The 69,358-nt window shown below is 35.6% G+C and overlaps 1 protein-coding gene and 2 long non-coding RNA genes across 4 annotated transcripts; 1 reads left to right on the forward strand and 2 right to left on the reverse strand.

Annotated features, from left to right (window-relative positions):
* Positions 1-7,317: 7,317 nt before the first annotated feature.
* LOC148783137 (uncharacterized) lies at positions 7,318-9,622 on the reverse strand. The gene is made up of 2 exons (XR_016049322.1): positions 8,442-9,622; positions 7,318-8,076 (listed from the first exon to the last, which is right to left on the reverse strand). It is a non-coding gene; the product is annotated as an uncharacterized LOC148783137 (long non-coding RNA).
* Positions 9,623-17,887: 8,265 nt separating this feature from the next.
* Positions 17,888-56,006, reverse strand: LOC18445716 (putative F-box protein At5g52610). Of its 2 annotated transcripts, none has more exons than XM_011629303.3 (2): positions 54,875-56,006; positions 17,888-18,545 (listed from the first exon to the last, which is right to left on the reverse strand). In XM_011629303.3, the coding sequence occupies exon 1, from the start codon at positions 55,979-55,981 to the stop codon at positions 54,893-54,895; it is 1,089 nt and encodes a 362-aa protein (XP_011627605.1). In that variant the 5' UTR covers positions 55,982-56,006; the 3' UTR covers positions 17,888-18,545; positions 54,875-54,892. The 2 variants fall into 2 exon arrangements, with proteins under 2 accessions (XP_011627605.1, XP_006855910.1); XM_006855848.4 differs by lacking the exon at positions 17,888-18,545 and adding an exon at positions 25,521-25,741.
* LOC148783138 (uncharacterized) lies at positions 30,302-43,855 on the forward strand. The gene is made up of 2 exons (XR_016049323.1): positions 30,302-30,641; positions 37,807-43,855. It is a non-coding gene; the product is annotated as an uncharacterized LOC148783138 (long non-coding RNA).
* Positions 56,007-69,358: the final 13,352 nt, after the last annotated feature.

The following is a 69,358-nucleotide window of genomic DNA, read 5'->3' on the forward strand; positions in this document are numbered from 1 at the left end:
CGATGTGAAGATGTCGGAATTACTTTACCAAGTTTTGCTTGGACCTTCATCACTGGAGTAACAATTTTATTTTTTCAAGTAGATCTGCAAACCAGTTGATCTCCTTTTCTCTCTCTTCCTCTACAATCTCACACGTCTCAAAACCCAAAACTCTCTCTATAAAACTTGAGGGCTCACTGTAGTCTATCTATGGTTTGCCCATGTTTTAGTAAGTTGAGCTACAATGGCTTCAAACGCCCCTCGCCCCTCCCACTCATTAGAATTATCTCTTGCTCTTCTCAGTTTCGAGCTTCTTTTCTCTCAAATTTTTTTGAGAGGAAGTTCTTTTCAAGACACAAATTTGGTGCCCAGTGAATTTTAGTTGAGATACATGCGCGAACTCGACACCCAAATGCTTTGTATGTCAAAATAAGGTTCAGACTCCAACGAATGGAATGAGTTGCATGGTGTCAAGTCCTTAATACGCAACACAAGCCCAACAAATGGCAAAGCAAACTTGCAGAGAATAGGACCAACTTAGCAACAAGGTGAATCCAAATATCTTTTCCTACGGTCAAGGCCTATGAGGGGCCTATGCACAAAACCCCTTTTCTTTTTTGGTGGTGCTCGTTCCGTTCTATTTCTGTATGATCAAGTTTGTTGCTCTATTATTTGATCATGTTCTTGTATGTGAGCTGCTAAACCGATCTCAGATTGGACCATCAAAAACCAATTCACCATTAGAAATCAGCTTATTGGATTTTTTAGGCCTTTTCATTATTTCAGTTGTCTCGACTGTTGTTCTATCTCTAGTGAAGATTTGAAGTTTTTTATCTGTTGTTGAAGTCCGTTGATTTGCTATTGCTCGAGCATATCTGTTCTGGTCTTCTTTTCCAAAGGCATCCACCATTGCTCAAGCATGTCTTGGATCTTACCATTATGAGCTCTAAATCAAAGATCCAACCGTACTTTTTAATCAAACAATCTAAAGTTGTGGACATGAATATCTAAGTGCTCTATTCTGAAAATTGTTGTCCAAACTCCAACTACTTTCTCAATGCATCTTAAGTTTGAGGGAGAGTGTTAAGGAAAGTGTATATAACATGTAAGGTTGATATAGAAATTGTATATTGTAATCAATGTTGACGGGAAGGATAAGTATATTTATGGTAGGTAGGGGTATAGTATAGATATTTGTGATTTATTTTTATTCTTATTATATGTATTTGTCTATATAAGACAAGCCTGTATATTTGTATTAATTAAAAGACACTTAGAGTCTCTTAAGAGAAACTTTAGATTCTAACACGACCCAAATCTCCGTGGCTCTTCTGATATACCTTATCTAAACCTGAGTTCGTTTAGACACAAAGGCTCGTGATTAAATAATGAAAGGGTGACGTATGTATAAAGTTGATTTCTTTTTACTTAGAAATGTAGTTTCGGTGTTGGAAATCTTATGATGGTTTGATAATCTATTTTTATCTTCAATTACAAATTTTAAAATTATAAAAATAGCACAGATGGAGTAAATCAACAAACACTTGAAAATCTTAAAAATAAATGGTCTAAAGAACTTGGACTTGGTTCCTACATCTCGAGGTTGAGATGACCAATCGAAAGGTTCTTCAATACTAGAGCAATCTCTTCTATACGATTTTTTAGGTGTGACTTACTTCAATAGTATTAGGTTGCAACATGAGGTTGACCTTACTTTAATAGTAGAAGGTTGCAACATTATGTATACTGTTTCTATAATAAAATTTAAAAAGTGTCATTTTTTTTCTCAAAAGAATTAAATAGATTATTAAGCTTAAAAATTTGTCTTAATCCTTGGTATCCATGGAAACCATATTCATTAGAACTTTCAAAGAGATATTTTGTGAACCAAATCTCGAAGTCATGTTTAAATAGGATTTACAACTTTTTCCTTTTAATGGCAACGATCAAATCAGTTGCAGAACTTACTCTCTCACTTCCTCTCTTCTCAAGTCTCATAGGATAATGGTTTTTTTTTTTTTTTTCTCTTTAAAGGGAAATCTTTACATTAGGTCCAACCTACATATGAAATGTATCACTGTTATTCATCATGTAATTTTAATTGGAGGGCTTAGAGCATTATATTTTGAATTTTTAGTTTAGAAATCATTTTGATACTTCTTATAAGGTAATATTTGATAAAAAATAATATAAAATATTTTTAATAAAAATATTGACCATGATGCCCTTGCAACTAGCATGGGTATTTTTAAAAATATATTTTCTGTAATTCTTTTTGTTGTTGTGCCCTTTTAAGGGTGGGTACATCCTAAAACAACCATTTGATTTAAATAAAAAAAAATTAAAAATAAAACAGTGCATGACAGCATAACTAAAGCTATCTAAGATGTACATTTAGATCAAATGGTTGTTTGGTTGGGAATAACCACCACATCCTTCTATACAATTGAGATGAATTTGGCCCCGGACTCGTATATAGAAATGTGCCCCTCTTAATAATTTATTTTTTAAATGGATTTTGGCCTTAATTTTAAGGAATATTTAATTTTTAAAGATCATTAACATGTGAAAAATAAAACAAAATTTAAATACTAAAATTAAGTAATTTTTTGTTGGGAATATTTGGATCATTGATTTTATTTTATTTTGCAGGGACCACCACTTACATATATCTTTGGAGTTATACAAATGTAGTTATGCGTCCCTTGCATATGTTAAATGATTATGATGAAATAAAATTGAAAAAAAGTGCTGGAATCTCCCCAAGATTTCGTAGATTTGGAGATGACCCATTCTTCATAAAGTGTAAGTTTTCCTGTGGTTAGAACCTCAAGATAAAATCCTAACTGTTGATAATCTCATTGAGCGAGGGAAGATAATTACGAATGTGTGCTTAATGTGTAAGACGGATGGTGAGACTGTGGTGCACATGTTTATTCATTGCTCGTTCATATCCAAAATTTGGTGGTGGTGTTTTCAGATGATGGGGATAAATCTAACTTTACCACAATATGTGTTGGATATGATTGTTCAAATGGATGTGCCCTTACCGAAAATTGGAGGAAATATTTGAAAAATTTTGCTGGGAGTAATACTATGGGAGGTATGGTTGGAGAGAAATCGGAGAACCTTTGAAAGGGTGGTTTGGAGTTTTGAAATGGTGTTGAACAATATCAAGTTTTCACTCTGGTTCTGGTTGTCAGTCACAAAGGTAGGAAGGGGAATATCTAAGGCTGATACGATGATTAACCTACATAATCTATTTTAACTAGATGTGCCTAGAAATAGGCCATGTGCGAGGTGGAAGCCACTAGACCAAGATATCCTAAAGCTGAATTTTGGTGGCAATTCTTTGGTTAACCCAAGCCCAGCAGGCTTTGGTGGAGTGGTACGTGATTGGCAAAGAAATGTTATAGTGGCTTATGCAGGTTCGTGCGGAGTGACTACGGCTAACCATGCTGAGCTCCTCACTATCTTACATGGTTTAAAATTACTAGTGGCCAAAAACTTTGGAGTTGGTTATATCATTGAAGGGGATTCAATAAATGTGATAAAATGGTGTAAGAGAGAGCAACGTTTCTCGTGGGAACTCAAACTAGTTGGTCTACAAATCTTCGATTTGATGTCTATGCTGACATTATCCTTAGCACATGTGTACAGCGAGGCAAATAATATGGCTGATTCATTTGCCAAGAGGAGTGTAGACTTGGAGTCTTTTGATGATAGCTGATAATGTAGAAACTCTACTGTAACTTGCTCTTATTCTAATAAAGTTTGAATTTCGTCAAAAAAAAAAAAAAAAATTGAAAAACGGAGGTAGACAGAAAAAATTGAAAAACGGAGGTAGACGGAAAAATTGATGCAAGAAGTACGTGTGAACATAAAACTCCATTTCTTTGAGGAAAGAAGATATTGTGTCTCGTGGGACCAAATTGTTAACTTGCTCATGCAGCTAGAAACCTTGATTTGACTTTAATACTTGTCAGATGGTCAATATTCTTATTTAGTGGAAAATTGTTTGATAGATTTGCAGCCATATCTAAATAAGTAAAGTCCCACCTCATAAATCATCGAAAATTGTAATTCAAGCATTGAAAAACCTTTATATCAATTATCTCATCTTGAACATTATGATTGTGCAAAAAATTAAGATTTCACGCTCTAAAAATAATATATATTATAAAAAATTATTTAGATCCGTAAGATCAATATTATTTTTTTAGTTTCAAATTTTATTGTCAATGTTAGAAATTAATTTTATAGTTATCATAGAGATTTATGTTGCCGAAAGCACTTTCCAAATAAGGATTTGAGGTGAGGCTTTATTTCATTTTCACAAGCTAGGCCTTACAAAAACTTCATCCTATTTTAAAAGGAAAATTGTTTCATGCGGGTTGGACTGCATTTCTACAATATGCGGTCCAAAGGTATAAAACATCCATCTTTAACATGGACGCAAATAGGTGGTCCATCTAAAAGCAAGTGTAACTAATGGTCCAAAAGTTTTTTTAATATAATTATTATTTTTTTCATATTCATGATCTCCATATTAAAGATTATATATTCTCTAAAAATTGGGATCATATTATATTAAAAATATATTTATTGCCAAGCCTGTATTTCTACAGAATGCGGGCTGGCTCCATAGAAATTGTGTCCATTTTAAAAAGGTCGCAGTTTCTAAGGGCTTAGGCACATTTTGAATCTTGTCTAGAGCATGGAATATTCTTAAAATGGCTATTGACTCTGTTTCCACCACTGATAATGAAACTTATAGCTCAAAAATAGTAAAGTACTTGATGATGTGTCAACACTTGAAAATGGAAGGTCTATATAATTTGTTGCAATATATGTTATTTTTAGAACTTGAAATTTTAATTATTTTAATTATTATTATTTATTTACAGCCATAATAATCAAGGTCTAGATGATCGTTTCTAAGAGTTAAAAATCTGAAAACTATAATTTTCCATGAGTCTTGAGCCCTAATTTTACTTTTTTTCCCATAAAGCCTTCGCCTTATCTTATCCTTTTGGGTAAATATCTGCATAACCTTTATTTTTGGCATCTATCTCTCATGAGACCCAAGGATTCAGAATATTACTCTTAATATTAGGTCATTATCTTTTCTATCCTTGAACCCTCTAGACTCCTTTGACCATATATTTTTTACACAAAAAATAGTAAAATGACACCCTTTCAACAACCTTTTTCTTTCTCCTTTGACTTCATGTCTCTCTCTCTCAAATACCCAAAACGTCGCCTCTCTCTCTCACTCAAAACTCTCTCTTTCTCTCTCAAATACCCAAATTGTTGCAGAAAATTCCCCTCTCTAGAATTCTGGGTTCTTCTCACACTGCAAATTTGTTTTCTCACTTTTGTAAGGTTTGAACTCTAATTCTGCAAAAGGGATAAATTTGATGAAAATTAATTCATTTTTTGGATAATTTCTACATTTATTTGTAAAATTTGAAAAAAAATAAAATAAGATGAAGCTGAGTTTTTTCAGTATTCTTACTTGCTTGATTATTTGTATTTTTCTGCAAAAATTGTATACTTGTGTACTTGGACTGATTAAAAGTAATCACTTTTTATTTTTTTACTCTTTTATTAGAATTTAAAGGATTTATTATTGTTTTTTATTTCATGTGATACCTGTTGAAGCCAAAGAGGTTTATCAATCAAGCATCTATCTCAAGAATCATTTTTTTCCCCTAAAAATTTGTAAACTTATTTCATGTGTGTGTGAAAGAGAGAGAGAGAGAGAGGGAGTTTTGAGAGACAGAGATACGATGTTTAAAAAGAGAGAGATAGAGATGGTGTTTTGGGTGTTTGAGAGAGAGAGAGACGGTATTTTGAGAGAGCGACGGTGAAGTTAACAAAAAATAAAAGGGTTGTTGAGAGGGTGCATTTTACTATTTATTTAACTAAAAAATACATGATCAAAGGGGTCCAAAGGGTTAGAGGATAGAAAACATATAGATTATATGCTGCAAGTAATACTTTAAATCCTTGGGTCTCATGAGAAATGGACGTCAAAAATAGGGGGTATGAAGATATTTTCTCTTTTTATTATCTATATATTGAATCAAACATGTTTCACAAAGTGCCAGATAAAGAAAAGAACGTAAAATTACGTACACCCTTTAGTCCAAATTTTTTAAGCATGGATCTCCCAATACTTTTTCTTTTTGGGGTATTTCAATGGGAATAACGAGCCCCTACTCATTTTTGAAATAAATTAGTTGTTTTTAAATATGTTATGTGAGAATGGAAGCCTAAACCTTAGCTTGGGCTTAGGTGATGCTACCACCACTACCACAACCCCAATCTCACATTCTAATACTTTCATGATCACATTGACAACACATTTATTTTTAATTTTTTTCTCAATCCCTCCAATGAAGGATAAAAGGTACTTTAGGCGAACATACCATTTTGGTCAAGAATGTTTGTAGCCTCATTTTTTAAATTTTTAGAGGCTTCTCAATTGTAAACCTGAAGCTAATTAGTGTTGCCATATGCAAAACTAGCTTTTCATGTAATGTCTTGTTTGATTAACAGGGGCATTTTTTTCCAAATAAACTAAAAACTTCAATGGCATATATGCTAAAGAAAAGAATGCTAGGGAATTTGGTGCGAATAAAAAACTATCATAGGGACCTACCTATACATAGAATAATCTATATTACTTTTTTTGCTCTCTATGTCATCGTGATTGATACATTTCTTACTCTTGCCCTATATTGTTGATTAAATTTGTTTGAATTAATGAAATATTTTGTATTTGTATTGATATTTATTTTCAAGTAGATTTTTTTTTGGTAAATATTGGATTAAATAATTGATTTACTAGTACACTGTATAACTCAGTCTTGCCCAATGAGCAATACTAACTTGCCAGATCTATTACGTAAAACTCACATTTTATGAACCCTCAATTAGTTATGTATTATACATATCCCAATTTTTTAATTGCATTTTATTTTATCTTTGCAACATGAATTTGGTATTAATTTAATACAGTAGCTTCGACAATAGTTACCACGGGAGCGCAATTGCATATAGGGGGTCTTTTGAGACGAACCCAAATGAGATACGTCTCTTTTATAAAGGAGAAAATTCAAGGTTACTAAGTACCATGGAAATCATTTTGAGAATTTGACATCGTGTGATCCAAACAATTTGACTATTACGTATCACAACAAGATTCTATCTAGTGGCCTTGAATTGATTTGACACAATGATGATATAGATATGTCAAATATGTTGGGAGGGGAGTTTTCGAGTATTGTTATATATATTACATTTGTAATAGAACCGGAGCGGAGATCAATGAAATTTCGAATGACGTAACCTGTTGGTGATGATCCATCTACAAGAAATAGTTACACGTATAATTTACATTTTCATCTCTAATTTGCTTTAGTTGAATCATTCATGTGCACAAATATTTATGATTTGCTCAGCTAAACCTATTGTACTCTATCCTTTGTTAACTACGCCTCGACTAATAACGTTGTATTAACCTAAAAGTGTTAACCTACAAAAACAAAATAGGTACGTATAATATTAAAACAATTTGGAGGGACTAATCTATATAACCTCGAGATCAATAGAAACATACCACCTCATCTTTATAATATTGGGGTCTCATATTATATTGTGGTTCAGGAGCAGAAACCACATCTTCTTCTTGCTGGCTACTAGGTCACAATATGTCATTTGTTGGGTTTGGTGATATTGTAGATTATCAGATGGGTGACTCTGCAGTATCAGCCCTTGTACTCCTCTGAGGGCAGCCCATTCTTCTCATCCACTTCAATGTCTGGCATCATGTGGTTATGTCGAGTTTCTCAATGTCGATTTGTATCTATATTATCCACCCTCAAATCTTACTGCTCACCATGTCTATTAGTCCTTTGAGATTCCTTGGTATGCCTTGTTTTGCTCGAAACTACTGGCATACACGGTCCAGATATATGGCTCGACGATGTCATCAACTATGAGAGTCGTTATGCACAGGACAGTTTGGAATGCATTCACCCTATTGTCTGAAAGGTTATCACTAGGCTTGAAATAGATATTTCCTATTAACTGTCACATCATTTGAAATCCCATATAAGACAATCAGTCAACAAACAAATTACACATACTTAAAAACAATCAAATTCATCCAAATTACAAAAGGCCTAAAAACAATAGAATTTAGTCTAACCTTATTAAGTTGGAGGTTATATAACTCCTGCGTATGGCAGACATCAGGTTATGTGGATTTTCATGATAATTTTTTGGTGGCTCCCCTCTTTTTTCTCTAGGCCAATTTAGAAGGATACTATGTGGTATGGGCCACATATGCATAATATACTCATAGGACTAACACTGCATTATGTCAAGATATGATATGCTATAATAAGTTTTGAACACTAATCTTATGTAAGAAATGATGAAATATGATTTACCTGTATAAGAGCTGTTGAGCTACTAAAATGTCAGTGCTTAAAAGTACAAGCCTTTCCGAGGGAACCATGCTGATAAGAGATGGCTGTAATAACCCCAAGCATATCTGTCAGCTTGCTCAATATCCTCAAAGAATTGTAAATACCTAGTTGGTATTGCTGTCTGCGATGCATCTAAGAAAATGGTGACACTAATGAAGAAGAGTAGGTAGGCACGAGTGTACCCAATAAAGTCCAAAGGGCCTGCATCAGGTGGCAATCGTAAAATTTGGCCTTCAACCATGAGTACTTGATGACTGTCAAGTTAGCCCCAGTGGGGACTTCACCCAATTGGTTTCGTATATACTCTCAATAGTCACTAATTGGACGACAGGTAACAACCTCGTCATCCACAACCAAACCTAGGATCTTGTGAGCATCAAAAGAGTGTAGGTGTCATCTCACCAATTTTGAATATTGAAATGTACAAAATTGGTCTCATAATGCCACCTCTCTATATTGACTGTGACTAATGGATGGTCTATTTGACGTGGCCGGATAATAGACAAAGCACCCAGTCGATAAATTCAGTAGTTGAAGTTGCTCATTGGTTAGATCTCACTCAATCAATTGATCGGTTTTCTCATCAATTTTTTCAATTTCTCCTAAGATACAACAAATCGACAACGTGTGGGTCACAACATAAATGCATATACTTCCCGTATGATATTTAAACAGATTATAATTGATTACAAAATGACGAACTATCAGACAAGGAAGATGAATATATGAAATATACATATCCTTCCCATATAAAATAGGACAAATGAATCTTATGCAACTGTAGCAAACTGGGGTCCTCATGACCTCTTGGGTATCCCCCATCTGGATGGGTATGATCCATGATCATTTGAGCCCCATATGGTGACCATGCTAATCATAAGGTTACATATGCAAAACTAAATAATTGATAAAAGAACATGATAATATAAAGGAAGGAATATCGAGATACTAATAACTCATTAAGCATTTGCATCATGGAATCAATGAAACGATACTAAGTCACAGATTAAACCTCCAAATATTTACAGATCGAATGAGCTCTCAAATAAAATTGATCACAAATTATTTTATCCAAAAAAAATGAAGCACAAAATAATTTATTTCATGTGTACTCCTAAAACCACAAGTATTTATCAAATGTTCAATACATACATCATAATTTATAATTGATCACAAATTATTTTATCCAAAAAAAATTGAAGAGTAAAATAATTTATTTCCTGTGTACTCCTAAAACTACAGGTATTTATCAAATGTTCAATACATGCATCATAATTCATTGTCATAAAAGTTCCAAAGAATCCAAGAAAACAAAAAGCAATGGAATTATATAGCAAATGCATTAAAACATACTTGCATTTGCTGCATATTTAAAATGTGTTGGCATCATAATTTAAACCCGGAGAATATGAATTGCCTGCATTAATGCCAGTTCAGATGTACCCAAAATTGCAATATTTTTGGATTGCAATTCAAAAATCTTGTGAAACATATTTGAACCGTTTGGACAACCTCAAGATTTTGTTAGCTTTTTATATTGAAATAAAAAATACTGTAGTGTCAAGACAAAAGTTACCGTTAAAAAAAAATTTAAGTCAAACTTGAATTTTTTTTATGAAAGTGCAGCTCTCTCACTGCCGTGCAAACCTCAACCCATGACCCAACAACTTCGTGAAACCTCAGAAACCCCAAATCTACTCTCTCTCTCTACAAAAGGCGAGCCTTTCTCTCATACCACACCCATGGGCTCGTGTTGTAAAAAACCAAAGAAGCTCACGCCCCATCCATGACAGCCTTAGGCGGCATCTTTGTAAAGCCAAGACCCTTTCTCTCTCTACAAAAGGCAAATCTTTTCTCTCATACCACACCCATGGGAAGCCCTTTCTCTTCATGAATAAGGAGAAGCTCAGGTTGCAAAAAACTAGAGAAGCTCAAGCCCTATCCATGGCAGCCCTGGACGACGTTTTTGTAAGGCCAAGGCCCTTTCTCTCTCAACAAAAGGCAAGCATTTTCTCTCATACTACACCCATAAGAAACCCATTCTCTTCATGAATAAGGAGAAGCTCAAGTTGCAGGTTTGCTTATTGTATGGAAGCAAATTGTTTATTGTTGCGAGAGATACAGGAAAATCTTTTGGATTGGCAAGAGAATTTTGGAAGGGTAGAATGCGACTTTGCTTTTAGTATGTTAGCTCCATCTAAACAGTCCAACATAATAATAAAAAAAGATAGCAATGTTTCTTAATTAAAGATGAAGAACTTTTTTCAATGTGAAGGTTTTTTTATTTGACATCCAAACTAGCCCTTAACTATAATTTTTAAATATCCATAAAACACATCATTGAATCATCCACTTCAAGTACCACAACCAGAACCTATTTCAAAATAGACCCTATTTTAAATTAGATACACTAAAATGACAGGGTAAAGAACGATGACTTCATCCAAAAGGACCAAAATTTAACTAAAAAAAAAAAGCAAATCTTTCTTCTTCTCAGATCCTCCATAAAACAACCACTGAATCATTGATACCAATGCATCAATCACCACAAAACACAACTACAGTAAGCTATAGGAACTCAAAAAACCAAATTTCCATATTTATGTAGTGAATTCTACAAATGACAAAGGATGAAACTCAGGAACAAGTTCATAGTAGTGATGATCAAGGCCTAATTTCCGGTTTTGTAAGAGATGCATGAATCAGGGTTTTACGAAGTACCTAAAGGATGGTTTCTTAATCTTGGAACTATAATAATACTTGTTACAAGCATTTTAGGAGTGGGACTTTATACAAATAAACTCTCAAATCAAACCCTAATTGACATTATATACTCAACTTTGAAACCTAAATCAAAATCTTATACAATCTAGAATTCTAAAATTGACCCTCGAATAAATATTATTCATATATATATCTTCACTATGGATCTGAAATCCATCAAGTAAAGTCCAAGCTTTGGAATGGGATTTCTTGTGAGCGGTAAGAAAGAGAGAGAGGCATGGGGGAAAATTTCAAAGCGCAAAGAGAAAAGAGCCAAACGTCCAAAATTAAGAGAAAGGCAGGGGAAGAGGGATTAAAGGGATGAACCGAAATTCACTTTTTGAAAAATCGAATTCAGGCGCATTTCGATTTTTAGAAACTGAAATCAGTCACATTTCGGTTTTTAAAAACCAAAAATGGATATTTGTGTCTTTTAAAAAAATTATTAAGATGGTAAAAAAATGGGTATAGGTGTAATGATAAAAACTTGGAAGTAATCTCATAATAAAAGGATATATACGTTATTTTCCCTACAAACAAAATTATCACTATAATCTAGATAAAAATAACGATAAACAGGACACAAAGTATCTAATTATTATACTAATTTGGCCTTGGAAGCAACATATTGGTTGGACACAGATTTAATGGAATAACAAAAAAAATTGAAAATTTTAAATAAAATAGATGATTGTCTAGTGGGATTCACTCTCCTTGCGGTAATCATAAATATAAGTAACTAACTCAAGATGGAGAGAGAATTTAAAAAGGAAGCTCTAACAGGCAAAAGAAAACTAAAAAATAATAGTAGTAAAGTAACCATCAAATTATTTATTAACATATATGATATATTACAATAGAAGATCTAGAAGTGTTGATTTGTCTTGAATCCCTATAGTTGAGGGATTGCTTCTTTTTATTTTGAGTCTCCTATTTTTTATATATTTCTCATTATTTTGAGATTGCTATTATCTAACTTCCTATTATGTAGGAGTATATAGGGGGATGAGATCCTATTGGATTAGGATGGTTATGCAGGTCCATTTTTGATAGAATAATACTAAGTGTTCTTAAAAGTTGGGGAAGGCCATGCATAAGTATCTATGGGGTCTTTTCTTCTCTCTGTTTAGGTTGTTTTGTGGAGAGAAAAACATATAAGACAATAAGCGGGTTGTATAGAGAATCCTTGGGTGTAGAGAGATAAAATTGTAGAGATAGACTTTGTAAGATTGGATTTGTCTCTTATTCTCTCATGTAACACTCATTTTGTAATCTTCTTTCTTCTAATTAACAAAAAAAAAAAATGAGCGATCATTTTAGCTAGTGGTTGTTATCCTATTTGTGACGAATCACATAGAATCCTAATGTTCTTTTTGTATTATTTATTTTCTGTTTTTTTTTTTTTTATTGTTTGTTGCTTGGTATCGGTTCTATTTTTTTCGCTCTTTATTTGCCAAAATAAACCCATCGGGTATTAGAGCTTCCACACACAGAGTGGTATCAGATGCTAGTTTGGGTTGTTGGTATGATGGTAAAGGTTTCGATTACAAAGTTTGGAGTGGAAAAATTTGATGGAAAAAATAATTTAAAAATTTGGCAAATTAATGTTTGAGATTTGCTAGTGGAACAAAGATTACATAAAACATTAAAAAAAAAGTCAAAGAAACCAGAATCCATGTCAAATGAAGATTGAAAAGACTTAAATCTAAGGGCTATGAGAGCTATTCAGTTGTGCCTATCGAGTGAAATGTTGTTTAACATCATCAATGGTCGAAGCTTGAGAGATTATGTGATAAAATCCCTCACAAATCGGTTATATTTAAAATAACAGTTATATACCATGCATATAAATTAAGGTATGGATATCTATAAACACCTTAATCAAGTTAATACATTTTTTTTATGAATTATTGGGCATCGGTGTTAATAGGGAAGATGAAGACAAGACTATAATTTTATTGTTCTCACTCCCTCATTTATATGAGCATCTTGTCATGACATTGCTTTATAAAAAAACACCATAGAAATGATGGATATGACTTTGACTCTTCTCTCAAATGATAATGCTCTACTACACACAGATAGTGTAGTTGCTAGAGGGAGATCCATTGACATAAATGAAAAGGGATGTGAAGGTCAGGACAGATCCATATCAAATCTAGATTGGGAAAAGGTAATGTCATTGCTATTACTACAAGAAAAATAGTGATGTCAAGAAAAATTGTTAGAAACTCAAAGAGAAGGAAAAAAAGTACCTCCAATGTGGCCAATATTGTGGATCAAAGTTTGGAAAATTAAACAGATAATGTGGTGTTAGTGTTGTTATTAAACACCAAAAATATTGGGCCAAATTTATATATGTTGCTTGGGAAATGTCATAGACGTAGCAACAATTTCCATATTTGATGGTGGTGATTCTAACTTGACTTAGTTGTGGCATATACGGCTGAGCCACATGATTGAAAGAGTTTGTCAAAGTTGAGCAAATGTTAATTTATTACTGGCGTAAAGAAATGCAAGTTGGACTTCTGTGAGTACTGCATTTATGATGAACAGTGTAAGGTGCAGTTTTACTGTCAAAGCATACCACATAAAACATTCTTGATTATGTTCATTCAAATGTATGGGGCACTACATCAATTGTCTCAAAAGGCAAATCTTTGCCCTTAACTCCCTTCAAAGATGAGTTTCTTATAAGGGTGTGGATTTACATACTGAAGAAGAAGACAAATGTATTTAATACATTCAACCATTGGAAGGCTAAGGTTGAATGATAGACTAGGAAAAGATCAAGTGCTTGAAGACGGATAACGGTGGATAGTGTACTTAAGAGGAATTTGTGAATTTTTATAAGAGTGAAGGAATTGTTCATTACTACACTACTCTGAAGACGCCACAACATAATAGAGTTGTTAAGCGCATGAATATTACACTTCCTGCGAAGACCTGCACCCGATAGCATGTTGAGTAATGTTGGTTTGTCGAAGGACTTTTAGGCAGAAGTAGTCAATACAATATGTTTCCTCATTAATAGGTTGCATAGAATGTAAAACACCGCAAAAGGTACGATATGGTAAACCTACTAATTATTCTCATTTGAGAATTTTTAGCTGTCCTATTTGCATTCATGCTAAGGATGATAAGTCAAGTCTATGATCAAAGAAGTGTAATTTCCTTGGTTTTGCATATGGTGTTAAGGGCCATAAACTATGGTGCCCAGATCATAAGTCGCCTAAGTTTATTATTTAGTTGTGATGTTAAGTTTGATGAGTTTGTCATGTTGAAGCACATTCAAAAGGATGCCGAAGTGAAAAATCATAATAGTGATGATGCAGTTGAGGTAGCGTTGAAAAGTCCAAAAAATACTCTAAAATATGTATGAGAAAATCCCTAGGAAAGAATGGTGGAAAATGTTGATCATGAAGAGGTCATTGAGCCTACTGCACCTAAGGAAGAACCTTACATAGAAAGGGAAAAAAGAATTAAGAAGCCAGTGGTGTACAGTATTGAGGATATGGTGGCTTAAATATTAAATGCTACAATCCAAGAGCTATCTACTTTTAAGAAAGCTACATATGACATAGGCAGTAGCGAGTGGAGTGATGCCATGAATGAAGGAATGGAATCTCTTCAAAAGAATCATATATAGGATCTCGTGAAGTTGCCTAAAGGCCAGAAAGCGTTTAAATATAAATAGGTTTATAAAAAGAAAGAAGGTACATTTGAGTCCGGTGGTGATCAGTTTGAGGCATGATTAGTTACAAATGCACAAAAGGAAGATATTGACTATAATAAGATCTTTCCTCCATTGTGAAGTACACTTTTATTCATGAAGATTATTTGATTTGGAGTTAGAGTAGCTTGATGTTAAGATTGCATTCCGGTATGGAAAGATAAATAGATTTATATGACACAGCCTTAAGGATTTATAATTAAAGGCAATGAGGACTATATTTACAAGTTGAAGAAGTCATTGTATGACCTAAAACAATCTCCTAGGCAGTGTTACAAACACTTAGATCTATTCATGATTCGACATGAGTATGTCAAAAGTCTATCAATCATCTCGGAATTAGACATTATGGTTGTGAAAAAAAAAAAGGATTTAAGCTTTGAAAATAATGTATATTGTAACAAATTTTCTAGACCATCCATTTCACCCTAGAAATAAGTGTTCAAAGATCAGCAAGATCTAAACCATTTTTTGAGTTCCAATATCATTGTCAGTGTCATAAATGAATTTTATAGTGTCATCATGGAGATGAGGTGAAGCTTTATTTTGGTTTCATAAACCCTTTTTTAAAAAATAAATTGTAATGGACGCATTCCTATAAGCACCACCCTCCCAACATTTCATAATAAGCATGAAAAATCTTCGGTTCATGATTTTGATCAACCACTTCGCCAACTCCTTTTTTCGCCCATGTCAATCATGAACACAGTCAATCATGAACAAAGGATTTTTCATGAACCAATTCTTGTTACCCTACGATGTTTATAACACTTTAAATTTTTTATTGTGCTTAATTCTTGTTACCCTACGATGTTTTAACAAAAAAAACAATTAATTATGCTTAACTAATGCCTTTATTTTTGTATTCATTTTGCTTTTGGTACGCCTTTTGAAAAGCATTTCTTGGCTAATTTTGTAAAACTCTAGAGTGGGTCACAAGTAAAATCATAGTTTCAAAAAGCGGGCCACCCAGGGAGGACCGCCCAGAGCTTAAGCGGATATCCCTCAACGCCCGCTTGAGGCGACCGCCCAGGGGCGTAAATGTGGCTCCTTGAGGGTATTTTTTTGTCAATTTTTTTAATACAAAGGGCAAAAATGTGGGTTTTAGGTTCATTTAAAACCTAAAACCAATTAGAGGCTATTTTACATAGAGAAAACCCAAAAAAATCAAGTTTTCTACTAGGGGTTCTGGGCGCCCACCTAGGTATTGGGCGGCATGAATCCCCTGACCGCCTAAGTGCCACCTAGCGCTTTTTGAAACACTGAGCAAAATTAGAGGGCTTGGCCATTATGCTTGTAATTCTTCTCTCTTTGTTTGGTCCTCTGGTGTAAAAGTTACATGTTGATTCGTTAAAGTGCCATATTTGTGAACGAAAAATACATAAAGATACATTTTAATAAAGAGAAATAATCTTATAGAACCCTCCCTCACCCATATGCGTAGGACCGAAAGATCACCATTAAATTTGGTACATATCTATAGAAAATTCAAGTCCCACAACCACATGATAACTTTTCTAAAAATTCGTGTCAACTTTAATAGTGATCTTTTAATGTCCTACACACATGAGTGGGAGAAGATCCTATAGGATCATTACTCTTTAATATATAAAGATATCGCAATTACTTTTATCCATCAAATTTTGAATAAAGTGGTTGTAAACGTGTCATCAACTATTCTCAAAGTTCAAAAACACATAATCTTGAACTTTTTCTCGTACATCAAACCATCTAATCAATTGCAACATATATATATAAAAGATAAATGGTCTCACGGCATCCAATCCCATTTGTAAATAGCTCAGTGTATGTTTTAGACGTGCATGCGTTTGTTGCGATAAACTTCACTAGAAAGTGATAAACCCAAAAACTTTTTGCTTTCTTTATATGGTTTTATTCGTTGGGGGGAGCGTCAGCTAGCATGTCACTCCAACATGGAGGGGAGAGAAAGATTGGGATAAGCCACTTGAATCTCTCTCTCTCTTTTACTGCCTCTTGAGGAAAATTTCACTCAAGCATTCTCTAGAACTACACTTTCTTTTTTTTTGTATTTTTTTTTTTTTGAGGAATCTATGGAATCAAGAGTTACACTGCCCAAGAATGTCTGCTTACAAGAGTTGACCATAGAACTATGTTAACCCATTTGCCCTACAATTACCAGTAAGAGAGAGAGAGAGAGAGATGGCAAATTCATACTCTATGCCAAATACAGGATGTCTAGAGAATGCCTAGAACTAAGTAGGAAGAATCTTTGGTTTGAGTGTTTTAAAAAATGTTAGGCAGCCAAGGGAGGGGAGGGGTCCAAGCCGTTCAATGACTAAATGAGTACCCATAACCTAAGCAGCCCAATAGAAAAAAAATGTCTCTATAGTCTAACAATATAAGTAAATCTATATAACATGTAAGAGTTGGGGCTTATGGCACATCAAATGTGAAGTACAAAAGTACACATGGCATACACTCCTTCATACTTCACAAGTCCATAGTCTGATGGTCCACTAAATCTAATATCAACGGGTGATGTTCAGCTCAGTTTCTCATAACTTTGAGAAACCCTTCTATCCTATAGAAATCACCAAAAACTAGATTTTTTGGATTTCTTCTCTCTAAAAGGCCCTTTTAGTATTAAAAAAAAACAAAAATTCCCTCAACAATGGGCATTTCCTACCAAAAACTGGCCTCAACGAGAGGCATTTCCGCCTCTGAGCGGCCGCCCAAGGCTAGGCATTGAGCGCCCGCCTAGGCAGGTTCCCTGGCCCGCCCAGGGCTGGGCATTAAGCGCCCGCCTAGTCAGGTTCCCTGGCGCCTAGTCGGTCACCCGAAAACAGCCAGCCTAGGCTTGGGCGCCTTCTGAACCACCTAGGCACTGGGCGGTCCGGTTTTTAAAACACCGACTAGAATAATCCATCAAGGCAAGTCAAAGGCATGGAAATCCAATATCCAGACAAAAGACAGGGTAGAGTAGCCACAATGGTTTGATTCAAAGCATCCATTATTTCGGGTATGTTTGATTGGTGGGACTTTAAGAGCCGGAGACCCAAGTTCGACCAAATCTCCCTTTTGCATTTGTTGCAGGAGCATGAAAGCCGCAAAATAGAAGTGCGGCATCCCACACTCAACATCAAAAGCCCTTTTTTCCTTGGAAACTGCCCCTTCTATGAGATGTGGCCCCCTCTTCCAAGCGTCAAAACACGCCCTTCACTTTTTATACTTTCTCCACTTTTGACTCTTACATTTCTTCACTTCACAATACACTAAGGCAGGGCAAACATACATCACTGTATAATGTATACCAAGGCGGTGCAGTCACACATCAAAAGACAACTGATGGAAAATGCTTATTTTACTTCCCCCAAGGTTACAGCTATACCGAGGCGGTGCAGTACATCAAAACCACTTACTGAAAAGGAAAATGCTTATTTCACTTCTCTCTCTAGTTTGATGGATGTTCATCAATCCAAATGGCAAGTGTCTTTTGCTTTTCAATAAATATGGATGTTTTCTAGAAAGGTTTTCCCGTTACAGTTCACGCCAACACTTTCAAGCTGAAAAACAGTTGCTTTAAAATCCTGAAAAATGGATAGCAATCATAAGATAAACCATTGATTTAGTTTGAAAATAGTATTTACATGCAATAAAAGCAACACAAGACTATCAATACCTCAAGCTTTTTGTGAATTTACCTCATCAATTATTCTGTGTCCATATAATAATCTCCAGATCACATACCAAGCTTAGAAATAAGGAGCTCGGTGTTAAGATAAATTACACATATCACAAGGGCTTTACTACTATTATGCATTTTCCTATTCATAAAAAAGGTGTTGTTTTCTCATCACAAAAGATGGGCATTAGAGAGCCCAACCCCACAAGCATTTCTGCTATTACAGATTTTCTGCAGTTGACTTCCCCCAAGGTTGTGGCCCTATTTTACTGGCCTTTTACTGGATCTGAGTTTCCATGGTGAACATAGGCCACTTAACTGAGTAAATGACCATACCTTAAACAACTAAACGATGGAATACAGAACTTGGTCAACATACCAAGAATTGCGTCAGTATATGATTCTGGGGAAACCTCACGCACACTACGTGGCACTTCTCATAAGTAGGGATCACTGAACAGAAACAGAAAGCATGTAGTACTTATCAAGCATAAATCGAAACTAGTGCTAGAAATTTAAATGCCTCAATTGGCAATTTTAGGAACTCTCACAGCACTATTGGTGCACTGAGGTGGAAAACCATGTAGACCATGGGCATGTCTCGCTAAGATTGGCACATGGTTAAAGTACAATGCTCATTATCATTCATCATAACACAGACTCCTAGGCCACATCATTTTGAAGTAAAAATGCCTACTATGGATAAAAAGAAAAATTTAACGATAAACTATTCTTTTTTTGCTTCCTCTGTCTATTTGCTCAGTATATGCTCTGTTATTTGCATTCAATGTTTGCTACATCTACAATATGCTTAATTTGATAAAGATTTGGGAGGTTTCCAAATAATTGGAGGTTTATCACAGGGTTTTCTCGCCAAAAGCATTTGCAAACATTCACACAACTAGAAACCTAAAGGCCCTCACAATTAGGCATTTGTTTGAAAATCCATCCATTTAGGAAAAGAAATTTGGATCATTCTACCTGATTTATGTTTATAACAAGCAAGAGAGAGACTATTTAGGGTACAATGTGGTTTACAGGCACAAACTTGTAAATTATGTTCTTATGAAATTATTAATATTGTCATGAGCTTGTTTGTAATTTGTATTGTTTGTAATTTGTATTGTTCATATTGTTCATATTGTCAAGGCAAGGTTAAAGATCGATGTAAGAGACAAGGATTGAAAAGTGAAACTAAACCCTAATTCCAATTTCTTCCTTTCTTGAATATCAAACCAGATTCTTCTCTTCGTGAACTCTGACTTTCCTAAATCCCATCTCTCTTCAAACCTAACTCATGTTTCTCCTAGTATTTCACATCAATTGTCGAACCTATTCTTCTTTCTTGATCCTAATTTCATTCTCGTTTCAAACTTTACTTTCTTTTGAAACCCTAAGCTATCTTATATCATCTCAATCTCTTTCCATTTTATTTTTTCTCCTCTCGAAATCAAATCTGATATTCCCTATACTTCAAACCTTATTAACCCTAAGTTAACTGTTGATTACATCAAATCAGATCTGAAAATCCCAAAATCAGATCCGAACACTTCATATTTTTATGCTCCACATCGACTTGTTTGATCTACTAGTTCATATCTCAAATTTCTTTGCATTGTCTCCTTCTTGAATCTTGGAGTTCTGCCAAAAAAAGTGGACCGAAACTCTATCACTTACCAAAAGACCCAATTCTAAAAATCTCTATTTCCTTTCAAAAGCATGAAATTTTCTCTCTGTACAACCTTAAAATAGAGACCCAACCTTCTACTTAAACCTAATATTTTCTGTCATGTTAAATATGGCTTCCTCATCTACAAATTTCTTTCTCAACTAACATGCTTCCATAAATGGTTGCTATTAAATTCGACTGTACCAACTTCATAATCTGGAAAAGTCAAATTGTTCCACTCTTAAATGGGCTAAAACCATATGGGACATCTCGCCAGAACCCTATCTACTACACCAGCCTTTTTTGGGAAATAGTTTGTGCTTAAAGATGGCACAAAAGAGATGAAACTAGTCTCTAATCTTGATTATGAGTTGCCTCAGCCTGTCTCTAATCGCCTGGCTAAATTCTACTCTTCCTCAAGACATTTAGGCTCAAGTGCAGGTGTTTGTTCAGCCAACAATTATGGGATCTTCTTCATAAGATTTATTCTCAATCATCTAATCCTGATGCATATTCACCGTCAACTCCAATAGTGTAAGAAGAGAATTCTATCATTAGTATTTCAACAAGGTGAAGGGACTTTGTGATCAATTAGCTATAATTGGCTAAAAGTTTTTTGATGACAATAAAGTATTCTACTTGCTTGGAGGGTTAGGTGAAGAGTATGACATTTTTGTCACATCGGTCATGTCTAGACCACCTCCTATACCTGGCTTCAATGAGCTTCAACTCTTATTGCAGCATCAAATCTCATTCAAGAAAAATCAGTGGAAGGCAAAGGAAGAGAATCATGATGCCTTAAAAACATAAATTTTTATAAAATCATGGATATCTATATATTTTATATAGACTCTGGTCGTGGATGTGGTTGATTCTATCCACTTAACCAGCATTATGGAAATCATGGATATCTATATATTTTATATAAATGTGCAAGAGGCCCCAAATCCTTGATTTGGCCAGGAAACACTACACTGCTTTGGACCCAAGAAGTGAAGGGAATGAGCTCGGCTGGTTCTCCTCCGCACTTCTTTTTCTCTGCGCTCGTTCTGCATGCACTTCGCGCGCCATTGGCCCTTTGCTCTACTCTTATTCATTGGATGGTTTGGAAGGACTTCACCGTTCTTTCCCAGTCATGACAATCAGCAATAAGGACACACTTGGAATTTTACTGGGGGATGGTATTGCATCCACAAGCTGTAGACACTTAAAAGGTGCATAATCACCTTTTAATGGTTCAGATTGAATCAGCCTAATCCAAGTCAAAAAAGAATTTCATTTTTTATTTTAACTTTTACTTAAAAATATATTAATATGAAATTTGTGCTTTAGTTTTATTTTTTAGTAGAATTAAATAAATAAATAAGAATAATAATAATAATAATAATAATAAATATTTGAAATAAAAAAATATTGATCAAAATAAATTTAGGGGTATTTTAGTCATTTTTCATTTAAACATTTTTCAAACATCCTCATTGAATTGTATTTATAAAAATGAACTTACAGCTAAAAATTCAGTAAAATATCTCATTTGAATAAAAAAATACTGAAATAAATTTTTGGCCATTAGATATGGCCTTGTCAAATCTCAATCAGTAAAAGGGTGCCCATCCACATCATGGGGATGGGATACTTTTCCTTTTACTGGTGCCCTGTCAGCTTGCAAATGCCAACTAACCCATTACATGTCAGCTTTGTTGGAAAGAATCACACCTCCTCCCAATTTTTCCACATATATGATTCTATGTTCCAACATAATGTTACCAGGATCTGAACAACAGTTACCAGGATCTCCTAGCCAAGGAGTCGATTCCCACTGCAGAGCTCCTGAGCTCCAAGTAGGGGGGATCTCAGTCTGTGATTTATAAACTTTGAAATCTCTATCTTTCCTATTAAGGATTGAGATCCTGATTTACACAGGATCCAAATTGCTTTGCCTCATATCTAAGGGTTCATAGGTAAACAGAACCAAGGCTCCACCAATGTGGGATTGAGATTCCCTTGGTGGACTATTCCTCTTGCCCTCTTTAATAGGTCATGAATTCAAACCTCGAACTTCAAATTAATGCTAAATAACGGCTATTTGGATAAATTAGTTAACATTGTTAAGTTTTATGTAATATATTAGCTGCACGTATTATTCACACATAATTTTCCGTGGTTGTAGACAATATAGCCCCTTTTGGGATCTTAACAGATCACAAGTTACCTTGAGCTTCAATTTAATACTTATCTTAATAATTTTTATTCAACTAAGTAGGATGACTATTATTGCTATTACATTACCTAAAGTCATAACTATACTCAACGAATGCAAAAATTTAAATATTACATAGCATTCGATTTTCTTTTTTCTTTTTCTTTTTTTATAAGTTTTAATTTCTATAAATTCTTTATTACTTAATTAAAATATAAATTACATGCAAAGGAGGATAAAAATATTAAATTCTTAAAGAATGATTGGATTTCTTAAATTTTTAATAAAAAAATATTGAATTTTTTAAGATCACTAATAATTTATGGTATTATATGGATTGTGCATCTGACATGCGGAACCCTAGTTAAATGAACTCTAGGACCTCGATTTTTAAGCAATTGGAGCTCAAACCAGCAGAACTTATCCTACGATCCCTAGAAGTTGGAATCAAGCTCCCCAACATATTTATGATCTCAGTCCTACATTTGGGTTGTACAAATAATCCCAAACCTAGGGAACTTTTAGCCTTTCATGATTCCTTGCTCCAAATCCGATCTCAAAGTGGGTCCTGATCCCTATCCCAATAAATAAATATGATCTAAACATATCACAAGCTCGAATGACTTCCTCAACACTGCTCTCAGAAATGTCTGTTGGATTATGGATATGGGGACAGCCAATCATGTAACATCTTATGGATGTCTATTTTCTTTCTTGGTTCCATACGTTGGTAAGAAAAAATTATTAAAATTTATTACATGGATGGCACTCCACTTCCCATCACAGACATTGGAAATTTTGTTGGCTCTTCTCCTTGGGGTTCCTTTTCTTTGCTTAATGCTTTTCTAGTCCCTAAGATTAAATATCCCTAAAATTAAATGAAATCGTATTTCCATGTCTCAATCCCTAAGATTAAATATCCCTAAAATTAAATGAAATCGTATTTCCATGTCTCAATTATCAAATGGTTTGAAGTGTTCTCAGTATTTACTCCTAACTTTGTGTTCCTAAAGGATCTTTGCACGAAAAGAACATTCGCTGAAGGAACACTGAAAGGGAACCTATATTTTATTGAGGAACTTTTATCATCATGAAAACATATCAAGAATGGTTGTATCAAGAGAAAGAATCTTTTGTTTTTCTAGTTCAACCATCCATAATTTTTCTTCCCAATAAGGCCGACGAGTTTATATGGCACTAGTGACTAGCTCATTGTAGAAAAGGTCCTCTTGAGAGTCACAAAAATAGTCAGTTTGATTTTAAGTACGTCAACTAATTAAAAGAGTCAAGTATTATGTTCAAGTTGTCAACTTGGCAACGTAGTGAAGTTCCTTTCTTTATTGATAATAAAAGAGTCACTTTTCCTTTAGAGTTACTACATGTTGATGTTTGGGGTCCTTTTTAGAATCTAAAACGCACACTAATGCTATGTTCCTAATGGAATTATTGCCCTTTCAAGTCCTTAAATCCAAGATTACCTCACTCAGTGGGAGTGAATGAGTGAAGATGATTCTAGGTGCATAGGCATTGGGGCAAAGAATTATATACCCCGAGTACATGAGGAAATGAGAAATACAGGAGAGAGACAGAGAGATCACTTTTAGAGATGTGAGGCTCACTTCTAAGTTAGGGATATACTTGGATTATATGCTTCATGGATGATGTGTTGGCTAGGGCTAAGAGAACTACGAAGAGATTCATACTTGACTATCTTAAGAGAAATAGCCTTGTGTAGCATGGTCATGACTCATGGGACATGAGACCGTATCCTGACATGAGACCACCCTATGGCATGTGCACCTACAGTAGTATGGGAAGCCACTATTCTATTGTGTGATCCAACAAGGAAGAACATGCACACATGTGCCTTAAGAGGACCCCTGCATATGAGTATTTTCATGCCCCCAGGGGTACACCAACAATCCACTTATACTCCAAAATGATGAGACATTGATTGAGGTGACTTTGATTAGCTATATTATGTATCTCTGCCACAATCTGCAGAGCATAGGCTTGTTGGGTCATTCCGAGAGAATGAACCATCATTCTGGACTAGCCCAATGGAGTACTCCAGTAACCTAGATTTCAAGGCTAGAGAGTCCAATTTATTTTGATGCCACAATGGTATTTATGATAAAAAATGACTTATGAAATTTTTGAGAATGTTTTGGAATTTTTTAGAGCATTAAATGAGGGTTTTTAAATTTGTTTTAACATAATTCCATTTGAAGACATCTAGTGATGCGCCCCACATGCCACCCAAGTGACCATATAGCAGACATGTGGCACCCCCCATGGACCCACCTAGGGTTGACATCATCATGACATCAAAGGCAACGGGGGTGTCCTTTGTCTTTTAGTGATTTGTTTGAAAAAGTTGATAATGTTTTAAATGAGAAAATTGATTTTATAACTTAAAGTGATTTAATTAGTCACATGTTGTTTTGGCACACTTGATCTCATCAACATGTGCCTAGGGTTTTGGGCATGCTTTGAAATATGGCTTAAACCCCAATCTATGGGAGAAAATGATTTATTAAAGTAGTTTTTTGTGTGGCATCACCTCATTGGCTTGAGCCCATGTGAATCTTATGAAATGACTTCATCTTATTGGCAATGTTTTAAAAAACAGTCCGCCCGGTGCCTAAGCGGCATGGACCAAAAACTCCGCACACCTAGACCCAGACGGCACTACACAAGCGGATGTACTAGGGCGAGCGCCCAGTTCTAGGGGGGCGCTCAGGGTCGAAGGCCCTTTTCCGTCTTTTTAACTCACCCAAGGTCATTATAACCCCCAAGATTATATATATATATATATATATCATGAAGTTTATTTTTAACCCCCAACACAAAGGGCTAACCCGGGCCCAATAGAGGACAAAGGGCATGGGTCACGACCACAGGTAGCGAAAGCCACTCGGGCTGTAGTGCGCTCAACGCTTTTATAATGAAAGGATCAAAGCCAACCACAAAAGAAAAGAAAAACCAAGCACAAAAAAAAAACCAAGAACTGATCGACAAACCAAAAAGGCATATGATAGTTCCAAAATAGTGAGTAGCATTGGGTCCAAGGCACAAAAGGCCCATACAACAAGCCATAATTTCAATACAAAGTGGACCATAAGGCCAATCTGCCAACTAAAACATATAAGTAAAAAGAAGCTTCCACAGGAAGGGAGACTCCAATTGCGATCACCAGGACGCCCTTCCAAAACCCGCAGGCTATATTACTCTACAAAAATGAAAGTTAAAAGAGTGAGCTGTAAAGCTCAGTAAATAGATCCAGGAGTCATGCTTTCCTGCCTACACATATTATTTCATAACAAAACTCAGGGTGTTATACAAGTCTTACAACACATGGAGTCATGTCAAAATCATATTTAACAATGTGTCGTTCATGGTGGAGCAATAACAAATCAGATTAATCAAATATGATATACACCAGAAGTCGATCAAATCATTCAAGCATGAGCATCTTAACAAATCAACATAATTAGGCAGGTATATATCACGCATAATCAATATCAAGAGATACTATCTAACTCCCTAACTCCTGAAATTGGAGCCCTATCCATTAAGCCAATCAAATCCCGATACAAAGAACTTCTACCATCACACTAGGAGGGAAGCACCACCAACGGGTCACATGTTGTGTGTGCGGACTCATGCTTATGATACGATATGTGCTGATGGTCACATGCTATGTGCATGGACACATGCTTATGAGATATGTGCTGATGGTCACATATCCAAAGCATGCTATACGTATAATCATATTATCATGCTCATTAGCTCAAGGGACATCATTATGTAAATATCATACTATATACCAATGCAATAAAGATCACTATGTCATATCATCATGCTTATTAGCACAAGAGACATCATCATGTCAATATCATACTATTTATCAATGCAATAGACATCACAACGTTATTTTCTGGTTTTTCAATATGAACACAGTCCACCTTTAAAGGCATATCATGAGATTTAAAGATCATTTAAACTTGAAACCAGTTTTATGGCAATCTAGGCTCATGAAAAGATAACTTTTGTATAGGGGGTAACCCCAAATATTGGTCTAAAGTTTGTCAAACTGTTTGATGTTCTTGGGTAAAGTTTCTGTTTTGCACTACAGAAAATCCAGAGTGACACACTAATAGGAAAATGACCATAACTTTCAAACCATAGGAAATTTTATCATGATTTCAAAACCAATTTCAAAATAGATTCATCTATCTATCATTTCAAAGTGGTTTGACCTCATTGTAGTATATGTTGATCAGTGAAAAGCTTCACACATAAACAAGTTAAATCCCTGGAATTCTACTTTACAAATCTGACATGCTTCAGAAAATGGTTAATAACTTTCAAATCAATTGAGATATTAACAAGGGGTCTTTTTCATGCTGAAATAAATTCAATGGGTTACTGACCCACCAAATTCATGGTTTAAGGCGAGGTTTAAGGGACCCTATTGATCTCTCAAACAAGAACCACAGTTCTGGAAATCAGAATGCTCTTTAGAAGAATTGAGCTATCAAATTTAAATCTGTTATGTGACATATTGGATATGTCTGATAAATTGAGCTATCTCTAAAGTTTAGAATTTATAGTACTGTCAATTTATATGTCTGATAAATTGATAACAACTTAAATTTGTTATCAAATTTGTTACAGTGCTAAACATGAAAAGGGATTACGATTTGTTATAGTTTATAGTGGAAAGGTAAATGATCAAAGATGCTCATTTACCACAGTGATCCGAGGTAATCTCTTTGTTTGTGATAAAAGGGATTACGATTTACCCTTAGCACATGACACTATAACAAATTGAGTTATAGTTTATAGTCTTTGATAACAGCCTAAAATTCTTTGACAAATTTCTGGGATGACCATTTACCCTTGATTAAGTTTGCCAATAATAACAGCTTCCAAGCCAGTATTTAGATGGTACCATTTGAAGCTCTATATGGAAGGAAGTGCAGGTCACCTATTTGTTGGGACAAGATTGGTGAGAGAAGGTTTTTGGGGCTAGAAATCGTCCAATTACCTCAGATAAGATAGCATTGATTCGAGAGAGGCTCAAGACAGCTCAGAGTCGGCGAAAGAGTTACGCTGCTAATCGAAGGAGAACCTCAAGTTTGAGGTAGGTAATCAGGTCTTTCTAAAGGTGTCACCAACAGAGGTATCATGAGGTTCGGCAAGAAAAGGAAGCTGAGCCCGCGCTATATTGGTCCCTTTGAAATCATGGAGAGGGTCGAAAGCGTGACATATCGACTTGCCTTACCGCACGAGTTGGCAAACATCCATAATGTCTTCCATGTATCTTTATTGCGAAGGTATAAGCGCAACCCATCCCATGTCTTGAGATATGAGCCTATACCGACCAGAGAGGACCTGACCCTCATTGAGCGGTCAATTCAGATACTGGATAGAAGCGTGCAAGTATTACGTAATAAGATCTCTCTAATCCGAGTTTTGTGGCAGTATCATTCACGACAAGAGTCGACCTGGAAGCTGGAAGATGAGATCAGGGAAAAGTACCCCCATTTATTTGAATAGCAACTGTATGATTTAGAGGACTAAATCCTTTTTAAGGGGGGGGTGATGTAAAGACCGAGACTTTTCCAGGGTAATTGTAGTACGCTGGCGAGTCGATGGGGCAAGTGGACTAACGCGCGTGGGGAGTGCGGATGGTCGAGTGCGCTGTTGAGTGCGAGAGGATAAGTACGTCGTTGAGGGCAGTTAGATAACTGCGCTGTTGAGTGCGGGCGGATGAGTGCGTTGTTGAGCGCGGACGGATAAGTGCACTGCTGAGAGCGCGGATGGATGAGCGCACTGGCGAGCGTGGCTGATGTATGGTGGTCAAGGGGTGCTTCTTCTCTCTCATGTTTGCTCTCTCTTCATGCATGAGTGTCATGTGGCACATGCATGCTTCCACCCCATCATTGTGTTTCCCATGCTTACTCTCTGTCTCTTCATGCATGAATGCCATGTGGCACATGCATGCTTCCACCATCTATGCATATCTACACTCCCCACCTACTCATGAATTTGGGTTTTCTCTCTCTCTCTCTCTCCTCACTGCCCCTCTTTCACCCATGTTTTCCATCAAACCTCCCCAAGCCTTAATTCCTTAAGCTTGAACCCAATCATTTGAAGCTTGGCATTCAAGGTGAAGCTGGTGGAACACTTTCGAATTTTGATTGAATTAGGTAGGTGGATCTAGTTTCCATGGCTTCATGTTAAATTACTGCATGTTTCCTTACCTAATCAAGATGTGAAATTTGAATATGGGTGTGAGTGTGAGTGTGTGCTATTAAAATTCTTCTAAAGAGCATTGTGATTTCCAGAACTGTGGTTTCTGTTTGAGAGATCAATAGGGTACCTTAAGCCTCGCCTTAGACAATGAATTTTGGTGGGTCAATAACCCATTGAATCTATTTAAGAATGAAAAAGACCCCTTAGTAATATCTCTTTTGATTTGAAAGTTATTAACCACTTTCTGAAGCATGTCAGATTTGTGAAGTAAATTCCAAGGATTTAATCTGTTTTTGTATGAAGCTTTTCACTGACCAAAATATACTAGAATGAGGTCAAACCACTTTGAAAAGATAAAAAGATGAATCTATTTTGAAATTGGTTTTGGAATCATGATAAAATTCTCTATGGTTTGAAAGTTATGGTCATTTTCCTATTAGGGTGTCACTCTGAATTTTATGCAGGGCAAAACATAAACTTCACCCAAGAACATCAACCAGTTTAACAAACATTAGACCAATATTTGGGGTTACGCCCTATACGAAAGTTGTCTTTTCATGAGCCTAGATTGTCATAAAATTGGTTTCATGTTTAAATGATCTTTGAATCTCATGATATGTCTTTAGAGGTGGAATGTGGTCATATTGAAAAACCAGAAAAATAACATTGCGATGTCTATTGCGTTGGTATATAGTATGATATTGACATGATGATATCCCTTGAGCTAATGAGCATGATAATATGATTATAGGCATAGCGTACTTTGGACATGTTGATGTTTCATGTGAGTATATGTATAACATGCTTATGATATGATATGTGTTGATGGTCACATGCTGTGTGCATGGACTCATGCTTATAATATGAATTGTGTTGATGGTCACATGTTGTGTGCATAGACTCATGCTTATGATATGATATGTGTTGATGGTCACATGTTGTGTGCATGGACTCATGCCTATGAGATATATGCTGATGGTCACATTCTGTGTGTGTGGACTCATGCTTATGATATGATATGGTGCTGAAGGTCAAATGCAGTGTGCATGGACTCATGCTTATGAGATATGTGTTGATGGTCACGTTCTATGTGCATGGACTCATGCTTATGATATGATATGTATTGATGGTCACATGTTGTGTGCATGGACTCATGCCTATGAGATATGTGCTGATGGTCACATTCTGTGTGCGTGGACTCATGCTTATGATATGATATGGTGCTGAAGGTCACATGCAGTGTGCATGGACTCATGCTTATGAGATATGTGTTAATAGTCACATTCTGTGTGCATGGACTCATGCTTATGATATGATATGTGTTGATGGTCACATGTTGTGTGTATGGACTCATGCTTATGATATGACATGTGAAGATGGTCACATGTTGTGTGCGTAGACTCATGCTTATGATACGATATGTGCTGATGGTCACATGTTGTGTGCACGGACTCATGCTTATAATATGATATGTGTTGATGGTCACATGCTGTGTGCATGAACTCATGCTTAAGATATGATGAGAAAAATTGTGCCAGCGGCTAAGATCTTTCCTTGGCTCTCTATGATAGGATGAGAGTTAAGATGTGAGTGTTTGAGAGGGTCGTGTCCCCCAAAATCTAAGTGAGGCACTATCCATTGGGACCCCTTTGGTAGTGTAATGCCCTGCCGCCAAAAGGGCAAAAGAATAGGGTCGTGTCTTGCAAAGCCACTGCCTATCAAAATCCCCAAAGCGTGTTGGGACTGTGTGAGGCATGCAAAGGAGTGATCTGTTGGTGGTGCTTCCCACCTGGTGTGATGATAGAAGTTCTATGCATCGAGATTTGATTTGCCTGAGGGATAGGGCTTCTATTTTAGGAGTTAGGGAGGTAAGTAATATCTCTTGATATTGATTATGCGTGATATATACTTGCCTAATTATGTTGATCTATTAAGATGCTCATGATTGAATGATTTGATTGACTTTTGGTTCATATCATATTTGATTAATCTGATTTGTTATTGCTCCACCATGAATGAATCATGCACGACACATTATTAAATATGATTTTGAAACATGGCTCCATGTTTTGTAAGACTTGCACAACTCCCTAAGTATTGTTATGAGAGAATATGCGTAGGCAGGAAAGCATGGCACCTTGATCGATTTATTGGGCTTTACAGCTCACTCTTGTAACTTTCCTCTATGTAGAGTAATAGACTGCGGGTTTTGGAAGGGCATTCTGGTGATCACAGTTGGAGCCCATATTCCCTTCCTGTGGAAGCTTCTTTTTACTGAGATGTTTTAGTTGGCAGATTGCCCTTATGGTCTACTTTGTATTGGAATTATGTCTTGTTGTATGGGCCTTTTGTGCCTTGGACGCAATTGTACTCACTATTTTGGAATTATCATATGCTTTTTTGGGACTTGTTTGTCCATCAGTTCAGGGTTATGTGTTTTGAGCTTGGTTTTGCTTTTCTTTCGTGGTTGGTTTTAATCCCTTCATTAAAAAAGCGTTGTGCGCACTACAACCTGAGTGGATTTTGCTACTTGTGGTCGTGACCCCACGCCCTATTGTCCTCCGGTGGGCTCGGGTAAGCCCTTTGTGGGTTAGGCAAGGACGGTAGGGGGCAGGGTGTCATAATTTGTCACAACCCCACCCCCTACAGTCCTTGTTGGACCCACAAAGGGCTAACCCGAGCCAGCCGAAGGACAATAGGGCGTGGGATTACAACCATAGGTAGCGAAAGTCACTCAAGTTGTAGTGCGCTCAATGCTTTTATAATGAAGGGATCAAAGCCGGCCACGAAAGAAAAGAAAAACCAAGCACAAAACACATAACTATGAACTAAATGACGAACAGGTCCCAAAAAGGCATTTGATAGTTCCAAATTAGTGAGTATAATTCCAAATTAGTGAGTACAATTGGGTCTAAGCCACAAAAGGCCATACAACAAGACATAATTCCAATACAAAGTGGACCATAAGGCCAATCTGCCAACTAAAATATATAAGTAAAAAGAAGTTTCCACAGAAAGCGAGTACGGGCTCCAACTGTGATCACCGGAACACCCTTCCAAAACTCGCAGGCTATTATTCTACATAAAGGAAAGTTAAAAAAGTGAGCTGTAAAGCCTAGTAAATAGATCAAAGTGCCATGCTTTCCTGCCTACGCATATTATCTCATAACAATACTCATGGTGTTATGCAACTCTTAGAAAACATGGAGCCATGTGTCAAAATATATTTAACAATGCGTCGTGCATAATTCGTTCATGGTGGAGCAATAACAAATAAGATCAATCAAATCTGATATGAACCAGAAGTCGATCAAATCATTGAAGCATGAGCATCTTAATAGATCAACATAATTAGGCAAGTACATATCATGCATAATCAATATCAAGAGATACTGCCTCACTCCCTAATTCCTTAACTCCTGAAATAGAAGCCCTATCCATCAGGCCAATCAAATCCCAATGCATAGAACTTCTACCATCACACCAAGAGGGAAGCACCACCAACGGATCACTCCGTTGCGTAGTGCCTCACACACATAGTCTCCGTTGCGTAGTGCCTCACACACACAGTCTCAACACGCTTTGGGGCTTTTGATAGGCGGTGGCCTTGCAAACCGCGACCCTCTCCTTGTGCGCTTCTGGCAAGAGGGCGCTACACTACCAAAAGGGTCCCAATAGATAGTGCCTCACTTAGATTTTGGAAGGCGTGACCCTCCCAAACACTCACATCCTAACTCTCATCCTATTATAGAGAGCCAGGGAAAGATCTCAGCTGTCGGCACAATATTTCTCATCACACAACATGTGACCATCACCACATATCATATCATAAGCATTAGTCTACGCACACAGTATATGACCATCAGCACATATCTCATAAGCATGGGTCCATGCACACAACATGTGACCATCAGCACATATCGTATCATAATCATGAGTCCATGCACATAGCATGTGACCATCAGCACATATCATATCATAAGCATGAGTCCACGCACACAGCATGCGACCATCAACACATATCATATCATAAGCATGAGTCCACACACACAACATGTGACCATCAGTACATATCATATCATAAGCATGAGTCCATGCACGGAATGTGACCATTAGCACATATCTCATAAGCATGTGTCCATGCACATAGCATGTGACCATCAACACATATCATATCATAAGCATGAGTTGTGTACACAGCATGTGACCATCAAGACATATCATATCATAAGCATGTTATACATATACTAACATGAAACATCAACATGTCCAAAGAATGTTATGCGTATAATCATATTGGTCTAAAGTTTGTCAAACTGTTTAATGTTCATGGGTGAAGTTTCTGTTTTGCACTGCAGAAAATCCAAAGTGACCCTAATAAGAAAATGACCATAACTTTCAAACTACAAGAAATTTTATCATGATTCCAAAACCAATTTCAAAATAGATTCATTTCAAAGTGGTTTGACTTCATTCTAGTATATTTTGGTTAGTGAAAAGCTTCACACAAAAACACTTTATATCTCTAGAATTTTACTTCACAAATCTGACATGCTTTAAAAAATAGTTAATAACTTTCAAATCAAATGAGATATTAACAAAGGGTCTTTTTCATGCTGAAATAGATTCAATGGGTTATTGACCCACCAAAATTCATGGTCTAAGGAGAGGTTTAAGGTACCCAAACGATCTCTTAAACAGGGGCCACAATTTTGGAAATCAAAACACACTTTAGAAGGATTTCAGTAGCATGCACCTGCACTCGCACTCACACCCACACTCATACTTGACTTTCATATTTTGATTAGGTAAGGAAACATATACATTAACATAAACATGAAGCCATGAAAACTAGATTTACTTAGCTACCCCAATCGAAATTCCAAAGTGTTCCACCAGCTCACCTTGAATGCCAAGCTCCAAAGGATTGGATTCATGCTTAAGGGATTAAGGCTTGGGGAGGTTTAAAAGGCTTAAAGGGAGGAGAAGGAGAACGTGGGTGAAAAAGAGGGACAGTGAGGAGAGAGAGAGAGAAAACCCAAATTCACGAGTGGGTGGGGAGTATAAATAAGCATGGATGGTGGAAGCATGCATGTGCCACATGGCACTCATGCATGAAGAGAAAGAGATAGAGCAAACATGGGAAACTCAATGATGGGGTGGAAGGATGCATGTGCCACATTGCACTCATGCATGAAGAGAGAGAGAGCAAGCATGGGAAACACAATGATTGGGTCGAAGGATGCATGTGCCATATGGCACTCACGCATGAAGAGAGAGAGAGAGCAATCATGAGAGAGAAGAAGCACCCTAGACCACCATACACCCCCTGTGCTCAGTAGCGCACTCAACCGTCTGCACTCTCAATGCGCGTCCGTCTACTCGTACTCGCCAATGCGCTCTCAGCAACGCACTTTTCCGTCCGTACTCAACAGTGCACTCATCCGTCCGTACTCAACAGTGCACTCATCGGCCCGCGCTCAACAGCGCACTTAACTATCCACGCTCCCCACGCGCGTCAATCCACCTGCGCCAACGACTCACCAACGTACTTCAGTTACCCCGAAAAAGTCTCGGTCCTTACATCATCCCCTCCTTAACAAGGATATAGTCCTCTAAATCATGCATCTACTATTTAAATAAATGGGGGTACTTTTCTCGGATCTCCTTATTACACAATACCCGCACCCTTCTATCCAGTATCTGAACTGGCCTCCCAATGAAGGTCAGTTCCTCTCTGATCTGTAAGGGTTCACATCTCAGAACATGGGATAAATCGGGCTCATACTTCCGCAATAAAGATACATGAAAGACATTATGGATGTTTGCCAACTTGAGCGATAAGGCAAGTCGATATGCCACCCTTTCGACCCTCTCCAAGATCTCAAAGGGTCCGATATAGCGAGGGCTCAGCTTCCATTTCTTGTCGAACCTCATGATGCCCTTGGATGGTGACACCTTTAGGAAGACCTAATTACCCACCTCAAACTCGAGGTCTCTCTTTCGATTATCGACGTAACTCTTCTGCCGTCTTAAGCCTCTCTCGAATCAATGTTATCTTATATGAGGTCACCTAGACGATTTCTAGCCCCAAAAGCCTTTTCTCACCAATCTCATCCCAACAAATGCAGGACATGCACTTCCTTCCATAGAGCAATTGAGTGTCCCTTTTATCTGAGGTTATCAACTAATTATTTGAATAGCAGATGTATGATTTAGAGGACAAAATCATTTTTAAGGGGACGCATGATGTAAGGACCAAAACTTTTCTAGGGTAATTGTAGTACACTGGCGAGTCGATGGCACGAGTGGACTGACGCGCGTGGGGATCACAGATGGTCGAGTGCGATCGGATAAGTGCATAGCTAAGAGCGCGGATGGATGAGCGAGCTGGCAAGCGTGGGTGGTCGAACATGCGTTAAGAGCACGGACGGTTGAGTGCGCTGCTGAGCGCGGGTGGTGTATGGTGGTCTAAGGGTGCTTCTTCTCTCTCATGTTTGCTCTCTCTTCGTGCACGAGTGCCATGTGGCACATGCATGCTTCTACCCCATCATTGTGCTTCAAATATTTGCTCTCTCTCTTCATGCATGAGTGCCATATGGAATATGCATGCTTTCACCCCATCATTGTGTTTCTCATGCTTGCTCTCTCTCTCTTCATGCATGAGTGCCATGTGGCACATGCATGCTTCCACCGCATCATTGTGCATCCAACACTTGATCTCTCTCTCTCTCTTCAAGCATGAGTGCAATGTAGCAAATGCATACCTCCACCATCCATGTTTATTTATACTCCCCACCCACTCATGAATTTGGGCTGTCTCTCTTTCTCCTCACTGCGCCTCTTTTACCCACGTTCTCCTTCTCATCCCTTAAGCCTTCTAAACCTCCCTTAATCCTTCAAGCTTGAACCCAATCCTTTGGGCTTGGCATTCAAGGTGAAGCTGGTGGATAACTTTGAAATTTCGATTGGAGTAGGTAAGTGGATCTAGTTTCCATGGCTTCATGCTTATGTTAATGCATGTTTCCTTACCTAATCAAAATATGAAACTCAAATATGAATATGGGTGTCAGAGAGAGTGCAGGTGCATGCTACTGAAATCCTTCTAAAATGTGTTCTGATTTCCACAATTGTGGCCCCTGTTTAAGATATCGTTCGGGTATATTAAACCTCACCTTAAACCATGAATTTTGGTAGGTCGGTAACTCATTGAATCTATTACAGCATGAAAAAGACCCCTTGTTAATAACTCATTTGATTTGAAAGTTATTAACCATTATTTGAAGCATGTCCAATTTGTGAAGTAAAGTTCTAGGGATTTAACGTGTTTTGGTGTGAAGATCTTCACTGACCAAAATATACTAGAATGAGGTCAAACTACTTTGAAATGATAGATAGATGAATCTATTTTGAAATTGGTATTGGAATCATGATAAAGTTCCTTGTGGTTTGAAAGTTATAGTCATTTTCATATTAAGGTGTCACCCTAGATTTTTTGATGTGCAAAACAGAAACTTCACCCAAGAACATCAAACAGTTTGACAAACTTTAGACCAATATTTGGGGTTACCTTCTATACGAAAGTTGTCTTTTCATGAGCCTAGATTGTCATAAAATTGGGTTCAAGTTTAAATGATCTTTGAATCTCATGATAGGCCTTTAAAGGTGGACTGTGTACATATTGAAAAACCAGAAATATGACATGGTGATATCTATTCCATTGATATATAGCATGACATTGACATGATGATGTCTCTTGAACTAATAAGCATGATGATATGATATAGTGATGCCTATTGCATTGATATACAATATGATAGTGACATAATGATGTCCCTTGAGCTAATGAGCATGATAATATGCTTATATGCATAGCATGCTGTTGATGTGATATGTGCGCATTGTAATATGCTGCTTATTATGTGTTGATGGTCACAAGCTATGTGCATAGACTCATGCTTATGAGATATGTGTTGATGGTCACATGTTGTGTGCGTGGAGTCATGCTTGTGAGATATGTATTGATGGTCACATGCAGTGCGCGTGGACTCATGCTTATAAGATATGTGTTGATGGTCACACGCTGTGTGCGTGGACTCATGCTTATGATAAAATATGAGTTGATGGTCACATGCTTATGAGATATGTGCTGATGGTCACATGCTGTGTGCATGGACTCATGCTTATGAGATATGTGTTGATAGTCACATGCTGTGTGCGTGGACTCATGCTTATGATATGATTGTGTTGATGGTCACATGTTGTGTGATGAGAAAAATTATGCCAGCAGCTGAGATCTTTCCCTAGCTCTCCATGAAAGGATGAGAGTTAGGATGTGAGTGTTTGGGATGGTCGCGCCCCCCAAAGTCTAAGTGAGGTACTATCCATTGGGACCCCTTTGGTAGTATAACGCCCTCCCGCCAGAAGGGCACAAGGAGAGGGTCGCGTCTTGCAACGCCACCACGTATCAAAAGCCTCAAAGCACGCTGGGACTGTGTGTGTGTAAGGCACTACACAACGGAGGGACCCATTGGTGGTGCTTCCCTTCTGGTGTGGTGGTAGAAGTTCTATATATCGAGATTTGATTGGCCTGATGGGATAAGGCTTCTATTTCAGGAGTTAGGGAGTTAGGTAGTATTTCTTGATATTGATTATGCGTGATAAATATTTGCCCAATTATGTTGAACTATTAAATTGCTCATGCTTGAATAATTTGATCGACTTTTGGTTCCTATCATATTTGATTAATTTGATTTGTTATTGCTCCACCATGCACGACACATTGTTAAATATGATTTTAACACATGGCTCCATGTTTTGTATGACTTGCATAACACCCTGAGTATTGTTATGAGATAATATGTGTAGGCAAGAAAGCATGGCACCTTGATCTATTTATTGGGCTTTACAGCTCACTCTTTCAACTTTCCTCTATGTAGAGTAATAGAGATAATATGTGTAGGCAAGAAAGCATGGCATCTTGATCTATTTACTGGGCTTTACAGCTCACTCTTTCAACTTTTCTCTATATAGAGTAATAGACTGCGGGTTTTGGAAGGGCGTTCTGGTGATCGCAATTGGAGCCCGTACTCCCTTTCTGTGGAAGAATCTTTTACTTATATGTTTTAGTTAGCAGCTTGGCCTTATGGTCCACTTTGCATTGGAATTGTATCTTGTTGTATGGGCCTTATATGCCTTGAACCCAATTGTACTCACTATTTTGGAACCATCATATGCCTTTTTGGGACTTGTTTGTCCATCAGTTCATGATTTTTTGTTTTGTGCTTGGTTTTTCTGTTATTTCGTAGTTGGCATTGATCCCTTGATTATAAAAGTGTTAAGCGCACTACAACCCGAGTGGCTTTCGCTACTTGTGGTCGTGACCCCATGCCTATTGTCTTTCGGTGGGCCCCGATTTACGCCTCTGTGGGTCCAATAAGGACGGTAGGGAGCAGGGATGTGACAAATTATGTTAAACGTATTTATGTGAATCTAAAGTAATTTCTGATAATATAAAGTATTTTTTGTGAATTGAAAAAGTTTTCTTTTCTCATTGAAATTATTTTTAGGGTGTTATTGATGGCATTAGAAGATTAGAGATTGGGCAGAAAATGTCAGTTTGTAATCTTTATTTGAGTTTTATTTTTCCAATTTGAGATGTCTTTTGCCGGGTCTACTAGGGGTGAAGATCCAAGATGGAAATATTGTTTTAACCTGGATAAAAATGATAAGAATAAAATTATATGCATTTTTTGTGGACATGTTTATAATGCCGACATAAATAGATTTAAGAAACATCTTGCCGGTATTAGAGGTGATGGTGTTCCATGTAAGAAAGTCCTAGAGCTTGTAAAGAAAGAAATTTTCGAATACATTGAAGGTGAAAAGAGTAAAAAAATTTCAAAAAAATAAGATATAGCATAATTAAATTCAGGGGTCCATGTTTTTTCTGATAATATTGACACTGAAGAGGGGGAAAAAGAGGTAGCCATGGTTGGTACTCAAAGCTCGAGCAAGAGGGCTTTTCGGTGTAAGAAGCCTCGTATGAGAGGCCCTATAGATAGTTTTTTTACTCCTAACCCTAAGACAATAATTGAAAAAGGCAAAGGAGGAAAGGGGAAAAAACAAGTGACAATTGAAAATAGATTTAAGAAAGAAGATAGAGGCAGGGTGATTCAGTATATTGCTCGATGGTTTCATCATACAGGCATTTTTTTTAACACCGCTCGCTTGAATAGCTTCCATACAATATTGGAAGCAATTGGGCAATTTGGGCTAGATTTGAAAAGTCCAACTTCTTATGAGATTGGAGAACCACTACTGAAGAAAGAAGTTGAATATACTAACAAATATCTCAAGACCCATAAGGAGGGATTGGCTAAATTTGTGGTTTCTTTAACAGATATGTGGAGTGATAGGAGGAGTAACATCAATTTGTTGGTAAATTGTCCCTGTGGTACAGTTTTTTGCGATCAATTGATGCTTCCAATAATATACATGATGCTCATTATATATTTTCTTTCATTGATGAGGCTATTGAGGAGGTTGAGGAACTTGTAATTCAAGTGGTCACATATAATGCTGCTCCCAATCTAGCTGTAGGTCATTTGCTTCGACAAAAGAGGTCTCGCATATTTTGGACTCCTTTTGCATAGATCTTATGCTTGAGGCCATTGGTGATTTGTCTACTATTAAAGGAATTCTGTTTAAGGCTAAGGAGGTTACAATCTTCATATACATTAACATACTTACCCTTAGCATGATGCGCAAGTTTACAAAAAACAGAGAGCTAGTGAGGCCTGGGGTCACTAGATTTGTCACTGCCTACCTTATCCTACAGAGCATGTATAAGAAGAGGATCACATTAAGGTGTAAGTGGTCTAGAGACGCCAAGGGAAAGAAGTTACGGGATATTGTTCTTTCGAAATATTTTTGACGTGGGGTGAAGCATGCGATATTAATATTTCTTCCCTTGGTGAAGATCTTGTGCTTGGTTGATGCTGATAAGCCCTCCATGGGCTTTATATATGATGCAATGGAAAGGGCTAAGAATGAGATTGTAGAGAATTTGGGCAATGATGCAGCCAAGTACGACAAATGAGATAGGCAGCTCCATAGACCATTGCATGCAGCAGGGCACTACTTGGACTCCAAATTCTTTTATAAAGATGTGCATATTGAGTCAAAAGGGATAATTATGGAAGGTTTTAATGAATGCCTTAATAAATTAGTTCCCGATCTACATATCCAAGATAAGATATCAACTGAAGAGCTTATTTCGTACAAATGTTCTTTGATGTCATTTGAGAAAGATATGGCATTAAGACAGAGAAACAAAGACGAACCAGATAATATAATTTTGAATTTTGTTTTATAAAGTACAATTTTCTTTCAAGTTTCAACTGTCAAGTTCTTAGAATTATGTACGATAATGTTAAATGCCTAAATTAATTATAAAGGTTGCCCACATATTGCAGCCCAATGGTGGAGACAACATGGGAGTAACGCTCCAAACCTCTAGAAGATGGCTATACAGATTTTGAGGTTGACAGCTACCTCTTATGGTTGTGAGCGCAATTGGAGTTCATTTGAGATGGTATTTTACTATTTTACAATTTTATGTGTTTTTCTTATTTATAAGTGTATTTTTCTAATATAGATTCATAGAAGGTAAGAAGATCGTAGACTCATAATAGTTAAGGATTTTTCCTTATAGGTGCATACAAAGAGAAGAAATAGTGACTTGGTTTTTGTTAAAGAGAACCAAAGGCACAAGGAGAAGAAAAACTAGCCAAAGAAGGATCTTATCTCATCGAAAGACATGGAGAATGCTTCAGATTAGCTAGTTGGTGACCCTGGTATTGCGGAGGTCTTCCCAAAGGAGGGTTTGACATGGGAAATGGTCGAGGAGGCTTTGGGGCAAGCTTTTGATCCTAGGAGGGCCACTTGAGCAACTTCTTCTGCTGGTACTTCACACTCACAGAGGGAAATAGAGGAAGAAAAGGCAGATTCAGAAGAATCTTCGAAATAAGAGGAATATGTTGAAGAGGGTGATGATTCTGATGATGACGGCCTCGATTCTTATGCAGATTGAAGTAATGAAGAGGATGATTCTGATTTTTATTGATGTCTTCTCTCTTCTTTTGTAGTAACTTTATCGCACCATCTTGGTTTGGGCTTTAAACATTTGTACAATTTTGTTATGTGGTTTATACTTTTTTTGCCTTTTGGACTATTTTGTTGTGTGGTTTAATGGTTTTTTATAGTTTTGGAAGTCAGTTTGTTGAAGACTTGGAGAGTTGGAGACTTGGATGTTATTATGGTTTATTTTATGGCTATTGAATATAGAAAATACGAGAGTTGGAGACCTTACAATAGACTATTAGACTTCTAAATGTTTTGTATGGTTTGGAATTTTGAATAAGTTTATTCTCAACCTGAGATATGTGATATGTTTGTATATAAAAACGTATGTTGCGAACTTACAATATTTTCAAATGGAAAAAATTACAAAATTTGACACAAATATATGGATATATGTGCATTTGGATAGAAAATATATGAAAAAATGCTCAGAATTTGCACTACATGATGCCCGAGGTTCTGGGCCCCCACCTAGGTGCTGGGCGCCACGCAAGCCGTCTAGCATTTTCTGAAACCTTGCCTATTGGATGATGGACTTTTGCAAATTACATGAGGGGCACGCCCCTACCGTTTCATTCTTTATTCATTTTCAAAGATCATCATGCGCACTTTTGGAATGAATAAATGACATTTGTTAAAATTATTTCCTACATAGGACAATTTGGAAAAATGGCCAAATCTAGGATTTTAATGAGTAATAAGGTTATGAAATCTCATCATTTGATCTTGATGGCTAGATAAGGATGAGTGACTAAGATCAAAGCCCTCTTAATTGCCATGGATGATGAGCATCAAAGGCCATGATCAATTTACTTAAAATCTCACACTTGAAATTGCCTATAAATAGCGCCCCTTAACTTCATTTCCAACACACTTGAGAACCCATCATGATGAGAGATAAGAGAGAGTAAGAGGCCCCATGCTTCACCTATTCCCCTTCCGTGCTTGTTTCATTTTGTGAGCAAAAATTCCTATGGCCATTTTTTTTTACAATAGTTCTTATGGACATTAAAGGTTCCTCTCTTGATGTCTAGGTTATTTGGTAATCTACACTTGAGGTAACTTTCATAGCTCTATTCCTTTCTAAAGTAATTTATTCATATCCCTTATGAAACTATGCATGTATATCATCATATGTGCATAGTTCAGTTTAGTACTTAGCACCTAGACACCATCTTTTTCTTGATTTTCATTACCTGATTTTTTTGAGAATTCTCTGAGAATTTTTTTTTGTTTTAGAGGAAAGTTCACTAAATTTCTCTGAGAATTTTTTAGCATATCAATAAGCATTTGATGCCTATTTGAGTACCATTTCATTAGTCCTTGGTCCTTGAGTGTTTCTCTCATGAAACTACTCTTGTTTCCTTAGGTTTATAGCCATATATACTCACATCATTTAAGTTGTTTATAGCTTACTTTTGTTCACTATTTTAAACATCAAAAGTTCATCTCTCTTTCTCTCATTTTAAAGTCATGTATTTTTCAAGTGTTCATAAACCTCCCACTTCATAAGTGAGATCAGCCCTTGTGATTTAGGCATCCGTGCATTCATCCATAAGACAAAATTAAGTCCCTAAAAGGTCCACTTGAGAGAATTGGGAGCAAAGGGCTCTATCATTGGCTACCCACCGTTGTTTTGCACTTATTTACTGTAACTTTGAGTTCATTAAAGTTTTATGTCATCAACAGTTGATTATGTAAAGTTTGGAGTTCATTGATATGAAAGAGAAAAGTCTATGTACAGTCAATATATAAATGTGTGTGTTAAGTGGTGTAGTTTGCTTCTATGAGTACAATGTGTTTGTTTTTATGACTTGGGGACTCCAAAGAGTTGTATTGCTTTTATTTTCAATAGTATTTAAGTCTTTGTAAATCAAAAATTTTAATGAGAAGTTGTATGTGAAAGAAGTGTTTGTAAAAATTTTAAGTTGAATAATAAGTGAAAGTGTTATACAAGCAGCACTCTAGCCTCTTTACCACCATCAGTTCTTTGCATTGATGAATACAACATATTCACTTGGATCTTCATTTTAAAACAGAAGTCAGATGTTCCCGATATCTTTGTTAAATTTCATTCCTTTGTTGAGTCGTATTTTATAAGGCCACATTACTCAATTCCAAAGGGGAGGGGAGTACACATCAGGTAAATTCAAAGAATTTCTTTCCAACAAAAGAATTAAGTAAGAGCTTTGTTGTCCTCATACACCACAACAATATGGTGTAGTGATAAGTGAGGGTGATATTGAGTCTAGGATGCTCTTTATACAACACTTTCACATGTGGCTTACAAAATTCTTACTCATTATTATAGCCACAATTTTGAACTTACAGAAACTCAAATATCATTTAAAATGAAAAAATTACAACTCTATAGGGTCCCCAAGTCATAAATAACCAACACACTACTCATATAGAAGCAGACTACACCACTTAGCACATACACTTGCACATAGACTATACAAACACTTTTCTTATCAATATAAACCAACTCCAAACTTTGCATAATCAACTATTAATAAATAAAAAGTTAATAAACTTAAAGTTAAAGCAAATAAGTGCAAAGTGGTGGGGGGAAGCCAATGGTCGAACCCTTTGCGTTTGGGTCACATAAGTGGACCTTTGAGGGACTTAATTTTGTCCCATGGAGGCCTATAAAACACAAGGGTTGATCTCACTTATGAAATGGGAAGCTTATGTACACTTGAAATGCACTTGATTAACTTTAAAATAAGAGAGAAAGAGAGAGAGAGAGAGAGAGAGAGAGAGAGAGAGATTAACTTTTCGTGATGAAGACAGTGACTAAAATTCAGCTATAAACAGCTTGAACTATGTGGGTGTAGGTGGCCATAAACTTGAGAAAACAAGAGTAGTTTCACAAGAGAAACACTCTAGGATCAAGGGCCAATGATATAGTACTCAAATGGACATCAAATTCTTGCTGATATGCTCAAAAAATCTCAAAGATATCAGGTAATTAAAATGATGAAGAAAATGGTGTCTAGGAGCAAAGTCGTAAACTAGACTATACACATATGATTGTATACATGCATAGTTCCACAAGGGAGTTATAAATCATGAATACTCAAGTATATATGGATGAAAAGGCTATTGCAATCTCAGATTTACAGCAAAGAAAATATGAGCAAAATACTCTAGAAATAAAAGAGTTGGAACTATGGAAGTTACCTTAGGTGTGAAGCACCAAGTAGGAAGAAAGCTTTAATGGCCATAGGAAGTTTGTTCACAACTTGAAGGAATAAAGATGAAAAAAGAATGTAGGGCGTTGAGGCTCTCTCTACTCTCTATCCATCTCTCACCTAGTGTGCTCTAAGATGTGTATTGAAATGAGGCTAAGGGGTTCTACTTACAAAGAATTTTAGGTGTGATATTTTAAGAGAGTTAATCAAGACCCTTGATGCTCATCATCCATGGAACATGTGAGAGCTTTAATCCTAGCCAATCATCCTTATCTAGCCATCAAGATCAAATGATGAAATTCCACACCCTTATCACTCCTTAAAAACCCTAGATTAAGTCATTTTACCAAATTATCCTAAGCTTCAAATAAATTTCACACATGCCATTTAAGTATGCCCATAGTGCTCATTGTGATCTTTTGAAAATAAGTAAAGAATGAAGAGGGAGGGGCGTGCCCCTTTTGTAATTGGTAAAATATCTTCCAACTATCCATTAGAATTAAACCATTTCAAAAGATTCACATGAGCCCAAGCCCATGGAGTGATGCCACACAAAAAGTAACTTTAAAATATCATGTCCAACCATGGATCAGCATTTAAGCCATAATTTCATGGCATACCCAAAACCCTCACAAATGACAAACAAGGAGACTTGATAGTATTTGATGCCATGCTAACGCTAGCCACTAGTGGGTCGTGTGGCGTGTCACGTGTCACTATATGGCCACTTGGGGGTACGTGGGGCTCCCCACTAGTTGCCCTCAAATGGAATTATTTAAACAAATCCAAAAACTCCTTTTCCTTGCTCCGAAAATTCAAAAAATTCAAAAATTCTATAGATATTTCCATCATAAATTCTAATTGTAGCATTAAAATAAAATTAGACAATTGGTAAATGAGATCTTTAGGCTAAAATCTAGGTATCGAAGTACTCTATTGGGCTAAACCAAAATGATGATCCATTCTCTCGGAATGACCCACCAAGCCTATGCTCTACAATCTATGGCACGACGCATATTATGGCTTATCAAAGTTGCCCTAATCAATGTCTTGTCATTTTCAAGTATCAGTGGATTACAAGTGTACCCCTGGAGCAATATATACGGGGGTCCTCTCAAGGTACAGGTGCACAATCTCTTCCTAGTTGGATAACACGTTAAAAGAGTATCTTCCCGTGCGACTGTGGGTACCCATGCCATAAGGCAGTCTCATGTCGAGATACAGACTCATGTCTCATGAGTCACAAGTCACAACCATCCTATATAGGGCCATTACACTTAAGGTACTTAAGTTTTGATCTCTTCTTGGTTCTCTTAGCCCTGGCCAACACATAATCAATGAGGCATACATTTTAAGTATATCCCTGACTTAGAGGTAACTCGTACACTTTTTACAGCGATCTCACTCCCTCACTGGTATTTCTTATTACCTCATGTACTTGGGGCATGTGATTTTAGGCCCTAATGCACCAAGCACCTAGAATCATCATCTCTCACTCACCCCCACCATCTCTCACTCACCCCCACGGAGCAAAGGAATCTTGAATTTAAGACCTTGAAAAGCCATAATTCCAACAAGAAGAAAAAATAGACATATAAGAGAGGCAGCCTAATATATGATGCATGTTAGCGGAGTCTCCAAATCTACGTGGAGTGAAGATTTTCACATTATAGTGCATATTATTAATAAGTTGCCTTCCACAAACATTGATGGAAAATCTTCATTCTTTACTCTTCATGGAAGAGACCCAGAATACATCATGTTACGACTTTTTCAAGGCTACTTATTATGTTCATGTCAATCGAAGTCAAAAGGATAAGTTGATGCAGAAAGCTGAGATATGCATGTTCATAAGCTACAATGTATATGCACAAAGGGTATTGCTGTTATTGCCCAAGAAATAAGAGGATATGAATTTATGGACATGTGATCTTTGATGAAAACGGAATTTATTCTCCTCCAAAGCTTCTTAAATTGAAAGAGAAGGAAAGAGAAGGCCTGGAGGTTGATGCCCAAGATGGATTCTCCCTCATGCACCATTTCTAACAAACAAAACTTATTGCATGATGAACCAGAAAGTATTAAAAGTTCGTAGAGCGATTAGAAGTTAGTCATCAGAAGAAGATAAAAGTGTTACACATGAAAAGCATGACACATAGCTAATAGTAGCCCATGAAGGACAATTCAAGTATAGAAAATGAGCACCAAGAAGTAGAGAATCATGAGAGAGAACTTGACATATGCCTTACAAGCGATCAAAATCAAAATGTAGTACTTCATAGTCCATTTAGGGAGCAAAATCAACTCAGAGAATCAGCTCGCACTTGGCGTCAGAAAGGTGGGCAAGTTATGACCCTCTTTCCGTTGAAAGTCAAATTCTCTTGATAGAAATTCCAAAAGAGAATGGGTCCGGTTTGGATGAATTGGCATTTAAAAATGTGAGATGGATAGAGGTAGTGCATGAAGAGATTCAAGCATTGCAAAGATAAAGAATATGGGTGATATTCCCAAGGCCTAAAGTACAAAATAAAGTATAAGCAGAATGGTTCCATTGAGCAGCTCAAAGCAATGTTCATCGCAAAGCGATACAATCGAGAATAAAGGCTGGACAATGATGAAACTTTAAGTCTGTGGTAAAGTGGGCGCCATCAAAGTTATTTATCCCTTGCACTAGCCCATGCTAGGGAGATGCTCCAGTTGGATTTTAAAAATGCATTTACAAGGGGATTCGAAAGAAGTAGATACAGAATCGCCAATGGGATATAGTGAAGGAGATATGAAACTCATAGAGTGCAAATTAAATCGGGTGAGATGGGTTGAAGCAGGCATCACGAGCTTGATTTGATAGCTTTTGTAAAGTAACAAGGAATTATGGACTTCAGAGATCTCTAGTAGACGTCTCCTTATTTATTCAGTGTGATAGAAAAGATATAACCATTCGACTATTCCATATAGATGACATTATCCTCAAAAGTAGCTCATTGAAGAAGATGAATCACATTGAAAAGGTTCTTTTTGATGCATTTCAAATGAAGTAAATGGGAAATCTAAAATACTTTCTAGATATAGAAGTTGAAAGAAGAAAAATACGATAATACTTGGGTAGCACGAATATGCTTTGACCTTTTGAAAAGGAAAAAGATGTTAAATGCAAAACCAGCCCCCTACGCCTTAAGTTCGGAATAGAAGATTGGAAGATAATAAAAGTTTCGGAGATTTTATTACATACCCAAAAGAATACAGTATTACAGTTGGTGCCTAATAATATCTCGCCTTCACAAGACCCGATGTACCTTATGCTCCAAATTGAGTGAGCCAGTACATGCATAGTCCAAGAACAGATCATGTAGAGGCTACCAAGAAGATGCATAAAGGACATTACAAATAATGGGCTGCTTTACTTTAAAAATAATCCTAAGGACATGACTCTTTAAGGTTTGTAGCCTTTTTAGATGCCAATTGGGCTAGGGACGATCGGTTATAGATTATTTTGTGTTCATGGGCAATAATTTGGTATCCTTGCGTGGCAAGAAACAATGGACAGTAGCAAGATTAAGCACAGAGGCTGAGTTCTAGTCCCTTCTGGAGTTGGAAAAAAAAAATTTGTTATGGTTCTTGGTCTCAGATTATGTAGTGTCATTCTATACTATAATAATCAAAGTACAATAGTCATCACCATAAATCCAGCGCTCCATGAAAGACGAAACATATTCAGAAAGGCCAACACTTCATGAGTGAGAAAATTTAAAACAACGCAATCGATGAAAATTTGTTGGGACCAATGAAAAGGTGGCAGATATTTCTACAGAAAGGCTAACCAAACAAAGAAATAGACTTCTAACTATCCATGATTGCTACTTATAAACAATATAACATGGTTTACAAGAGCAGATTTGTAAATATGTTCATATATAAATATTAATATCGTCATAAGCGAGTTCTATCAATAAAATATCGTCATAAGCGAGTTGTAATTTATATAAGGACATTTAAACCAAGGGCTAGTCTTGGACGTGCCATTCATTCTCTCATACCTAGCTCGTGCGTCCTATTCTTCTTTCTTCTTGAATTATTTTCAGTGGCACAAAAGGAAAAGAAGCGTCCATAATCTTCCAAGAACTTAGAAAGAGAAAATCAATGCATACAAGAAAACCCAATTTAATATCAAAAATCAACTAAACTTTAAGAATGATCAGAAAGATATCACTACGACATCAAAAGCAACAAAAAGGAAATATTCTCCCCAAGTGGAAACTATCACACAAGAGCCACCCGAGCTGCTCTGTAAGTGAAAGATAAACCAACCCAATTGCCAGAAATAGGTTATCCACAACCATCGAATCAAAACCCTTGATTCGCTTACACTAAAACAACGCTCTCTCTCTTAAAATTCTTATTCATCAAACATAATCTCTCTCCCCCTCCTCTTACAAATCTGAAGATGGGTAGTGAAATAAACTTTCCCTTTTGAACAAAGTGATAACATTGATGGAGGACAAGAAATTGATTTCACGACGACCAGTGAAGGAAGGGAAACGGAGAGAAATTTGAAATGCACTCAAATTAGTTCAGATGAGGGACATATTTTGTTCTTTTTCATTTTGTTGAAACTGCAGATGACTAAGGTTTTTTAATTTTCTTTTGCTTTTTGTGAATAAGGGTTTGGTGAGTGAGTTTGGAGAATGGTTTTGGGTGTTTTAGAGAGATTTCATGAAGGATCTCAAAGCCAGTAAACATCCCATGTGTTTCCTGTGGCTAAGTGGCCATGAATTTTAGGGAGGGGCTGTCATCACTTTATTTACGTCAATGATTGTCTATGATAATTTTGTTTTTAAATCCATAAAGATTTCTGCCATTAATGGAGCATAAAGGACCTTCAATATTGATGTAACCTTAACTTATCCCAAATTTACAGCAAGCTATTATCATCCCTTTGATCTTAGAGGCTTAATTTTGTAGACAATACAATGTCATTTTATTATAGTCCATATCAAACCACACAGTTTGCCCTTTGTATCTACACTCTAACCATCTATTTGTGAGCATTAAACCTCCATTATCTTGCTGTAATTTGAGTTCTGACATCAGTTATAGCAAGATAGATTTTGAGTTTTATGATATTTATGGCCAATTGGCAAGTCCATGTCATAGCACAGTCCATACTACACCATACATACCTATAACCCATGCCATCTATCTATGAGAATTAAGCATCCATTACCTTGCTGTAACATGTGCTCTACTATCAGTTGCAGAAAAATAGAGTTTAACTTTTATGATTTTGTGGCCAATTTTGAAAGCCTACATGATGCACATGAGAGGCCTTCCATATGGTGCACATTCTATGCTCCAAGTTGCACAATTGCTATCTCCATGCTAGATCTCTATTGTCAATTGCATGCACACTGATCTAAGTATTCTAGAATGACCTATTATCGTGTAAGATTGCTTTCTTGGTTGACTTCCCATTTCATGGAATGACGAGGACACGCAATCCCCGTGCTATCGAAGGCGGAGATCGTACTTGGGGTGCATTAGTCTCATGGTTTGACCTCGAGCAAACAAGTTCTAAGTTTGGTCTCCCATGGTTAACTTTTTCATAATTGAGTTGTAATCAATTTGTATAACTCTTGTAAAGTGAAGGAAAGCATTTGTGCTGAATTTTGATGTACTTGAAAGTATATCTAATGTAATGAAGATTGCATATTAAGCACACAGTCGTGCTGGAATGCTTCCTTCTCTAGAGTAATTGAACAGAAAGTGTGTGGGGGGCCATGAGGAGTTTCTTTGTTTTCTTCTTTATTTTGAGCAGTAGAAGTGAATTTAAAGTGGTGGTATCAGTCCCACCTTTCTGTATATCGATTGTCCACCCTTAGGCGTTTTTGTAGTCATCCTGTAGGTGATCATTATTGTATGTTGTACATCTTGTAGACCTTCCCTTTAAGACAAAAGTTAACAGCTTCAACAAAAATCAGTCCCACCTTATTGTACCTTTGTTCTTTTATGTGTATGTATTGATGTATACTGGCCGTTCTTGAATGAAATTGTAGAAAGTATTAGACCAAAGGGGCTAGTTCACACATCCATCTCTCTCTCTCTTTCTCTCTCTCTCTCTCTCTCTCTCTCTCTCTCTCTCTCTCTCGCATGCATGCACAGACATATGTATATATAATCGCGAGAGACAGAGACAAACAGACCGTTTCAAATGGTGTTCAGCACCTTTTATAGATTTTGGTTGTTACCACGAATGAGCCTAATCCAACACCAGTAATGTTTTATTCACAATAAAGAAAGCCATGTTTACTTTTAGTGTATAACCATTTTGTACTTATATACAACTTAGAACAGGATTCATACAGCTGACCCTAAATAGTTCAGATAAGGATCGGATGATAATGATGATGATGATAATACAACTCGGACAACTTTTAGGTCTGGATTCTTTTAAAAGATTTTGATACCTAACAAAAAAGAATAATATTTTTATAAATTTTATCATATTCATTACATATCCAGAAAGATTCACATAACTAAAAATTTAGGTCTTACGGATTCTTTTAAAAGATTATACATTTTCTCATATTCATTACATATCTAGTAAGCTTCACATAACTAAAAATCCACAATAGAACTTGATGAACTCCGTAGATGGTACACGTACTTTGAAATTCAGTGAACTCCATCTATGCAATTGTACCTTATGAGGCTGCCATTCTGTGAGACAGATTATATGGTAACCTCAAGTCTTCAAGCCATTTATCCCCCATAATTGGCACCACAGTGTGGGCTGAAAACAGCAGGCATATAATATTTGAAGAGGCTTTTCTAGTAATGCACCAATTATAAGATTATTGTTAAGTTTCATTTGTATTTTAAGCAATTTTAAACTTATAGAATACAAGTTAGATGCATAGAAAATGCTGCTGCTTGTGTGCGCTTTCGTCAATTATCCCTGAGAAATCCCTTTCTCATCTAATAAAATGTACACTCATCCCTTCATGTTAATACTTGATCTCTACACCTATCATCTTGAAGCTTCAGGACCTTTCCTTACCACCCATGGACTCATCAGCCTAATGATCACCGAGTAGGTAGATCAAAGATGACATGGGAAACATGATCATAACCAACTCATCCATTAATCAGCATCAGCATCCCAAATATTCAGTGACAATATGTCATTGCGAAAGAAATCCAGACAGCATTATCGCATGGTCATTTCGTTTTTTGGATGTTAGGCAATGCACAGCATAAATACAAAGACAAGTTTAAATCATACTTTCATCATCATCATCATCATCAGAGCCTTTTTCCAACTAACTAGGGTCAGCTACACGAATCTTGGTCCGCCATTCTGCTCTATTATACCCTCAGTGATGCCTTAAGTACCCAAATCTTTTCTTACTACTTCCAACCATGTCTTTTTGGGCCTACCCCTTGTCATTTTTTAGCCTTCCACTTGAACTAACTTGCACCTTCTAACAGGTGTTGTATTGCGTATGCACTGCACATGGCCAGCCCACCTAAGTTTACTTTCTCTCATCTTATGGCCTATTGGTGTCACACCTAAATTCTCCCGAATGTATTCATTTCGAATTCTATCTGTTCTTTTCTTGCCCCTCATCCATCTCAACATCCAAATTTTAATCAGCATCAGCTTCCCAAAAACCCAGTGACAATCTGTCATTGAGAAAGAAATCTAGACAGCATTATCACATGGTCATTTCTTTTTTTGGATGCTAAGCAATGAAAATCATAATTTCAAAGACAAATTTAAATCATATTTTCATCATCATCATTATCAGAGCCTTTTCCCAACTAATTGTGGTCCGCTACACAAATCTCGGTCCGTCATTCTGCTCTATTATACCCTCAATGAGGCCATAAGTCCCCATATCTTTTCTTACAACTTCCAACCATGTATGTTTGGGCCAGCCCTTGCCATTTTTAACCACTTGAACTAACTTGCACCTTCTTATAAGTGTTGTAGTGAGTTTGCACTGCACATGGCCAGCCCACCTGAGTCTACTTTATGTCATCTTATCCCCTATTGGTGTCACACCTAAATTCTCCTGAATATACACATTTAGAATTCTATACGTTCTTATCTTACCACTCGTCCATTTCAACATCCTCATCTCAGTTACACTCATTCTATGGGTATGTTGTTTCTTGACCACCTAGCATTCTGCCCCATAAAGAAAAACTGGTCTCACAATTGTCCTATATAGAAGTTGCCCTTCAGCTTTATTAGTATGCGGTGATCACATAAAACTCCAGTTGCACATCTCCCTTCGCCCACCCAGCTCTAATTATGTGTGATATCTTCCTCAATCTCTCCATTTTCCTAGATTATCGACTCAAGAATATAAAAAGTCCGCTCTTTTTTTGGTGTTTTTTGGCCGTCAACTACTTCATTGTTTAAATATTGAAACAAACTCCAAGAAAGTGCAATAGGGAAGAAGCTTGTATTGAGATCACTGAAAGAAAAAACGAACTCAGGTTGGGGCTCAGGAGGGTGCGAAGTCCAAGTCTATTCCAAAAATATAATGGGAAACCAGCCAAAGTCGGTTGATTGCCACGTGCAATGTGCTGAACTTGGGACACTACCAAGTCCAAGAATCAGGGGTGAGTCCAATTAGACTAGGCTCAGTTTTCTTTCACTAATTGACATTGAGGTAGTTTAATGTATGCTTGATATGTACATTATGGTCAAAGTTGCCCAGTTAGATTGAAAACTTTAGAGCCAGTCTAAGTCATACAAAAAATGTCACTTCACAACTTGCTACCAATTCTACAGTTAATTAGAATTTGTATTTTTTTTCCTTTTTAAGACAAACTACATCTTAACTTAAAATTAATTCTGCAAACAATATCCATGGAATTGCAAACTTTAGAGGGAATGCTTCTTGCAAGAAAACAGATGCATGTTAGCGCAATGGCTTTCGCGCTAGCCATTGCTTCTTGAAAGAAAACGGCTGCACGTTAGCACAACAACTTTTGTAATCTTAGTCATATGGAAAATGTAACTTCCCAACTTGCTAACAATTCTGTAGTTAAGTAGATTTTGTATCTTTTTTCCTTTTAGCGGAAACTACATCGTTACTTAAAATTGATTTCTGCAAACAATGTCTATGGAATATATTCAACTTAGTTATCTCCTTTGCTTCGCTCTCATCAACAACTGCGAAAGAATATTTATGATAGCTACAAACTACCAAATCTGCATCATCATCATTATCAAACCTTTTCCCACCTAAGTGGGGTCGGCTATACGAATCCTACTCCGCCATTTTGCTTTACCCTCAATGAGGCCATAAATCCCCATATCTATTTTCACTACTTCCAACCATGTCCTTTTGGGTATACCCCTTGCCCTTTTTGAGCCTTCAATGTGAACTAACTCGCACCTACTGACAGGTATTGTACAGGATCTGCGCCACACATGGTCAACCCACCTAAGTCTAATTTCTCTCATCTTATCGCCTATTGGTGTCAAACCTAAATTCTCTCCTGAATGTATTCATTTCAATGTTTCAAAATACACTAGGCAATGCCTAAGCGGCCGAGGGGTCCAAGCCGCCCAACGCCTAGGCAGGCACCGGACCTGGGTGGCAGTGGCCCAATAGAAAAAAATGTCTTTATAGTCTAACAGTATAAATATAATTGTATAATACGTGAGAATTAGGGATTTAGGGCATATCAAATGTATAGTACACAAGTCCCCATAGCACGCACTCCTCCATACTCTATAACCATAAGTCCATATCCAATTATCCATAGTCTGATAGTCCACACTCCACAGTCCACACAAAGTTACCACGAACTAGTGAACCACAAATCCACAGTACACAACCTCTAATAGATTTATAAAACATCCAAAATTAAATCTAATATCAATGGGTGATGCTTAGATCAATTTCTCGTAACTTTGAGAAACCTTTTGATCCTATGGAAATCATTAAAAACTAGTTTTTTTGGGGCTTTTCTCTCCCTAAAATAGGCTCTAATGGGTTTTATGTTTCAAATGAACCTAAAACCCACAATTTTGCCCCTTCAGTATTTAAAAAATGACCAAAAAATGCAACGAGGGGCATTTCTACTCCTAAGGACCCAGGCAGGTTGTCAAGCACCTCGGGATATCCTGCCTAATTTAACCGCCTAGACCTGGGCGATGTACCCAAGCTTTTTGGACCGCCTCGACATTGTGTGAACCACTTCTTTTTAAATCACTTATTCATTTCGAGTTTTATCCCTTCTATCTTGCCACTCATCCATCTCAATATCATCTCAGCTACACTTATCCTATGACTGTGTTGTTTCTTGACCAGTCAAATCTGAATATGCACCTCAATAATGAAGCATTATTTTCTTATTTATTATCACTTTTAATAAAACAATGATATTGACTTCAGAAGATGATTAACAACCCTTATTGAAGGTAACAACTAAGAAAAAAGAAAAAACAATAACTTAAACAAACCAATGAAATATAAAGTACCTTAAAATTCACTTGTAGCAGAATATTTAAATGCCAAATCAATTGACTACAACAATGCGATGTCCTCAGTAACTTTCCAAATTACTACCCAACACAAACCCTATTTTGCAGTGATGTGAAACTCAGCTATGTTCGGGTAAAGCAAAGAAAACTGTGTAAGACCTTCTATTTCTAAAGAGAAGAAGCCCATTAAAATAATAAAATAAAATAAAATCCAAAAATAAAAACAAACAAACCAAATGAAGAGAAACAGTCTAACCTTATAGCAAACTACTCCTTATAGCAAACTACTCCACCTAGACGCCTCCATCTGTTTCCAAGCGAACATGGTAGGGCGATATACCAAGTGTCCTTTGAACCATTGAGGTGGAAATGACTTTAACTGATCATTCACAGAATTATAAGTTACACAATTGTCCTCATTCTCCATAACGAACATCTCATCGAACCAGACAACCGGATGAAGTCTGAAATCACGGAGCCCCAATTCCTTCAGATCCAAAGTCATCACCTCAACCCACTGATTGTCTTCATACAAAACCCAAATCCCTGCCTCCAAAACTTCATTTGTCACCATTGCATAAGAAAGTCGACCATTCCACTCCTGTATTTTATCGCATGAAAACCCATTTGCCCCCATAATCCCGAAGCCAATTGGGGTCCAAATCTTTTCCCATTTCTTTCTCTTCGTGTCGATGGATACTAAAAGTTGTTGATCATTCGACAAGGCATACCAGGTTGTGCCAATACAAACAAATGAACTCAAAGGAAGTAGACTAATTCCCCTCTGAGCATTTAGCAAGCTCCAACTCCCCACCGATGAATCGAATATCCAAATGTCATAGGGGTAGGAATGCACTAAGATCTTGAAGTTTCGGGAATTGGGGTCGAAGGAAAACCCAAAACTCATTATCGAAGTCTCCAGTTTTGGAATAGGGCAGAAATTTTGCTGTGCAAGAGGATTCCCAATGGACAATTTAACAGAAGATCCCAATCCGATCAGGCAACATACCATGCCATTACTGCAAGCGAAACCTTTAATGTCATCTTCACACTGAAATTGTGTCTCGTTACAGGATAAAGCATTGCTAGGATCGAAATTGCTCCGAAAAAACATCTTCTTGATACCATAATCGCAATCTTTGAGGAAGAGAGTAAAAGGTCGAGGCGATGAGAGGGAGGAAGGGAGGAAGGATTGAGAAGAAAGGAGGCCTTCCCATGATTTGCAAACTGCTCTGAATCGGCAGAGAGTCTTCACTGGAAGTAGTATGAAGACCTTCATCAACAGTTCCTTTGGTAGCGAACCAGAGAGAGAAGCCATGCGCCTCTCTGTTTCGATCTGTAGGATGCAGGAGGGAGAAGCCATGTTTCTCTCTCCGGGCTGCTACTATGAAGAAATGGGGGAGCAGAGGGTTCGACTTTAAAAGAGGAAGAAGCCATTTCTCAAATTGGAACGCCTTTCAGAAGCACGTCCACGTGAAAGGGATCTACGAAGGGTTCAGACGGCAAACTTTCCGAAAAAAAAAAATTTGTTGTGTTGGCAAGTTTAGGGCTAGTAGGGCTAGGTTGGTTTGGCCACCATGAAAAATTAGGTCTTGGGCTAATAACAAATGGGGCCTAGAGCCTTGGGCTGGTCCAGGGATAGGCTCCATCGCCTAAGGTTTAGCCTAGACCGGCCAGAGTTAGCATAGGGCTGGAGCTTTTTTTTTTTATAAAGTGTACTAGCAAAATGCCCGTGCTCTACACGTGATTTTTAGACAAATGTTACATATAAAAAACTAGAACTAAAAAAATAATAGAAGTCTATAAAAATTCAAATATTATGTCTCGCAAAATGAGTTACGAAGAAAACCCTCAAAAAGAATGCGAAAATTCTTTTTGGATGATTGTTTGTGGGGAACAAGTTCAGTGCATAAGGGTACTATTGACCTCTAATTTTAAGTGTACAGATTTCTTTTCCTTTATAGATGTTGTCCATTGTATCAAGACCCAAAAATAATGCATATTAGAATGCAAAGTTATATCCATAAATATTTGATTACAATGTCTATTGTTTTAAGGGCAAGCTTTCTATATTTCAAATAATCTATTGTTTTATGGGCAAGCTTTTTATGTCTTCCCAACAGCATAAAACTTATATATTTCCTCTTATCCAAAATGGAGGGCTAAGATTGCTCCAATCACAATGTCACATCTCTATACTATTTTATTTTTAATTTTTTTTCTATAAACTATTTTGACACCAAATTTTGGATGTCGAATCATCTATTAAACTCGTACTAACAAAAAATATAAAAAAAATATTTTCAATAAAATAAAATGACCAAAATACTCTTGAAAGATTAAAGGGGTATTTTGATCATTATATTTTATCGAAAAATTATTTCTAACATTTTTTATAGGTGCACCCCAATAAGAGGATGGCACGTACCAAATTTCATATTCATACAATTTGTATAAAAAAAACTAAAAAAAATACTTTTAGACGTCGGATATAAGATCAAAAGGTGAGTGGCTCTCTTGATCAGAATTGGGCAGCTAGATGGTAGAGGAAGTATAATTCTTCTATACTGTAAGGAAAGCATAGAAACCTTTCCCTTGTCTTAATTCTATGTTCTAACTTTCCCTTTCAATCATACTTGATACGATTTTGTTAAGATCGTTCATGTATTTGAACCAATGGTTTAAAAAATGGATCGGTGACCCGGATCGGGCTTCCAAAAAACCGATCCGGATCGGCGAATCGGCGATCCGGATCTGGAATCGGGTGAATCGGTCAGAATAAAGCTTAAAAAAAATTCGAAAAAATTATTAAAATTCATTATAAATATTGTTTTTTAGGAATTCAATAAAAAATGAGGGTACTCCATTAAGAATTTTCATGTTTTTGAATGAATATGCGAATATTGATATGTTCTTTCCCTGCATGAACCGCCATTCAGTATTTAATTTACAGTATTTCGTGCTCATCCCTACACTGTTGCTATTGGGACTCGATATGTGAATAATATGGCTGGGATAGGGTGGCCTCAGAATCATCATCTCTCTCGTTTTCTCTTTGAATAATATGGATTAAAAAAAAAAAAAAACAAATTTTCAAAAAAATCGATCATGGATTAAAAAAAAAATCACAAATTTTCAAAAAATTCTATCATGGATTACAAAAAAAAATTCGATCATGGATTAAACAAAAAAAATCACAAATTTTCAAAAAATTCAATCATGGATTACATAAAATTCGATCATGGATTACATAAAATTCGATCATGGATTACATAAAATTCGATCATGGATTACAAAAAAAAACAAACAAAAAAAACAAACAAAAAAAAACAAAAAATTCAATCGTGGATTACAAAAAAAGAAAAAAATAGTTCGATCATGGATTACAAAAAATTCAATCATGATTTACAAAAAACTCTATCATGGGTTACAAAAAAAGCAAAAAACAAAAAATTCAATCATGGATTACAAAAAAAAAAACAAACATTTCGATCATGGATTACAAAAAAAAAACAAACATTTCGATCATGTATTACAAAACATTCGATCATGGATTACAAAAAATTCTATCATGGGTTACAAAAAAATAAAAAAAAAACAAAAAAATCGATCATGGATTACAAGAAAAGAAAACAAACATTTCGCTCATAGATTACAAAAAATTCTATTATGGGTTACAAAAAACCAAAAAATTCGATCATGGATTACAAAAAAACAAAAACAATTCGATCATGGATTACAAAAAAATCGATCAAGTATTACAACAAAAAAAAAAACCGTACGGAATCGCCGATTCACTGTTCGGACTCGCCGATTCCGTACAGTGAATCGGCGATTCACTGTACAGAATCGTCCGGTTCTCTTTAGAACCGGACGATTTCCGATTTTTTGAGCGATCTGGTCCCTTTTCACGATTTCCGAGTCGAACCGGGCGAGTCCGGTTCGACTCGGTGTTTTTTAAAACGCTGATTTGAACACAACGTTCTTTTCGTACATGCGACATGACTTTTTTTACCCTAAACACAATGAAGTCATATTTCATTTGAAATTTAAGAAAGTGAAGTGGTATTCTATGAATTTACTGCTTGCTTATTTTGTTCAATGTAATACATTAAGATCAATGAAAATGTGCAATTTCTTGTGTTATTATAATTTTTATATTTTTATATAAAAGTGAATATTAGTAGTAAATCAATTTAATAAGACTTTCTACAGTATAGTTAAACGGCTATATTTTCTACATAAATTTGTAATAAATAAATAAGAAAAATATTTTACTTTTCAGCATTTGAGTGTTGGGGGGCATTTTTGAAGAAAAATAGAAACAATTGATGTAGTTATAAAAGCCCAGGAAAATCAGGCCAAGTGGATGATAGAATACTGAATCGGGCCCACCAAATTGAGAAATTGGGACCCACATGGAACCATATGGCCTATGGTGGGATCCACATGGGACCACATGGCCCATGGTGGGGTCCACATGGGACCACATGACCCATGGTAGGGTCCACATGGCCCACATGCTAGCATAAACCACATGGCCCGCATGCCCTTACAAAGCCCACATGGCCCGTAATGATCATATTTTTAACCGCTTTTCAACAGCCATATTTCTAACGGTCATATTCCCAACAGCTATATTTCCAACAGCCATATTCCCAACGGCTATGCTCCCAATGGGTACATTCCCAACAATCATATTTCCAATGGCCATATTCTCAGAGCGACTATATTTCTATCCGCTATACTCTCAATGATCATATTTGGAAGGCTTATGAATAGGGGCTAGCTACCCAATGGAAAGACAGAGTGAAGAGCCATAGGGTGAAGGGTGCAAAGTAGAGGGTGTAGAGCAACTGAGGGCATGATGCATAGCAAGAGAGTGCAAAGCAAGCAAAGAAAAGCGAGAGAGATCAAAAACTCATTTCTCTCGAAAGATCACTAAAGGAAGGTTCAGATTTTTGCAGTCAATAGTCGCACGGCATGACCTAGGCTCGACTTACACTCTCGCCTGCTCATATTCAAATCAAAATTTTGCTTCAACTAGTATCAAAGTGATCCAGGTTCTATCTTGCCCATACTCTGAAATTTATTTTTCTCACTCTAGTGAAATTCCTTAAATTGTCACAAAACAAAAACAGAGAAAAAGAGAGAAAGAGAGAGAGCCAAAAATTCTGGTCTATGTACTATGGTTGCTCTGGGAAGTAAGGTCCTTCAGCCATTGAAGGTTAACCTCGTCAGGTGCAATACCATTGTCCACCCTAAAGAGCAGGGGCATCTCGGATATCCTATAAATGGGAGGTCTAAGAGAGTCTGGTTATAACAGACTCAGGAGCAAGCATCCCCACCTTTACTTGTTTTATTTTAAGCAATAAATGATTGTCGTTTTAGCTTAAGGCCTCTAATTACCTGGGTTATGGAGTCACCAACACTCGAGCACCTTTTAAAGCACTTAGTAATGGAACTATAAGAGCAATCATTTGTAGACAAAAGAGCATTATATGAATACTAATATAGATGAAATCACAATTGTCAGATCTCCATCATATGGTTCAGAATGCATATCACTTTATGAATTTTAATATTTTTTTCTAGAAATTGGACCATAATGAAATTTTATACCTGCATATTAAACAATAAGGTACAAAATTAAAAAATATAAAAAAATTATTTCCCAAAATATGAAATTACTGAAATACCTATGAAAAATGATGGGGGTAATTTGGTGATTTTAAATTATTGAAATTAATTATTATTTTATATATATTTATATGGTGCTCAATAGTGTTAAGTATATACACCCAAAATTTTATCTTAATCAGATTTATAGAAAAAAATTTAAAATTAAAATAGTGACATATATTTTGAATCACTCAATGAAGATCTGACGGTTACGATTTCACCTATATTACTATTCATTATAGCTGCCCAATTATTGTAAGGTTTACTCTTAACCTTTACTATCATGTCAAGTAAATATGATAAATTACATCACAAAATTTTGCTCGTTAAAATGTTATAAACAGCATATTAAAAAAAAAAAAAAAGTATAGAGAGAGTCAAATAAGCCTAATAACTTCGAAACCTTTTAAGGGAAAGATTGGATCTACCATCGGCATGGCACAAGAATCCATATTGATCCATATTCTTCGACTCCCCTCGGATGAAGAAAGAAATTTGTCTGCCCACCTAGCAGCCCGAGACTTAACAAAGTCAATATCTGAACTCAAATGTTTCCTGGCATAGCTTTGTTATCTTTCATACTCATCTTTTTTTTTTTTTTTCTATATTTTCAAAGTCAAGTAACAAAGTAAGAAAAAGATATAAAGACAATCTTATCTAGTTTAAAGTAAAAAAAACGATATTTGTAAAATTAAACAATGTAAAATTTGACTAAATTTAAAGTCCTTCATAATTTCATAATTATCGTGAATGAGATGTTTAAAATCTAAAAGTAATAATTTTGTAATTTGGTTCAAAAATATAAATTAAGAATTATGTTTATGTTATTTTTTTAAAATAACTTGATTCTTAATTATAATATTTGTCAATATCCAAAAAATTAAGTCAAAATAATATATATTTGTTTTATCTAATTTTCAGATATTAAAAATCTGAAAGTAAGATTGTGTTAATTGTTATTTATGATATTTTTTAAAAAATAAACTTATTTTTTATTTCATATTTTCGATGTAAAAATAATTTAACATGTTAATTTCTAAATTTGATAAATTGGACTCCATTTTCACCCATTACTCTTTGAAATATATATATATATATATATATATATATATATATATGGTATTATTCCTCCATTTTTATTTTTTAATCTAGTTTTTACCTTTTCTGTAAATAAATATGGTAATCCGACAATAAATTTTTCTTTCCAATGATCATGATGGCTATCTTCTCTGCTTAATAGTCTGGAAAAGAAAACAGCTTTGTACCATTTATAATGGGATATGGTTGGACATCTTAAATTAGATAACAAATCTTCAGATCGGGCTTCAAGTAAGGCTGTACTCCCCACAAAATGAAGTGTGATGGTGTAAATGAGAGTATTAATAGCATCACTTTTTCTTGATTATTTTCATTTTTAACAGTCCATTGGCGAGTATTATTCAAAATTTGTTGTTTTGTATTTTCAGGTAAGTGGAAATCCCACCAACCTCGAAGCCATCCTGTGAAACCACAAACGATGGCTTTGGCGACCTCTTGATCATGGTTGCCTACCATTTTGCACGCAGAGGCATACATGGTCATATGTTTCATAGTGTCTAATATTTGTTGTTCAGATAATCCATCTATATTCCAATTTACTATTGATCTTCCTGAATAGGAAATATTCTAGGCTACCAAATCTTCTTCGAATTGTATATCAACAGGGGTAGGTTTATGATGATAGGGCCTAGCTGTTAAAGGTTTCCATGATTTTCCATATACTATTCTTTGAATATTATTATCTTGTTCATGACTATTTTCCGTAAAGGCTTCTTCCATATTTTCTATTGTGTTAGCATTATGGGTGTCTCTTCTTGTAAGTAGATGATTCAGGGATTTCTGTAGAAATTTTCTCTTTTCTTTTGTCCTGAATGTTTAAAGTTTTCTCTTTAATTTCTAATTTAGATAATTTTGATATTAATTGATCCATTAGGGTTTTATTATCTTCTCCAAAATTAAATTTTTCTTTATCAAGTGATGGAGGTGGTTTAAATAAAACATTTGTGGTTTCTTTTATAGGTACAGGTCTTAACATATTTTCAATTCTGGATGCTTGTCTTCCTAAAGATTGCATATATAAATTTGTATAGTTATTTTGTTCTATTACATGTGGAATTAATTCAGCTTTATGTATTATTTATCCTGTAGTCATTTTATATGGCGTAGCCTTTGTTTCTAATTTTAATTTTGGTTTTGATCCTTTTATAATAATACTTTTTTCAGGAGGGTGAATACTTGTCATTGTATTTCCTTCAGTTGTTTCATATGAAGCATATTGATTTTGTATTGTATTTATTTCAAAATTAGGAATATGTATTTTTCTTTCTCTACATATTTCTTTTAACCAGACAAAAAATCCTTTGTTATATCGTTCTCTTTTTCGTGCCTTATTGTACTTTATATGAAATAATTCTACTAATCTAGGTTGAAAATGTTTTTTACACCAAGTTCTTATTTCCTTATTTTCTTCAGATAAGTAATCCTTTTCTATAAATTCTTTGCTAAGTCTTTTTTCTTCTGTTAGAGTTAAGACTTGAAAATCCATTTCTGAGTCCATTATTTTTGGTTCAGATTTTTGTATGGACCTATATTGTGGGATGATAATATTTTCTCTTGTTCTATATAGACTTTCTAAGTTTGGATTTATAGAAGAAGTAGAACTTCTTGGTAATTCTATTATAGGTTTTGTAGATGATTTTATTTCAGAATCATCTTTACTGTTATTTCTTCTATTGTTGGTGAATTGGATTTCTATTTTACCATTAGGATTTTCTAATATTCTTTCTGGAATATTATTTATTCTTGGGGCTAGGTACTGATATTTTCATTGTAGATTGACCATGATTCTGGTAGAGTAATTTCTGACCATTCTATGGTTTTTTGTATAATAGTATTAGATTTTTCAATATTGGTTTGGAAAAGTATTGTTTTTCCTCTTGTATCATGTTGTAAAACATTAGGGCATAATGTGGTCATAACTTTGTAATATATTCTATATACTATGGCTAAATTCTGAGATCCTGGGATCATATCGAACCCTTGGGCTTTCAGGTTTAGGGTTAATACCTTAAGGATATTTGGATCTTTTAATGATATAGAATAATTTGGGAAGCAATTAAAGTATACTGGACCATTACATAAACTAGATTCTATCATGCCTAATAAGGAATCATTAAACTTATTATGTCTAGTATCTCTTAAACATACTAATATTGAATTATTAAGTCCTAACTTGGTTAATCGTTTAATAGCTACTTGTATTAAACCTATATGAAGGTAATTGTAACTTTTATCATTATGAGATTGTATTATTTTATTACTTAATAGCTGAAAATCTTCCTGGGTACTTGTTACTGATAAAGTTTGTTCTACGGTTTTTATAGCATATCCTACTTTGAAGTTAAAAGATCCTTTCTTATATATATCACTTATAGGGACTTTAGGTATATTCCAGTTCTGTATTTGGTTTTCAATACTATCTATTACTATCTCTTCTTTATTTTTTATCTTTAGAATATTACTAGTTTGGGGTAATGCTTTATTTGATAGATTCCTAATAAAATTCTCTATTATTAGGTTGTGGATGAGTGTTCTTAGCTATCTCTTACGTCCTTTTGACCTCAGCGGCTCTCCTGGCCTTAACGGTCTTTTGACTGGATGCTTTCTAACCTCAACTCTCGGACGAACTTTCTCTAATGAAGAAATTTAATTAGGTTTCTCTCTCCTAAAGTATTACTCTTAGTAGTAATATTTTTTGGATATTATTTAAAGAAGACTATGGTTTGGCTCTTATACCAATTCTAACCAAGATCTACCAATCTACCATTAATCTACCAATCTACCCTTAATTCTAACCATAAAACAAGTCTAACCTATTTAATAAAGATTCTATACTATCAGTCTTAGATAACCGAAATAGAGACTTAATACTATGATAATAATGAGAGATACAGGAGTAATATCAATAGTAATCCATGTATTACAAGTAGTTTGATATATCTTTATGCTACATACAACACGTATTATCATAACAACTGTAAACTGTTACAAACTTGAAGCAAACTGAAGCAAACTTGCTACAGACTGAAGTAAACTTGAAAACAAACTGTTACAGACTCAAACTTTAACTAAGCAAATTTGAAATTAACAAACTGTTACAGACTCAAACTTTAACTAAGCAAACTTGAAAATAACAAACTGTTACAGACTCAAACTTTAACTAAGCAAACTTGAAAATAACAAACTGTCAGAAATAGCAAAATTGATGTGACCCAAAGCAAAGCTGATGTGACCTAAAGCAAAACTGATGTGATCCAAAGCAAAGCTGATGTGACCTAAAGCAAAGCTGATGTGACCTAAAGCAAAAGCAAAATAGATGTGACCCAGATATGACCCAAATAAAGATGCTCGAGCCACCGACAAAGCCACCTGTCATCAGAAATTCCACCTGTCTCCACAAAAGATGCTCCAACCATCCCATCAACCGGTCTTTTACAACTAAATCAAGATTCTCGAAGATAAGGATGAATGATCTTCTACAACCATGACTAACCACATGGCACCCACATACATCTCTTACTTCTCTATAAATAGGGGAGGAAGAGAAACATTCAGTACACCTCTCCTCTCAGAGAACAACCTCGCTTCTCATCTCTTCCCATTTCTCTTCTCTTTAAACCATCTATGTGTGACTGTAACGTGAAAGCTTTACCAGATTATTACCCAGACGAGTGGAAACTATTATGTAGTTACTGTATCTGCACACTGTAAGTTTTGTTTTATGAGTCGCTTTGATTTTTATGGCTGATAAGTTTGAGTCCGTAACAGTTTGTTATTTTCAAGTTTACTTAGTTAACGTTTGAGACTGTAACAGTTTGTTATTTTCAGGTTTGCTTAGTTAAAGTTTGAGTCTGTAACAGTTTGTTATTTTCAAGTTTGCGTAGTTAAAGTTTGAGTCTGTAACAGTTTGTTATTTTCAAGTTTGCTTAGTTAAAGTTTGAGTCTGTAACAGTTTGTTATTTTCAAGTTTGCTTAGTTAAAGTTTGAGTCTCTAACAGTTTGTTTTCAAGTTTACTTCAGTCTGTAACAAGTTTGCTTCAGTTTGCTTCAAGTTTTTAACAGTTTACAGTTGTTATGATATTACGTGTTGTATGTAGCATAAAGATATATCAAACTACTTGTAATACATGGATTACTATTGATATTACTCCTGTATCTCTCATTATTATCATAGTATTAAGTCTCTATTTCAGTTATCTAAGACAGATAGTATAGAATTTTTATTAAATAAGTTAGACCATTTTTATGGTTAGAATTAAGGGTAGATTGGTAGCTTAATGGTAGATTGGTAGATCTTGGTTAGAATTGGTATAAGAGCCAAACCATAGTCTTCTTTAAATAATATCCAAAAAATATTACTACTAAGAGTAATACTTTAGGAGAGAGAAACCTAATTAAATTCCTTCATTAGATAAAGTTGGTCCGAGAGTTGAGGTTAGAAAGCATCCAGTCAAAAGACCGTTAAGGCCAGGAGAGCCGCTGAGGTCAAAAGGACGTAAGAGATAGCTAAGAACACTCATCCGCAACCTAATAATGGAGAATTTTATTAGGAATCGATCAAATAAAGCATTACCACAAACTAGTAATATTCTAAGGATAAAAAATAAAGAAGAGATAGTAATAGATAGTATTGAAAACCAAATACAGAACTGGAATATACCTAAAGTCCCTATAAGTGATATATATAAGAAAGGATCTTTTAACTTCAAAGTAGGAGATGCTATAAAAACCGTAGAACAAACTTTATCAGTAACAAGTACCCAGGAAGATTTTCAGCTATTAAGTAATAAAATAATACAATCTCATAATGATAAAAGTTACAATTACCTTTATATAGGTTTAATATAAGTAGCTATTAAACCATTAACCAGGTTAGGACTTAATAATTCAATATTAGTATGTTTAAGAGACACTAGACATAATAAGTTTAATGATTCTTTATTAGGCATAGTAGAATCTAGTTTATGTAATGGTCCAATATACTTTAATTGCTTCCCAAATTATTCTATATCATTAAAAGATCCAAATATCCTTAAGGTATTAACCCTAAACCTGAAAACCCAAGGGTTCGATATGATCCCAGGATCTCAGAATTTAGCCATAGTATATAGAATATATTACAAAATTATGACCACATTATGCCCTAATGTTTTACAACATGATACAAGAGGAAAAACAATGCTTTTCCAAACCAATATTGAAAAATCTAATACTATTTTACCAAAAACCATAGAATGGTCAGAAATTACTCTACCAGAATCATGGTCAATCTACAATGAAAATCATCAGTACCAAGCCCCAAGAATAAATAATATTCCACAAAGAATATTAGAAAATCCTAATGGTAAAATAGAAATCCAATTTACCAACAATAGAAGAAATAACAGTAAAGATGATTCTGAAATAAAATCATCTACAAAACCTATAATAGAATTACCAAGAAGTTCTACTTCTTCTATAAATCCAAACTTAGAAAGTCTATACAGAACAAGAGAAAATATTATCATCCCACATTATAGATCCATACAAAAATCTGAACCAGAAATAACTGACTCAGAAATGGATTTTCAAGTCTTAACTCTAACGGAAGAAAAAAGACTTAGCAAACAATTTATATAACATGATTACTTATCTGAAGAAAATAAGGAAATAAGAAGTTGGTATAAAAAACATTTTCAACCTAGATTAGTAGAATTATTTCATATAAAGTACAATAAGGCACGAAAAAGAGAACGATATAACAAATGATTTTTTGTCTGGTTAAAAGAAATATGTAGAGAAAGAAAAATACATATTCCTAATTTTGAAATAAATACAATACAAAGTCAATATGCTTCATATGAAACAACTGAAGGAAATACAATGACAAGTATTCACCCTCCTTAAAAAAGTATTAATATAAAAGGATCAAAACCAGAATTAAAATTAGAAACAAAGGCTACACCATATAAAATGACTATAGGAGAAATAATACATAAAGCTGAATTAATTCCACATGTCCTAGAACAAAATAACTATACAAATTTATATATGCAATCTTTAGGAAGACAAGCATCCAGAATTGAAAATATGTTTAGACCTGTACCTATAAAAGAAACCACAAATGTTTTATTTAAACCACCTCCATCTCTTGATTAAGAAAAATTTAATTTTGGAGAAGATAATAAAACCCTAATGGATCAATTAATATCAAAATTATCTAAATTAGAAATTAAAGAGAAAACTTTAAACATTCAGGACAAAGGAAAAGAGAAAATTTCCACAGAAATCCCTAAATCATCTACATTAACCTTACAAGAAGGGACACCCATAATTGCTAAGAAGCCTTTACGGAAAATAGTCATGAACAAGATAATAATAATATTCAAAGAATAGTATATGGAAAATCATGGAAACCTTTAACCGCTAGGCCCTATCATCATAGACCTACCCCTGTTGTTATACAATTCGAAGAAGATTTGGTAGCCCAGAATATTTCCTATTCAGGAAGATCAATAGTAAATTGGAATATAGATGGATTATCAGAACAACAAATATTAGACACTATGAAACATATGACCATGTATGCCTCTGCGTGCAAAATGATAGGCAACCATGATCAAGAGGTCGCCAAAGCCATTGTTTGTGGTTTCACAGGATGGCTTCGAGGTTGGTGGGATTTCTACTTACCTGAAAATACAAAACAACAAATTTTGAATAATACTCGCCAATGGACTGTTAAAAATGAAAATAATCAAGACGTCCTATATTCCGAAAGTGATACTGTTAATACTCTCATTTACACCATCACACTTCATTTTGTGGGAGTACAGCCTCACTTGAAGCCCGATCTGAAGATTTGTTATCTAATTTAAGATGTCCAACCCTATCCCATTATAAATGGTACAAAGATGTTTTTTTTTCCAGACTATTAAGCAGACAAGATAGCCAGCAGGATCATTGGAAAGAAAAATTTATTGCTGGATTACCATATTTATTTGCAGAAAAGGTAAAAACTAGATTAAAAAATAAAAATGGAGGAATAATACCATATTCTTTTCATACATTAGAAGAATTATCTGCACAAATATGTGCAGAAGGATTAGCCCTATGTACCGACATGAAATTAAAGAAACAATTAGATAAACAAAAAATGACTGGGAAAAAAGAATTAAGAGACTTATGTGAACAATTTGGATATCATATAAAAAAATCTAGAGATAAATTTCATAAAAAGAAAAGATATAAGACAGAAAGAAAAGAAAAGAAATCTTATAAAAAACAAAAGGTGAAAAAATTCATAAAAAGATTCTCTCCAAAATACAAGTACCATAAGGGTAAAAAGAAATTACCTATATGTTATAAATGCGGAAAAGTTGGCCATTATAAAAGCCAATGTAAAATAAAAAAGAAAATAGATACTATAATCTTAGAAGAATCCATTAGAAATAAACTATATGATATAATACAAATATATGATGATGATTCTTCTGAATCTTCCACTGATACTACAATGGTAGGACAAATAGAAGATGAAGATTATTTCATGTCCTCAACAGAACAATCTGGATCTGAAAAGAATATAGAAGAATGCTCCTGTAATATGCTATCCAAAGAAGATACCTTAATATTAGACCTTATAGAAAAAATAATTGATCCAGAGAAAAAAAGAGAAATTATTACCCAATTTATCACATTAACAAAAGCAAAAAATAAACCAATTCCATTACTCAAACCACCAGAGGATCACAATTTTGCTGAGATACTCAAACGAATTAATAAAAAAGATATACTTCAAAGAGAACCCACAATATCTGAATTAAAAAAAGAAGTAAATGAAATAAAAATAGAAATAGGACAATTAAAAACTAGAATCAAAATATTAGAATTACAGAATGACATATCAGGAACTGTAACTGATACAGACGAAATCGAATTTGACCAACTAGCAGATCCTAGTGATAAAGAACCAGAATCCTTC

This window comes from Amborella trichopoda, chromosome 2 (genome assembly GCF_054954075.1).
Source record: "Amborella trichopoda isolate Santa Cruz 75 chromosome 2, AtrichopodaSantaCruz75HAP2 v2.0, whole genome shotgun sequence".
NCBI lineage: Eukaryota > Viridiplantae > Streptophyta > Magnoliopsida > Amborellales > Amborellaceae > Amborella > Amborella trichopoda.

Bases quoted from the DNA above. Each gene is read 5' to 3' on its own strand.
- LOC18445716 (XM_011629303.3), bottom strand. From the start codon at position 55,981: ATGGCTTCTCCCTCCTGCATCCTACAGATCGAAACAGAGAGGCGCATG.